At 33.0% G+C, this 72,074-nt stretch overlaps 6 protein-coding genes across 10 annotated transcripts; 3 read left to right on the forward strand and 3 right to left on the reverse strand.

Annotated features, from left to right (window-relative positions):
* Nucleotides 1–8,922: 8,922 nt before the first annotated feature.
* LOC140872903 (probable steroid-binding protein 3) lies at nt 8,923–9,481 on the forward strand. The gene has a single exon (XM_073275823.1). The coding sequence runs from the start codon at nt 8,994–8,996 to the stop codon at nt 9,297–9,299; it is 306 nt and encodes a 101-aa protein (XP_073131924.1). The 5' UTR covers nt 8,923–8,993; the 3' UTR covers nt 9,300–9,481.
* Nucleotides 9,482–11,315: 1,834 nt separating this feature from the next.
* LOC140872860 (ubiquitin C-terminal hydrolase 22) lies at nt 11,316–14,428 on the forward strand. The gene is made up of 3 exons (XM_073275771.1): nt 11,316–12,489; nt 12,845–12,963; nt 13,271–14,428. Exons 1-3 carry the CDS (start codon nt 11,705–11,707, stop codon nt 14,047–14,049), a joined length of 1,683 nt encoding a protein of 560 aa, XP_073131872.1. The 5' UTR covers nt 11,316–11,704; the 3' UTR covers nt 14,050–14,428.
* A 2,544-nt stretch (nt 14,429–16,972) lies between these two features.
* On the forward strand, nt 16,973–20,225 carry LOC140872856 (probable folate-biopterin transporter 2). Of its 2 annotated transcripts, none has more exons than XM_073275766.1 (5): nt 16,973–17,796; nt 18,366–18,625; nt 18,720–18,815; nt 18,889–19,059; nt 19,366–20,224. In XM_073275766.1, the coding sequence occupies exons 1-5, from the start codon at nt 17,430–17,432 to the stop codon at nt 19,963–19,965; spliced, it is 1,494 nt and encodes a 497-aa protein (XP_073131867.1). In that variant the 5' UTR covers nt 16,973–17,429; the 3' UTR covers nt 19,966–20,224. The 2 variants fall into 2 exon arrangements, with proteins under 2 accessions (XP_073131867.1, XP_073131868.1); XM_073275767.1 differs by having other exon boundaries at nt 17,516–17,764; nt 19,366–20,225.
* An 82-nt stretch (nt 20,226–20,307) lies between these two features.
* On the reverse strand, nt 20,308–22,936 carry LOC140872857 (enhancer of rudimentary homolog). Of its 2 annotated transcripts, XM_073275769.1 has the most exons (4): nt 22,864–22,936; nt 21,641–21,734; nt 20,915–21,035; nt 20,308–20,611 (listed from the first exon to the last, which is right to left on the reverse strand). In XM_073275769.1, the coding sequence occupies exons 1-4, from the start codon at nt 22,864–22,866 to the stop codon at nt 20,521–20,523; spliced, it is 309 nt and encodes a 102-aa protein (XP_073131870.1). In that variant the 5' UTR covers nt 22,867–22,936; the 3' UTR covers nt 20,308–20,520. The 2 variants fall into 2 exon arrangements, with proteins under 2 accessions (XP_073131870.1, XP_073131869.1); XM_073275768.1 differs by lacking the exon at nt 22,864–22,936 and having other exon boundaries at nt 21,641–21,740.
* A 1,960-nt stretch (nt 22,937–24,896) lies between these two features.
* On the reverse strand, nt 24,897–30,734 carry LOC140872830 (probable phospholipid hydroperoxide glutathione peroxidase). Of its 3 annotated transcripts, none has more exons than XM_073275726.1 (6): nt 30,373–30,734; nt 26,341–26,417; nt 26,130–26,191; nt 25,854–25,972; nt 25,606–25,773; nt 24,897–25,123 (listed from the first exon to the last, which is right to left on the reverse strand). In XM_073275726.1, the coding sequence occupies exons 1-6, from the start codon at nt 30,634–30,636 to the stop codon at nt 25,094–25,096; spliced, it is 720 nt and encodes a 239-aa protein (XP_073131827.1). In that variant the 5' UTR covers nt 30,637–30,734; the 3' UTR covers nt 24,897–25,093. The 3 variants fall into 3 exon arrangements, with proteins under 3 accessions (XP_073131827.1, XP_073131826.1, XP_073131825.1); XM_073275725.1 differs by lacking the exon at nt 30,373–30,734 and adding an exon at nt 26,990–27,316 and having other exon boundaries at nt 24,902–25,123; XM_073275724.1 differs by lacking the exons at nt 24,897–25,123; nt 25,606–25,773; nt 25,854–25,972; nt 26,130–26,191; nt 26,341–26,417 and adding exons at nt 28,264–28,530; nt 29,061–29,228; nt 29,309–29,427; nt 29,580–29,641; nt 29,790–29,866 and having other exon boundaries at nt 30,373–30,732.
* A 7,333-nt stretch (nt 30,735–38,067) lies between these two features.
* Nucleotides 38,068–46,177, reverse strand: LOC140872829 (serine decarboxylase-like). Its single transcript, XM_073275723.1, has 6 exons — nt 46,044–46,177; nt 45,753–45,906; nt 39,460–39,694; nt 39,172–39,365; nt 38,860–38,996; nt 38,068–38,763 (listed from the first exon to the last, which is right to left on the reverse strand). Exons 1-6 carry the CDS (start codon nt 46,068–46,070, stop codon nt 38,188–38,190), a joined length of 1,323 nt encoding a protein of 440 aa, XP_073131824.1. The 5' UTR covers nt 46,071–46,177; the 3' UTR covers nt 38,068–38,187.
* Nucleotides 46,178–72,074: the final 25,897 nt, after the last annotated feature.

The raw sequence follows: 72,074 nt of genomic DNA on the forward strand, positions 1-72,074 counted from the left end.
GTTGTTTCTGTTGAAGCCGATGAAGGAGAAGGTGAGGGAGAGGATGGAGGCGGCTTAGACGTGAGTTTAGAGTGTAGGGTTTGGTTTAGGATAATTTTTTTTTGTATAATAAATATTAACTAAATAATATAGATAATATACCATAGAAAAATATAATTTAAAACTCTCTAATAATAATAAAAATCTGATAAAATATCTCCCAATCTCGAAATTATTAAATAGGCAAATTTTAAAAATTAATAAAAGTCAATAAAGAGACTAATTTTGGCTAAAAATAAACCCTTAAATAAATATATAATTAAATACTAACATTTTCTTGACAAAATACCTTAAAATATTATTTTAAGGCTCATAAAACTCATAAAATATTTTTGGCTAAATATTTTGGTATCTCGTCCGTCCACGGTCCCGTCTACGCGATCAAAACCAAATAATTTCCATAAATCACAAAAATCACTAATTTTGGGTTAAATGCTAAAATAACTTAAATCATGCATATAAATCACATAATAACACATAAATTCATTTAACCCTTATTTTAAAATTAATTTCTCCTAATTATGCATGCGAATTTACGTATTAAAATTTCGGGTGTTACAGATTAGACCATTCAAACTTCACACTTTTGCGAGTTAATGACGTTAGTGGCAGCGCTATCTTGGAGAAATCCTGAATGAATCTCCTATAGTAACCCGCTAATCCCAAGAAACTTTGTATCTCTGTAGCATTCTTTGGAGTAACCCAATTTTTAATTGCTTCTATCTTTGCTGGATCAAACTCTATTCCCTTAGCCGAAACTATGTGACCCAAAAATGCAATCTGTTCCAGCCAAAATTCACACTTACTGAACTTAGCAAACAATTGTTTTTTTTTCAGAATCTGCAAGACTGTAGTTAGATGCTGACGATGCTCATCTGAACTACGAGAGTATATCAGTATGTCATCTATGAATACTATGACAAACTGATCTAAGAAAGGCTGAAACACTCTGTTCATAAGATCCATGAATACTGCCGGTGCATTGGTAACTCCAAATGGCATGACTAAAAACTCGTAGTGGCCATAACGAGTCCTGAAAGCCGTCTTATGAATATCTTCATCTTTCACCTTCAATTGGTGATAACCTGATCTCAAATCGATCTTGGAGAATACTACTGCCCCTTATAACTGATCAAACAAATCATCAATCCTTGGCAGTGGATATTTGTTCTTCACTGTTACTCGATTCAGCTCTCTATAATCGATGCACAGTCTCATAGACCCATCTTTCTTCTTGACAAACAATACCGGTGCACCCCAAGGCAATATACTCGGTCTAATAAAGCCTTTATTGAGTAGCTCTTGTAGTTGCTCCTTCAATTCTTTCATTTCAGTCGGTGCTAATCTGTTTGGTGCTTTGGAAGCTGGTTGGGTTCCGGGCATTAATTCAATCCCAAATTCTACCTCCCTAGCTGGAGGTAATCCTGCAATATCATCAGGAAATACTTTTGGGAAATCTCTCACTACCTCGACGTCTTCAAGTTTCGGTCGAGGTAATTCTTGGTCGCAAGTGACACTTGCGATGAAACCTTCACATCCTTTATTCAACAGTTGCCATGCCTTACCTACTGAAATTAAAAGAGATGAATTATTTTTTGGTGTGGCATGGAATAGAAACGTTTCTCCATCCTTAGTTTTCAAGGAAACCGTCCTCCGTTTACAGTCTATGGTAGCCTCGTAACAAGACAACCAATCCATACCAAATATCACGTCAAAGTCCGACATTTTGAGGATAATAAGATCAGCATACAACTCATGACCTTGCATCTGTATACTGCATCCTCTGATAATCAAATCACTACTCAATTCTTCCCCTGAAGGCAAAGATATACTAAACCCCGAAATTGACTTATCCGGTACCAAACCCGATTTATTAACAAATTCAACAGATATGAATGAATGTGTAGCTCCAGTATCAATTAAGATATGAGCAGGAATACTGGAAACATTAATCATACCTGTGACGATGGCTGAGTTTGTGTCCACTTGCTCATGAGTCATGGCAAACACTCGGCCTTTGGCCGATCCTCTTTGTTGGGGACATTCCTTTGCAAAATGTCCTGGTTGTTTGCACAAGTAACATACACCAGTTCCCATCATACATTGGCCTGAATGAAGTTTTCCACATTTTTGACAAGTTGTTGGTGCATTTGCCGGTTTTGGTGCTGGCAGAGCCAACTGTTTCTGCCCTTGAGGTCGAGGCTGTTGTTGTTGGTACGGTCGGTGTTGGGGAGGGGCTTGGTACGGCCTCTTTCTGTTAGAATTTCCTTGTTGGTCTCAACCCTGATAGTTAGATCTCTTTGCCTGTGACTCTTTGATAATATCGTTTTTGTCCTTTTCGGATAGCATGGCCTGATCTACCGCTTCTTTGTAATTTTTCGCTCCACTTAGTCTAACATCCTTTTCGATGAAGGCATTCAACCCTTCTGTAAAGTGTTTCAACTCTTCAGCAGGATCACCAGAAATCATCGGTACAAAGTATCTTTCCCTTTCAAACTTCTTTATATACTCCGCAATTGACATGTTTCCTTGACGGATCTCCAAAAACTCTCTAGCCAACCTGTTTTGGGTGCTCACCGTGAAATATTTGCCGTAGAACACATCCTTGAATCCATTCCAAGTAAGGGTGGTTAGGTTCAACGCTTCTTTGGCTCCATTCCACCAAACACGAGCGTCATCACGGAACATATAGGTAGCACATCTCAATCTATCCGCATCCGTGATCTGCATGAATTCAAAAGCAGTCTCCATAGCTTGGAACCATTGTTCCGCAATCAAAGGATCAGTCTCTTCTTTGAACTCAGGTGGTCCCAAATCTAAGAACCTTTTGTAGATAGGGTTTTGATTAGCCGCGGGATGGTTATTTCCGGCATTAGCTGTCTGGGCTTGAAGCAACTGTTGGATTTGAGCTCCCTGAGCACGGCTTTGCTCTTGAAGCAGAGCAGTTAATCCCGCCAAAAACTGGTTGTTTTGATTGTTCTCACTATCTGGCCCGCAATCATTATGGTTGTTGTTAGCGGCATTGGCATTGGAGTTGGCGTTGGTGTTATTTCCCCTACGTGATGCCATAGTCCTAAAGTCCAATATTATCCACACCGCTCAGTCACGATTCAATACGTAAATATACTTTAACATGTAACATGCATACAATATCTCATCGCATTATCATACACATAATCGAATAAACATCATAACTTACAGACATGAAGACTGAGCGTTAGAGTCGTGGCGAGTATGCATGAATGTTTCAAAAAAACCCAGAGCGAACTGCTCTGATACCAAACTAGAACGCCCTCAACCGATGAAGATGGTACAAAACTAACATAACCTTACAATAACACGGAAATTTTTTTTTTTTTTTTGAAAGATGTATGCATACATCAAACCTTACTTAAAACATTTCAGAATAGTTTACAAACCAAATCCAAACCTTAAAATTTATAAAACTTGTTTACAACCTTAAAATACATCATAAAGTTGCAAATAGCTCAAGACATAGCATATCACACTCAACACATAACACACTCATGCATCGCCCGCCGGTCCAACTCCTTGCTCTTCTTCATGTCCGACATTAAACTCGTCGACATATGCATAAATGTCATCCTCATTACCTGCACCATTCAAGTATAGTGAGTCTAAAGACTCAGCAAGTATATGCAGTAAATATCGTGAGATTTTAAATATCATTTAAACGTAACATAACATAACATAAACTCATCATTTGGTGATGAATTATGCGAAATTGTGGCAACCGTCATAATGGGCACATTCATCCTTTTCTTGTTGATCAACAAGCATATGGCACTAAGCCTCATAACATTCGTTCTTTGGAAAGGCCTTCTCCGGAGCTCATCCCGGAGCACCAGTCCCGTGTACTTATCTGTCTCATGAGCCATGTTTGGAAAGGCCCTCTCCGGAGCCCAAACCGGAGCACCAATCCCGTGTTTGCCACCACAAAGACACATAAGACATCAAAATCTTTTCATGCATCAACATATCATATCATGATTCATCTTAACATCATTCATCATATCATTTTATTCATTATGAAACATCATTGTTTCATCGTAAATTCCGTCATAACTTTCATTTCATGAACATAAAACTTTACTCCATTACTTCATGCATGTCATAGATGATAAAAATCATACTTTCATATTGAACATAGGTTTCATGAATGAAACTTAGACATTTACATGCATCACATAGCGTAATCGATCCACGTAAGTCGTTCTTGTCGTTCTTGACTTAAAACTTGAAACTTTTTTCATAGAAACTCTTAAATATATTTTATAAGCCTTTGAAGATCATAATCATGAATTTAGGACCCTAAAATAACATAAACAAATCATGAATTTCGAGTGAAAGGCGCGGCCGCTCAACTTCTAGGCGCGGGCGCGCCTGACCTGCGCAAATGGTTCATCTTTCTCGCTCCGAAACTCTATTTTTAAGTTAGAATTTGAAAAGGTGGTAAACATGAAAGTTGTAGCTCTGGATCTTGGCTTTCTAATGCCGAAAACCGAACCTCAATTGGAGTTTTCAGTAAAAGTTTATGCTCATTCTCCCCAAATGTGTCACTGCCGGGAAATCAAAACACTCTACACACTTTGGGGTGATTTTGACCAATCTTCCAAAATTATTTTGACAAAACTCAAAACATGAAAGTTGTAGATAAATAAGCTAGATTTCAAATAGAATTGGCCTCATATAATTTGAATTATTACCCTAATTGTTATCCTCAAAATCACAACAAGTATAGGTAATCCGGTGCCACCAAACACAATTTCAACACTTCAAACTTCAAACATAAACTTCTTTTAATCAAAATCCTAACTACATAAATCCTCAAATCTCATTTTCTTGTAATTGAACATGGTTTAACTAACTTCAAAACATTAAAATCTTAAAAGAACATGAACCTCTTGAATCAACTCAAGTACTTGACAAGAACAACCTACGCTTCACGATCTCGTAAAATCATAACTTCATGCTCTTGAAATTCATGAAAATCATGCATAAATATCTCAACACACAACAATTCATATCAAAATACATAATAGCTTGAATGGGTTTCAAAATCTTTTAAATTTGTACTTGCCTTGAAATGAAGACGAAGTTGATTCGGATTCTTGGCAACGAGCTAACCACACCAAAAACGAGATTTGGAACTTTGGCTTGTGACTTTCTTGAAGAACCGTGAAGGTTCAATAAAGAAACAAGAAGGAGAAGATGATAGAATGGAGAGAAGGGGAAAGAATTGTGTAGAGGATAGGGAAGAAGAGAGAGTCAAGGGAACAAGGGGACATGGGAAGTAATGGGGTGGGGAACCGGGTAGATAGATAGGATAATGATCATTCAATACATAATGTGTGTTCATCTCTAAAATGCAGTCAGTCACCCGTCCCAACTCGTCTGATAAAAATACCATCCCCCGACTCATGCATCAAAAACATATCAATATTATACTTAAAACGTTCGTAAAAATACGCTCTATCATCTCGTTCGTAGGTTAGCCTCGTCCCATGATTCCAAAATCAAACTCGACCTGAAACCATTAACTTAATCGAAAGCGTTAAACATAAAATAATTATATCATGAAACCATAATCAGTAAATCATAACTTAAACAATTTATGGCATAAAACCATAAAAATTATTTTAAAATCATCGTAAGTGAGTTTAGTGGATTTGGACCTTACATTATGTTTGTTTATATTGATGATATTCTTATAGCATTAAAAAATATAGACGAACACGTTAAACACTTAGAGATTTTCTCTAAAATTTGTAAACAAGAAGGACTGGTGTTATCTGAAAAGAACGCAGTCATAGCAACAAGGAAAATTGAATTCCTCGGTATTGAGATTGATGAAACTGAAATAATTCTACAACCCCATATTGTGGAAAAGGTAAAGAATTTTCCAGATAAACTCAAAGATGTAAAAAAACTCCAGAGTTTTCTTGGAGTAGTTAATTTTGCAGGGATGTTCATTAACAATCTAGCAATGTACAGAAAGGTATTCAGTCCTTTGTTAAAAAAGGATGCTAGGTTTATATGGACCGATGACCATATTAAAAGGGTAAACCAATTAAAAGAGATATGTAAGAATCTCCCAAAAATGGCTATACCCGTAGATGAAGATGATCTGATATTATTTACGGATGCCAACGACGATTGGTGGGCGGCAGTTCTTACCAAAATCACTCCAGATGGGGAAATACCATGTAGATACTGTAGCGGTCTTTTTTTAGAATCTGAGGCCATTAGATGGCATATCAACGAGAAGGAATTTTATGCGGTTAAAAGGGCTTTTGAAAAATGGCCATTATTTTTACTTGCTAAAAAATTCACGCTGAAGGTTGATAACACCCAGGTAAAAGCTTTCCTAAAGAATAAGATTGAATCTAAACCTGAGAAAGCTAGGTTATTAAGATGGCAAGCATTATGTCAAAATTATATTTTTGATGTTGTTATTATTAAATCTCATGAAAATATTCTTGCAGATTTTTTAACAAGAGATGGAAGGCAGTGACGTGGATTCCATCCTGAAAATGCAGAGGCATCTCAGGGAACACCTTGGATTGCTTCAAAAGGAGTTCAACTAGTTAGCCATTAATGCTAAAATGGCCGGCAGGTTACAAACAAGCTGATCGGATCAAAGTATCTAATCAAATTACAGGATGTATGCAAGCTCAAACACAACTATGGGCTGCTATTCAAGGGCCAATTGTGAAGGGTATAGAGAAACCATTGGTTTTTCATAAACAAGATATACTAAAACCATTGGTTTTACAAGAATAAGAAATACAACCACCGGTTGTGAAACAAGATGCTGAGGAATCTAAAACTCAAGAAACAAGCGCTAATCTATCATCAGCCTTTGATGATCTGGATGAAGCAACAATTGATGAAGATAACTCATCAAGTCAACCCTCCGCCTCTGGGGTAAAAGAGGAATAGATCAATCTTAGGCCCAACACTGACAAGGGCAAATCTAAGATTGATACTAATCCATCTATTATTTCTCCATTCCAGGTTTATCAACAGAAGTGGGAGAAATTGAATACAAGGAATGAAATCAACCCGAACACTTGCAGGGTTGATGTTGCAGGAATATATCCAAGGGTTTGGCTAAAAAAACAATGTCAATCCTAAAGATGTAAAACTCTGGTATGAATTTGGGGCTTTGGCATCAGTTTATACAACATCACCAAGCTTTCTGGAGATATCACAGTTACCAAAATGGATTCAGGAAGCAGTCCAAGAAACATGGGCAAATAATGATCATTTGTCCACAGGAGATGTGCTTGAGTTATATTTTTTCAGTGCAGCTCCAGAACCAACAGTAAAAGGATCACACGAACCCTTTCATTTTATCAAGCTGAGGAGACCTGATATAAACAGTCATATATTTATCAAGGATCCTAAAACTGAAGAAATACCCTTGGTGTCCACTTTCGGGGAAAATGAGATCTCAACCAGAAGGGCATGGGGTATTTGGGTCTGTCTTACTGAGATGGACAAAGTCAAGTTTCCATTCAAATTTTATCAGAATTCTGTGAACGGATCGTTCCTGTTGAACACAATGACAGGAAAAACTACAGCATTTGCGGAAGAACTCTTCGAAAAGAAGAGAAATCTTTTGTGGAACAACAAGCTGCCGGGAAGTAAAGAAACTCGCCGAAAATTTTGTAACATGGCTCATATTGGACGATGGTCAGAGAATATCTGCCCAGAATGCCCAAATCAGAAGGAGCCAGAATTTGGAAAAACCTTTAGACCCCGAACGGATCGAAAGGATTTTTCCGAGACAAACAAAGGTGGACAAGGACCACCAAAGATGCGTTTTCACAGGGGTCTACTTCAAAAGCAAAAGATGCCCCGACAACAATAAAGCAGGCATGTGAGGAGAATAAAGCCAAAAGAAAGTGGCAGGCATGTGATTCCTCCACTAGTAAAAGATGCCATCAATAATGACATAAAAAATTCAAGACAGCTGCCTCCTCCACTAGTAAAAGATGTCATCAATAATGGCATAAAGAAATACAAGACAGCTGTAAGATTCCCTGAAGTTTCTCGGTGAAACGAGTGGAACTACAGCTATAAATACAGGCATTTGAGGAAGCTGAAGACATCGATCATTCCCTTCAGTTTTCTTACAAATAAATTATTGTAATATTTCTCTTTCTATTGTATTAAGTTTTCTTTATGTATTTCAAGAACAAGGCTACTATGAGTAGCTAAACAAGTTGTCTTCTTCTCTTCAAAGGAGTTGATTTATGTAATAATATTATGTCTGAATAATTTTTTTAAAGCCTCTTGTTCTTTCATGCTCATATTTTATAATTAAATTTATATATCATACGCCTTAAGGTAGAAAACGAATTAAGGCTGTGCTGGGTGTCGTTGAAAGAGCTTGTGCAGAAACCATCTGTTGCGACTGCGTGGTTGGAATGTGAGGGACACTTCGTAAAACTCGGCATGTATGACCCGACGACATTATGGTCAAAGAGGTATTTGAATTTAATTTATCTTACGGAAGCATGTTGGACCCTAATCTAGAGTGTATCGGCTGGAAACCTTGCATAACCGATAGTCTTGCATGGCCGGGACTGGTTTGATAGGTATAACAAAGTCACGTACAAATGATTAGTTTTAATTAATTGTTAATTCAAAAATATTTAAAAATGGGAACTATTAAGGAGTGAAAACAAAAAAAAAAAGGTGGATAGGAAGTTAAATTAAAGAGAAGTTTGATAACGGGAACTTTTAAATAATTTGTCCATAGCTCTAATGATAAACTTCAATTTATTACATCACTTAAATTTAAATAATAATATTTGGAAGAAAGTTTGGTTTAATTAGAAAAGTAGGTACATTCCGTCTTTATCCCCTCTCTTTCTCTGCCTTTTCACTCATTCACACACAACAAATCCAAAAGCAAGAAATCAATGGAGTTCACTCCACAACAGCTCAAACAGTATGATGGAACCGATCCATCCAAGCCGATATACGTGGCGATCAGGGGCCGAATCTTCGATGTTACCTCCGGCAAATCCTTCTACGGCCCAGGCGGCGCGTACTGCGTGTTCTCCGGCAAGGATGCCAGCCGCGCACTCGCCAAGATGAGCAAGGAGGAGCACGACGTCGTTCCCTCGCTTGATGGACTGACCGATAAGGAGATCGGCGTCCTCAATGACTGGGAGAAGAAATTCGAGGCCAAGTACCCCGTCGTCGGTAGAGTTACCAGTGCTTAAAAACTGGGAACCTTCCTTTTTTATGGTTTTACTGTACAATAAAGTGATTTGTGGTATAATCTATTGATATATGGAACTAGAAGGAAGAACGATGCTTTTTAAATGTAATATTTATGATCTGATGTGTGTTTTGTATGAACATGATCTTGCTTATGGATGAATAAATTGGGAGTTTCGTCTAATTACTTTCATATCACTGGATAAATAATTGAGAATTTTATGTAGTTGTTCTGATGTTATAGCTAGTGATTGACGGATTACTTATTTTCATACTGTGGCCCAGTATGTCCTTCAGTCTTTCAAATGGTTAAAAATTGAGTCTTGGTGTCATCTAAATATTGGCATGAATAATTTCTTTTCTTTTTTCTAAATTCTTCATTATAACTCTGTACAATCTTATCAATTTTCAAAGTGAATGTGATACAATGATGAAGGGAGAAAGAAGTTCCAAGTCTTAGGTATTTCTTGATCGGAGATTAACATAGGGTAGACATGATTGTAGCTTGTATATCGTTCATTCTAACAATCATTGGCGCTTTAGCATGAGTGCTGGTGATGGTGTTGTTTTCTTCTGTTTGATTCCTTTAAGTTTCCTTCTCTCGTGGTATATATTTTTTCCAGTAGTTTGCACATCCAGTTTCCTTGGTCGATCTTGAAGTTATGGTCATGTTATATGTTCTATTGTATTATGTGTGATCAATGTAACTAGATAAAGAAGCCATGGTTGAATCTTGATTTTGAAACTGTGCAGTGTATGGTTGTGGTTTCTTGATACTTGGTTTTTCTGGTTGGTGGATTAAGTTAGTCTTCTATTTAAATTCCAGTTTGCATATCTTAATGCCTAAGTTTTACAACCATCCAAAGCTTCCTCAACATTTTTTGCTGCATCCCTTATGATAAACAATTATTGGTTTTGTGTCTCACTGAACGTATAATCACCAAACCGGCTTCACTCCTTATGGTGGCTGCATCTGGTGAATTGTCAGTAATGGAGGTTGTGTGTTCAAGGTATCAAACTCGCGTGTTCGATGGATCTAATCTTTGTTTACTCAAGATCTTTGAGCCCCAGTCTCTTTGGCTCATCCTTTTTTTTCCTCAACTGTGTATGTCACTTTATTGGTCTTACTTGGTTCAAATCGCGTATTAACTTTGATGCAGCTTGATCACTCTCTTTTACTTGTTTTTCGGTTATTAACACACAGGTTGGGATCAGTCTCCCGTTCTACATGGAAAGCCTTTGAGATACTACTTCTGAAGTAGACGCGTTCTAAGTTATAAACAAAAATGTCAATCACTAAATTTAATATATTCGAATGTAGAGGTTGTTTGATGTTATCGGGATTAAGGACCTTCTTGTAAAGGCTTAGTAGCAGCAGCCATGCAGAAGTTCCTCAAGAAAATTGTAATATTTTTTTACAATTTTTTTTTTCAAAAGGGTTGACCCCGAAAGGGACCCATCTCACATGAGTCAGAGGTCCATTGGCTCATGCGGGGTTAAATCGAGAGATGTGCACGAGTTGGCAGGGACCTGAGGGAGGGAACAACATGGTCCAACCCCCAGAGCATACCCTCAAATATTTCAATGATATATATATATATATATATATATATATATATATATATATATATATATATATATATATATATATATATTTTACAATTTTAATATAACGTATGAGAGCTACATCTTCAAAAATGTTCTTTTTTTTTTTTTATAATTTCTCTATTATATGCATATTGAGCTATACAAGATTATTAGGCCACACGGAGTATTGTTTCAACTTTCTATATGACTATATCTAAAGGGAACGAATGCACTTACCAAAAATTACAAGTAGCAAAGATGGAAATTTTCAAATATATGTGAGGAAAAAGTATAAATATCAGAATATAAATATCGAATTTTTATGAACAAAATTATTATAAAAAGATAGAATTGACTCTCAAGTAATCGATTGGTAGTCAAGGCCCATTCTAGAATCGATTATTGTCCAAGTAAAAAAGAAAGGTAAAACAATTTTTTTTAAGTAAATAAACGAACGGTTGCGATCTGTCCACCAAATCGGAGGGGGAGATCTGTCCCACACCCCAAACCACGAGTCGGTCCCTGCTTAGGGAAAAAAGCGCCTCCACCATCTTCGTCCTCCTTGTTTTGGGCATTAACCTCTGAGGCTGTTACCTTTTACCGATTGGATTTTCTTTAATTAATACCTCATTCAGTACGACTTTGTCACTTATTTTGGTTCCAGAACATCTCATCAGATCAACCCGATTTTTTTCATTTTTGTTTTGATCCACTTTACCATTATTTTTCGAAACAATCTTTCTTGATCATTTATCATACTGATTTTCTTGAAAGTAAATATTGTTCATAAGATTATTTTAGTTCTAAAGATTCAATTTTTATGGGTATTTCAGCAAGAAATTGTACTTGCACTACTCCTAAGCCATGCCAACACCTCATGGATTACAAGCTGAAATATGGCTTGAGGAATTATACTCTGGTACAGGATTTATTCAAGTTTACCACGTGTGGTAGAACAATGATGGATAAATCCAAATCAGAGGTGCCCAAGTGTAAAGTTTGTTCTGGTTGTCATGGAAGATTCTTTATGTGTTTGATCTGTTCCTCAGTGACGTGCTGTGTAGATCCTGAATCAAATCATGCCCTTTTGCATAGTGAATCTAATGGTGGCCATGAGATCGCTGTGGACATGGAAAGGGCTGAACTTTATTGTTTTGTGTGCTGTGATCAGGTGTATGATCCTGAATTTGACAAGGCTGTGGTGTGTAAACAAATGACGAGGTTTCCAAGAAGTGAAAATGGGGTCATGGGGAGTGTTGATTTGAGGCTGAGTAAAAGGAAAAGATTGGATTTGGTGGCTGATTTGGATTTAAAAAGCATGAAAAGATTGGTGGCAAAGAGAAAACAAAGCTCCAAATCTTGTTTCCCATTGGGATTGCGAGGTCTAAATAACCTTGGAAACACATGTTTTATGAACTCGGTGTTGCAGGCATTGCTTCACGCGCCACCATTGAGGAATTACTTTCTCAATGATAGGCACAACAGCGAGAGCTGCAGGAGAAGTTCAGTGAATCAATTGTGCCTGCCTTGTGATATTGATGCCATTTTTTGTGCTGTTTTTTCGGGTGATCGAACGCCTTTCAGTCCGGCTAAGTTTCTTTATAGGTCTGCCAGTGTCATTGATTTATTTCTTACATTGTAGGATTCTTGGTTGTTTTACAGTCACGATTCTATTGACTATGTTGTTGAACCATGTGAACTGTCTCTTTCTGAGCGTGCAAAGCATTTAGATTTGATATGTTTCTTTCTACATACACCTATAATTTGAATCCTCCTGTAAGGATTCTGAAAGATGCCACATGCATTAATAAGAATTGGATGAATGGTCCTTTAAATCGTGTTTAATTTGGAGCAGCACACTGTCATATACTTTTCATGTCCTTTCTTTTTATGAATTGATGCTTGTGCTTAAAGATTGTTTTCTGTAATTGATTGGAGTGGAAATTTTCTTCACTTGTAGCTGGTGGCAGCACTCAGAAAACCAAGCTTGCTATGAGCAGCAAGACGCACACGAATTCTTTATTTCAATGCTTGACAGGATCCATGAGAAATTAGGGAGAACTAATCTGGAGAACAAAGGTGACTATTTAAGAAATTTTGTGACTGCGTTCTTTATAGTTGTCCAATGATAATTGAGTTCTGGTTCAAAGATGTTTGATAGGTCATTTGGCATTCTTTAGTTGGTGCCTATTTGAAGTGAGATAGAAGTAGGGACTCCCATGATTCGACAATAAACAGGCACATACACACGGATTCAAGGGTAGCTTTGTAAATGTTTAGAAAGATTGTGTTTAAGCATCATGACTTTATATGCAATAACAAATCCAAAGTTTTGTCCCCATTTATTATATTTATTTGATTGGAAATATTTCTTTTGTTTGCCCAGAAAATGTGGATTGCCAGTGTATTGCTCATCGAGTTTTCTCTGGGATATTGAGGTCCGATGTCACGTGTACATCCTGTGGCTTTACATCCTCAACTTATGATCCGTGTGTGGACATATCACTAGAGTTGAACATGAGCACCTCTTATGCAACTGATCTCCTTAGTAAGCCAGGCAAGCCAAACAAGACCACTGTGTCGTCCACTCTCACTGGGTGCTTGGACCTTTTTACGAGACCAGAGAAGTTAGGATCAGACCAGAAACTATTCTGTGAAAATTGTCACGAAAAACATGATGCAATGAAGCAAATGTCGATAAAAAAGCTCCCATTGGTTTTGTGCTTGCATATTAAGCGATTTGCCCACTCTCATATTCAGAAAATGTCAAGAAAAATTGACCACCATTTGCAATTCCCTTTCTCCTTTGATATGAAGCCGTATCTATCCTCTTCTATCGTCAAACAAAGATTTGGCAATAGAATCTTTCCGTTTGAGGGCGACGAATCAGATATCTCTACCGAGTTTGAGATTTTTGCCGTGGTTACTCATTCGGGGATGCTGGAATCTGGTCATTTCGTAGCTTATTTACGTCTGAAAAACCAGTGGTATAAATGCGACGATGCTTGGATAACAGAGGTGGATGAAGAGATCGTTAGAGCCTCGCAATGCTACTTGATTTTCTACGTGCAAAAAGGTCTATACCACAGAGGGAGCGAGGATCTGAGCTGCCAACCTCTGTCGCCACTGACTGACCCTTTTGTTCCTATTGCTGGCTGTTGCTAGGCGACATATCCATCAAAGAAATCTCTCGTAACGGAAATCAAGTGGTTTTTGTTGCTGATACAAGCACCCGCAGCTTTGTTTCCAGGAGATGAAGCTTTGAATGGTCGTTCCACAAGGTGCATTTCCAATATCATTGCCATCCGATCGGGCAGCATCTTTCACTGATTCTTGCAGCTAAATTCAGTTGTTGCTATTGCAGTTGACGGTAAATTATTTTCCAGGCGCTGATATTTGTTTGACTAGGAATAGGTTGTTTCTTGATTGTGAAATGGCAACCAGATATTCCTTGTTCAATTTGTGGGGAAACCATAATCATAAATTGACTGAAAATGTGGTCTCGTTTGTTTGTTTATCTTAATTTTGGATTGAGATTAGTACATTCTCGATATTGGTTTCATTTTTCTTCCTTGAAGCAATACCCAGTGAAACTCTGGATCTTTGCAACTAGAAGTCAATTTATCCAAGAAGTGGATAGTTTTGCTAGAATAGGCTCCTAGAATACATTGGAAAAGGGTTGCTTTATATTGCACCCACACAACATTCTACTTCAATATATATTAAAAATATTACTAATTTGAGATCCCACTCATTTTAGATACGCCTGTACTTATTTTGGTATATGTTGACAAAATAATTTTTCTAAAAAATCAGAAGTTCGCTATATTGGACAACTAGTTTTTTGTCTACTTATTAAATACAATTATAAGGCCCTGTTTGATAGTCATGACAAGAGGGTGATAGAAAAATAATCTGCCATAATCACAGGTTTGGTACGAGTATTGGTATTCGAAATTATCCTCACATGGCCCGTGCATGGCCCGCATTGTACACATTAAATGGTGCATAACTTATCAGAGTTGGACTCGCGTGATTCTTTATACAACCCATGGATAATATGAAAAATTCATATTTTACCCTTTCTAATTAAATATAAAATAAAACCCTTCATTCTCCAATTTTGTTACGCGCTGCTGATTAGAAAGATATTGAAAAATTGTGGTATGTGAGCAATTTTGGTTTATATCAATATTAAAAAAATATTGTTTATTTGAGAAATATAATTATACACATTTATAAAAATATAAAGGGTTCTAATATTTATCGGCAATTAGAAATCGTCACAGATTCGGTACTCAATATTTTAATTATTATTAATTAATTTCAAATAATATTATTAAGAAGAATAATAGTAAGTAAAATTATATCAATGACACTAATAATAATATTATTAGTATGAGTAATAATAACAAGATTAAATAAATTCTTTATCAATAATAAATAAGAAATACTATCAATATGACGAAAAAGAAGAATAATTAGTAAAATAATTAATAATAAGAAGTTTATTAAATAATGATATTAACTGTAAAATAGTAAGAAAATTAATTGACGCCGGTAAGAGTTAAATTAATAATAATAAATTTAATAATATTAAATGTAAAATTAAAAATATTGTATAGTAGGAGACAAATTAATAAACAATATATATTCAATTATATTAATTATAATTATAAAAATATAAGAAATAATAGGAATTAAATATTACTGATTATAAAAGAATAATATAATCACTTATAATGAGAATAATAAATGTGTAATAAGTTTATTAGACTTATTATATATTATCATTATATTTAATATTAATTTATTATTTCTTCGTATTCTTATTGTACTTAATATTGATATTATCAATATTTTTTTAAAAATTATTTATTATTTATTTTATAGATTATTTTATTTTCTATTATTTATTTATTGTTTTTGTTTATATATTAAGATTAGGTAATTATTTACACATAGTGGGGATATTTTGGTCATTTCATGGTAATACAAAAAATTAATCCATACTATTAAAATCATACCAAACATCATATATTTTATCCAACCATTTTATTTATCTCTATCTATCATTTTTTATCACTCTAATTATTATTCATTTACTTATCACATCATACCTACCCACCCGTTTGATACAAAGATGGGATAGCTCATAGATTAGAATGTTGATTGATAAGTGATTGATAAGTGATTGATAAGGAAATATAAATATATATTTGATAGTTTTTATATGTTTGATATGATTTTTAAAAGTGAGATAAGTTAGTATAAATAATTTAGGTTGACCAAAATGTTCTTCTCTCAATTATTACTATTAAAAACAAAGTTATTCAAAAGAGTTGTATTTTTTATTATTTATTATAGTGAAGGAATATTTTTGTAAATTACTTTTGTAATCAACATGGATAAATATAATCCAACCTAAATTATGTTGATGGGTTGTCAATGAGATGATCCAACTTTTATCAATCTATATCATAGTCCAACTACAAAAATCAATTCAAACATGAGCTTCTTTAACAATCCAAGCTTAATCAAGCTTACCAAACTATATAACTAGCTATCTGTTAATCATTATATGTCAACTTGTTTTTTAAAATCAAGAATCAAGATATATCGACTACTTTTAAGATAAATTTTTTTTACTAAAAAAGTAAAAGTTAAATATTAATTTTTTTCAAAGAATAAAAGTTGATTATTCTGTATACCAAGAAATTCTCACACGCTGCATACTTATCCACATCTGACTTGTCAACTGATTAGACTTGGTTTATTCCTCCATTTGTGTTATTTGTGTTGGTGCATTAAATTATTTTTCAAATTTTAAGCAAATCTGTCTACATGAACGAAAATGTAAAGTATGACAATAGAATAAAATGTGTGTTTTAAAATGATAAGTTACTATAATTAATTGAAAATAAATTATATTAATTTGCCAATTATTGTTGGGATGATTTTTTCACGTTTTGTTTTGGGGCCTGAGATTCCAAAGACGCGTGTTTTAGGTAGTTGATGGTTCTAAATAAAGGAATATATATTATTGATATAAACAAATATTATTGATATTTTATATTTTACACTTTTTTTAGCACAATAAGATTACCTCAGACTCCAATCCAAATGGTTCAATAATCAACCTGTTCTCAAAAAAATAAAAAATCAACCATAATATTTTCATTGCGTATTGTCTCACCTCAGCAATCTCCGACATTTGAAGTTCCTCATCCATAGTTATTTTTAAGGTAACATTATCGTTCTTTGATTGGTGGAAGAACAGGAAAAGACTTTACAGAGATCGTCAAGATTCGAGCAGTTGAGATATCAACTACCACGTTGTCTTGTAAGAACCATGTTAGAGGCTTATTTCAGATTTGGCACTTCTGATGTTGCATTGATTAAAAATAAAAAAAAGTCAAGATCCATTCTCGGCATAAAGTTGACTTTTTTAACACAAAACGTCACAAATCTTCCAAGAACAGCTGGGTTTTGAACTGGGTTCTTGTTCGTTTCTTGAAAGCATTGGAGAAATAGATTGTAAAATCATGGGGGAGGAACCGAAACTCCCCACTCATTATGAAGAAGTGCAAGAGAATGAGCAGCCCAAAAACGGGATCTTAAGCTGTGTTTCTACGCCAGTTTCTTGGTTCAAAATGCTTGCAAACGAATTGCATTGGACTTTTGTATTTGGGGTAATGATTGTGTATGGAATCAGCCAAGGTTTAGGAGGATCTTTAGCAAGGGTGGGGACGGAGTATTACATGAAGGATGTTCAGAAAGTGCAGCCTTCTGAAGCTCAGGTTTATTCTGGAATCACTTCCATTCCCTGGATTATCAAGCCTCTTTGGGGTCTTCTCACCGACGTTGTTCCTATTTTGGGGTATCATCGGAGATCTTATTTTGTTTTTGCTGGTAAACATGTCTGATGTCTTTGGATTTGTTGAGTTTGGTTTTGTTGTAGCTTATTTACCTTACTTTGTTCATCTGTTATTGTTTAAATAAGATGCAGTTAGATCCAATGCCGTATTTCCTTTTATATTGTCGCGATTCTTGATTCCTAAGTGTGTTTTTGTTCTGTTTTTGCTATAAGGTTGTCTTGGTAAGGTAAAAAGTTGAAGTAACCTATTTTTGGACTCAAACATGTTTGAGGCTATCCTGTGAGAACTGGTATGAATTTTCACTTTACTGCCGTTTGAGTGATCATGGTGATTAATCATGGTAATTACCTATTTGAGTGATCATGGTGATTACAATATGTCAAGAGGGATATATGGAAGTCTCTGCTCTGCTGTGATATGATGATCAAGATTATTGTTGGCTTGATTATATCCCTTCAACTTTGTTTCCCTTGTGATCGAATCTTTTTCCAGACATTTGTACTAGACAACTATTCTTCCAACCTCTTGAATATAAAAGCTGATGTCAATGATACCAATGTACAAGTGATTCCATTTTGATAATGATGAAGAATTTTTTGCCAGGTTTCCTGGGTGTTGTTGCAATGCTCTTCTTATCACTGCACAATGAGCTGCACATAGCACTGGCATTGTTGTTTCTGACAGCTGGAAGTGCCAGTGTTGCGATTGCAGATGTAACTGTTGATGCATGTGTTGTACAGAATAGCGGTACTCATCCTTCCCTAGCAGCAGATATGCAAAGCTTATGCGCCTTGAGCTCTTCCATTGGCTCTCTTGTGGGATTCTCCATTAGCGGTATCTTTGTCCACTTAATTGGTCCTCAGGTTAGCTTTAGGCATCATTTCTGAAAAAATATTGTATTTCGGTTTAGGGATTACAGAAAGTGATTGTTTTACCCTTTAATTGTCAAAATAAAAGGGGGTGTTTGGCTTGTTGATGATACCTGCCGGGCTCGTTTTGTTAGTTGGTGTCTTGCTCAATGAGCCTCGAACATCCTTTTTTGAATTCAAACAGGTATTTAAGTCCTCCTATTTTGGTCCTTCTCCTTGCAAAATGGTGGACCTCTAATTTTAAGTCATGACATCAGATCAACCAGAATTTTATTCATGCTGGTAAAGCTATGTGGAAGACGTTGAAACTTCCGGACGTGTGGCGGCCATGTTTATACATGTATATATCCTTTGCGTTGAGTCTCAATATCTCCGAGGGGATGTTCTATTGGATTACAGATTCAAAGGCTGGTCCATCATTTTCTAAGGTACATCTTTTCACAATCCTGTTGTCATCGATGCTAAAAGAATCATCCCTAGATCTTTGATGCTCTGGTCAATTTTGAAGGATAAGCGTGAAGTAAATGTAAAAGCCACTTTTAGTTTTGGCAACATGGTTAACTATTTTTTGTAAAACGAGGGCAGATGACCAATTGTTCGCGGAACTGTTGTAAAGTAGGACACCACAGCAATATCCCACAATATTAGTTTCCCCATACTTGACTATGTTTATGGACCCCCTAACTACTCAGCAAACAACTTGCATACTGACACTTGCTATCCTCCGAACATAGGAACTCATTGGATACATAATGGCAATCGGCTCCGTGGGATCCCTTTTGGGGGCTATACTATATCAATATGGATTAAAAGACTATCCCTTCCGTGATCTACTCTTTTGGACTCAGATTCTTTCTTGCCTTTCTGGAATGCTCGATTTGGTGCTGGTTCTTAGATGGAACTTAAAGTTTGGATTACCGGATATTTTGTTCGTAGTGATTGATGCAAGCGTGTCTCAATTGATTGTAAGGCTTAAATGGATGCCGCTTCTTGTGTTAAGTGCAAAGCTCTGCCCTCCAGGAATCGAAGGCACTTTCTTTGCATTGCTTATGTCGATTGACAATGCTGGACTTCTCACTGCTTCGTGGTTGGGTGGCTTGTTACTTCATGTTTTTAATGTAACAAGGACTGAATTTGATAACTTGTGGATGACAATTTTGATAAGGAACTTACTCAGGATCATCCCATTGTTTCTGCTGTTTCTGGTGCCAAGAGGTGATCCCAACTCTACTATATTTACAGAAGAGGGTCTGGATTCAAATGAGGATTCAGGCGATCAAGAAGTGGATGATGTTGAACTTGTAGCTCTGGTTAAAAGTGCGGATAGCAGATAGATTTACTGGGAAAGAAACACTCAAGATACTGCGTCTGTTCCATTCGTTAGCTGCAAAGATTTGTTCATTACAGATGGATGAGTCTTGCTTATACTATGCTCGTCACGTTCTTTCATACGGGTTACAAGAGAAACTTTGTTAGAGTGAGCGATTAAGTTGAGGAACAAAGGCGTCACGAGTACAAAGAAGAAATGCTATTTTTGTTTTTGTATTTGGATATTTTTTATAAAGTTCACTATCCGTGTTTTGAATCAATAATCTATGTATAAGAAATCTGAATTAACTCTGAGATAATGGCACAATGTATAGCTTAAACAAACTGGCTAAACATTCACACCATACTTGGGAGCAGAAAATTCGAAACAAGAAGTTTGAAAGCACTTGTAAAGTAATACATTACAGATCATACCAACAGCAAGTTTTATGACGATGGCACAAAGTTTGGTGTATCAATTGCAGGATTAGGATTTTGACACTAGAATCCGACTGATCAACTCGGCGGATTAAGCTTTTAACTACAATAACCAGTAACAAATTATCTGCACAACATAGATTTCATTGAGCCAGCTTCTTTAAGTGCTGTAATGTCCTCTGCTTTATCCACTGTCGATCATAAGGTAGGTAAGCCTGAACTGAGTGATCATAGCTGCAAAAGAATAACGGGGAAGTTATTAGCTGGCCACAGCAACAGCCTCCAAAAGCATGTGTTAGCCGACATTTTGTAGGGTAAGGAAGGACTGCATCAGACAGAACTTAGATTTGAAGCCATCAGATGGCAGGCTGATAATTACATTCAACAGAACAATTTGGTTTGCAATATGCAAATCTGCATTCAAGAAATTAACCATACTTGTCCATCTGGCCAGAGTGCGCGCTGGTTTTCTGTGTGTGTGTGTGTGTGTGTGTGTGTGTGAGAGAGAGAGAGAGAGAGAGAGAGAGAGAGATTTACACTAATGCACTCAGATCAGCAAGTCCATCGATAAAATTGTAAAGATCTGAAATGTCATAAGTTATGTTTCTTATGGCTGGATACAGTTCCTTGAGTTTTCTCTCATATAGTCCACAGATCCCTGCAGAAAAGTTAGAATTATATGAGACCAAAACACTTTACAATGGTACTGTAAACTGCTCCAGAGACCCAGTAGGGCCCATACACTGCACCCGTTCTCATCGATGACGAAATGAAAACCAAATTTTGGGGATTAGCAATGCTACATGTACAACCAAATTTGTACATCAATTTGTACAACACAAAAAAATCAATACAAAAATTTCATTTATCAAAATTTCATGATAAATTGAATGTCAAATATCGCGATATAATAGCAAAATCTCACGATATAATTGTTGTAAATATCGTTGTACACAATATATGTTGTACCTCTAGCATTATTCTTTTGGGGATAGGATAGACATGGAAGATTTATAAAGACAAAACATCATTATTCGTTAAAACAAAACAAGTGATTGGAGAGTGATAAAGTAACAAAAATATATATTGATTCAACACAAAAATGGACAATTACTATTCTTCTCTACAACTTTCAACCCCTATTATACTACTTATCCAACATGGCAACATGTGATATCTCATAATTAATCTTTTCATGGGCCAACAATACTCTAAATAAGTGTACCGATAGAATCTTATTCAATAACATAATTTGAAAAATACCATCCATTGCTTGACTGATGGAGTCATAATCCATGAAAGTCCGAGTTGCTCTATGCTGAGATGTTTGCATGAGAATAATAGTATGCCTGTTCGACTGCATACGAGATCCCAAAGAAGTTAAGTGAAGAGATTAAAAATCATCTAGAAGCAAAACAGAAGTCTCATCAGAAATTAGAAATCTGCACGATATCAATAATTTTTTGCAGGTGGAACCATCAAAGAACTGAGCTACCACTAATTCATGAACCATTTGAAAGCCACTAACAGCAATTAAATAGGGCACGGAAAATGCTACGAACCTTGGCTAGAATGCAGCTAAAAAAGATAGAAAATAATTTCCATAATTAAGGAGTTTCAACAAAAAGAATAATGAGTCAAAACGAGATAATTCCTAGGCTCCAGTGTGCTTCCTCAGGTTAATTGTCCACACGATGACCTCAATCACAAACTAATAGGATTACTGAAACTTATGAAATGTAAAACAAGAGAAACAAAAAATTTATTTTAAGGTGGACACGGAGTATTAAAGTTCAGTGGAGATTAAGAGTTTTATGCTAGGGCTGGCAGAACAAGATCATGGATTTAACACAGTAACCACTATCACAAAAAATGTTCTTTCATCACCAGTGGTCATGGTCATCGAGCCATTCATTCGATATTATAAACAAGCCCGCATTTCCAGTATCAAGTTTAACACTCACCAGAAACTGATCATTCAAAGGATTAAGTATCTACGGTTAACAAGACTCACAAAATAAATAAAAATTAGTGGCACTTTCTTGTGCTCTTCTAACAACAATTGCACATACAAAAACAGTAAGAGAAAGCTCAACAAAGATTCTTATGCCCACTATATTAGCAGTTATACAAGTAATAAATGAATAAAATAAAAGATTTGCTAAGATATTGAATTTAACGATTCAACCAGTATCTACGCATAATAGGCTATTCAAACATTAAAAACAGACTAATCAAACAAAATTTCACAGATATATGTACACAGGCAAACGGCGACGAGCACAAAACTTTAACTTGATGAATCGATAAACTAAAATATCAACATTAACTAAACTAATTAGCTGCATAAAAACCATTAAATATATACACAACAAATTCCCAATTCTCGTATAAACCTGAACCCAAAGAAGAGGGAAAAATTAGGTTATCAAAACAATTCCACGGAGGCGGAGAAAAGATGAAGAAATAGAGATCGAGAGCTTTACCATTTTGGTGGAACAATTCAGAGGCGACTCAAACGAAAGATTATTTTCCTCAGCTGCAGTGTTTGCGTGCAGCTAGTAATAATTGGGATTTTAAGGGCCTGGTGGGTCCCATATCACGGCCCATCTTCATATCCGACCCAATCACCCAATTACCGACCCATTAAGAGTAATAATTTTTAATCTCGTATGGTTTCTAAATCTTCATTAGTGTCAACAGTTTGAGTTTTTGACAGTTTATCAACATTTTTTTTAAAAAAAATGAATAGTTACCATAAGATTTTTCAAATGCTATTTATTTGACAATATGATTCGTATATTATTGTGTTACTTAGAGAATTTATCTAAATATAACACTATGCGTAAGTTTCTATTGTTAATTTTAATTATATATTCAGCGTACATTTCCACCCGTTAACTTTAAAAATGATATATATCTTCCTAAAGTTTTTTAGATACCTTACCATCACCACTTTTTGTGAATTAAAATTAAAAAAATATGAATTTTAAAAAAAATAAAGAAAAAATACGAAATAATATAAAAATAAAATTGAACCAAAATGAAAATTTTTATTTTGGTTTTGAATGTTAAAACTAAAAACATTATATTTTACGTGATGTATTTTAAAACTAATCGATAAATCCATTTTTTGGTTTGGTTAATTATAAAAATTAAAATTAAAATCAAATTATAAATTTATTTTGATTTGGTTAATTTTATCGATTTTAGTTTTAAAATACATAGCATAAAATATAATATTTTGGTTGGTTAATTTAAATATATATATATATATATATATATATAATATTTAGTGTTTTAACATTCAAAACCAAAATAAAAATTTTCATTTTGGTTCAATTTTATTTTTATATTATTTTTGTATTTTTTTCCCCTAATTTATTTTACAAAATTCATACTTTTTAATTTTAATGCACAAAAAGTGATAATTGTAAGCAGTGTTCTAAAAAGCGGCTTCTATGCGCTAGACGGTTGCACAACGCTCCGATTTTTAGATAGTTGAAGCTTTTGGGAGTTATTTTATTAATTGGTTGTCTAGGCCGCTTAGATTAACATATAATATTTTATATTTTTTAATTTTAATTTTTTTAAAAAAATTATATGACATATTTGTCTATCAATTTGTATCGGATGAAAATGAAAAATATTTCATGTATTTCAAGTTGAATTCGATAATGAGAAATTATTGAAGGAATATTAAGATGAACAAGAATAATTATATATTTAGACTTGATAAAACACAATTTAGACAAGTGAATTAGATAAAGAAGAATTATAGAAAAAATATTAAGATAGATCATACTAAAATAATTATATATTTAGGCTAAAAAAATCGTCTATACCCCACCTAAGCGTTTAGGCGCTAGGCGTGGGTGACGGTCCACCTATCGCCTATCGTTTTTTAAAACATTGATTGTAAGGTACGTACCAAAAAAACTTTGAGAAGTATATGTTATTTTAAAGTTATTGATTGTAAGATACGTACTAAAAAAACTCTGGGAAATATATGTTATTTTAAAGTTAATGGGGGTAAACATAAACTTGATATAAACCTAAGGGATGTATATATAATTTTCAAAGTTAATTGGGTTTTTTGTAATTTTGATAAACCTCAAGGGAAATTATATATAATTAACCCTAAATAAAATATAAATCACTATTGCATTGTATATACACACAGATTGTTTGTTATTATTATTATTATTATTATTATTATTATTTTGAAAAAGATATGTGACTATTTTGATATAAAATTTAATATAATATTTAATTATCATTTAGATAACCATTATAAAACTATATTAAATATATTTGTAATTGATGAAATAATACATATGAATTTCAAACTTTTAAAAATAAATAATAATAAGTTAAACTAGAAAAATTTATTAGACCGGGTTATTTTTGTGAAAATTATCTGAGTGTCACAAAATCAGACCACTAACCTCATCCTTTATATATAGTATATATTAAAATAAAATTAGTCAAAATTTTGTTTGTTTCAACAGTAGTTTATCAGATAAAACCAATTATGAGTCAATTCTAAGTATTATGAGTTATCCAATTTCTGATCAACAGAAGGAAGAAAAACTAACGACAGAGTTTAGATCTATTACATGTTATTTATCAGTACTGCTTACATAATCTTCCTCTTCTCGAGTTGTTCTTCTTATCCCTGTTTATTAGGACTGGATAATATACATCTGGAGGTACTCATGCCGCCAGTGCCTTCTGTATATCCTTCTGTAACAAATGGTCAATATGAACAAAATTTAGCAAATGCGACACCGTCGTTAGAAAGCTCCAAACAAAATAACTCGATGACCAAAAAATTACAAGAGCAGAACTAGCAAGTTGATTGGAAATGAGATTTAATGGCTTCTAGTGGGAGGTTTATGTTCCAGAAAAGTAATACATGAGATTTGATATACATATATATATATATTTTGCTGGTGTTAGATTAATGGGGATGACACTTGCTGCGTGCAAGGTCTTAACACAACATATACCTTTCACATGAAGTCACAATTTCATCTTCTTCTTTTTTTTTTTTTCAAGAAAATGGTAAATCAGCTTCATATTTCTTGATTATTCAGTATTCTCTATCTCTGTTGATTGATTATCAAATTTAGCTTGCAACACTGTTACTAAGCAATTGAGGCGTAATTCCCGACCGAAAATCTGTCACTTGTTCTATTGCAGAGCCGAAGCAAGAATTCTTTTACCTCTATTTGAAAAGGAGAAGTCGTTGACGCGTATCGTTGGATTACCGCACCATTTTTGTCCACCAAAAATTTCTCGAAGTTCCATTTAATCAAATCACCAAACAATCCCCCAGCATTTTTCTTCAGGAATTCATATACCGGAGCTGTATTTGGTCCATTCACGTCAACCTGTTCTAAATGAAAATAAGCTACTGGCCAATAGTTTTGAATTCAAAAGGTGCGAGAGCCAAAAACTTAATGCTAAGAACCTTATCAAAGATGGGAAACTCTGCTTTATATTTTGTGCTAGCAAATTCCTTAATTTCGGCGTTTGATCCCGGTTCTTGGCCCCCGAACTGATTACAAGGGAAGGCTAGTACTTCAAATCCTGCATTTTACAAATTTTTTTTCTGTCATCTTATTCAATCATTAAAGTCATCACCAAACTAGTTGTGCCATCAAGGATTGTACAAATACAACGGCCAACACCAATTGAAGAAACCTTCAACAAATGGCTTATTAGGTAGAGTTGAGCCCAACCTAACCTTGAGTTTTGTATTTTTCGTAAATATCGGACAGCTCCGGGTAGTTTGACGATCCCAAACCGCTGAATCCAAATACATTAACAAAATTAGTTCAGGATGAACCTGTGCAATCAAAAATCTTGATCCAAGAAACAATGCTATAGAAAATTCAATCAGAATTAGTGACATAAAAAAATATGGAACTCTATAGAGTATATGGTGGATGACATACCATTTTGAAGCAACATTCACTACTAGAAGCACCTTCCCTTTGAATTGACTAAGGGCAACATCCTTCCCATCAATATCCTGTTCTCAGCAAGAGAAACAAGATAGGTATGTTAAGTCATATTCCAAGTACCTGAACTTAAGTATCAATCACTCAGAATTCAAGATGAAGATAACAAGATAGGTATGTTAAGTCATATAAATACTGTACTGCACAAATATAATATGAACAGGCACCGTCTCAAAAGGATAATGAAGGGGCGAAGAAATGCATTGTTACCAACATGAAGAAGTTAACAAATTAAACCAGAAATTGGGTGTGAATAACAACGATAGTTAACCTTCTCTTTCGGTTTCAAAAAGCCACTTTAGAAAGGAAGTTGGGAAACATACAGAACAATCAAGGTCTAGCGTCCGTCTAATAACATTATTCAAACACTAAATCGAAACCAATAACAGGGAAAACATACGCCCCATAGACTTACATTCCTTACTCCATTTCATTCTAATTCTCAAGTTTAAGCTCCTTGTAAATTTACAATAAAAGCTACCAATCAACAATAAAATATACATTTCAAAGAAAACCACAGGGAAAAAAACATAAAAAAAACCAGAGCATGCGGGTGGTGTGAATAAGCAGAAAAAAGAGTTACCTTGACGGTGAAGTCATGTATAGTCTTCTCCGTGGCGGCTCTGGCAAAAACAGTGGCAAAAGATCGAGACTTTAAGGGAATCCCAGATACATTTGAGGATAAAGTTGAGAACCCATTTCGCAAGAAAGCAGATTTTGATGAAGCAAGGGTTGTTTCATGGGAAGAATCGACAAACGCCATGGAAGAAGATTTTGATCTGGACTGTAGCCTGGCCGGACCTAAACTACGCACAGGCAGAACAGAAGAGACGGTCATGGAAGCCATTGTTTAGGTGCTAAGTGTCGCGCTCAGAGTATTGTAGTTTGCACGAGGTATCTGTGGAAGAATGGAGAAAGGGCTGCTCTTAAATTTATAGAATCGTGTATCCACTGCAGAGAGGTGGGGGACAAAAATAAATAAATTTACGTGTCATTTTTTTAAAATATACGCATTTAATATTTTTTATCCTCTCATATTTCAATCATTTGTATTAATCACAAATTCAAACATTTTATATCCTAATAATAATTTATCATAATTTCCTCTTACAATTGTTTTCATATATAATATCTATACTATTTTTATTGTACATCATATATATATATATACACACATATATAAACAGATAAATTACGTGTTTATAGAATTGTATGGGTTGGATATTGATGCCGGTTATAATCAAGGTCGCTTAGACGGAGACCATGCGGTTTTTTTTAAATCTAAATAATAAATAATTTGAAATATTCATGACTTTTAATATAATAAAATATTTTTTTTATATCTTATGTTTTTTAATTTTTATATGAAACTCTTATAAAATTTTAATAATAATAATAACAACAACAACATAAATATTAATAGATATCAAGTCTTCATAAGTAATATGAGATTTAATTTTTTGATTGATTTTTTTTATGCGCTTCTTCTTTTCTTTTAAGTTTGTTTCCCGCATCGCGTCTCTCAATTTTAGTTTTTATTTTTAATTTTTTAAATAAAAAATAATAACCGTCTAGGCAAATTTCTACTCGCCTAGGCTATTAGAACACTGATTTTTTTGTTATTTTATGTTTTATTTCTATATAATAAAAAATAATTTATTGTATATTATAAAAAAATATAGTGATTTCTTAAAATATTTTTATTGTTTTTAAATAAAAATTTTAGTGATTAATTTATAAAGAATTTTTTTAGATAATAACTGGCTCTTCCAGTAAGATCATATTAATCTTGAAATTTATTCATTATATATATATTTCCAACACGATTCTCATCGCTAGCTTCGACAACAGCGACACAGTCCAGATTCTCATCTTCACCACTAACCTCATCCTTTATATATTAATAGTACATATATTCAAATAAAATGAGTCAAAATTTTGTTTGTTTCAAATGTAGTTTATCAGATAAAATCAATCATTAGATTTTAGTCTATTACATGTTATTTATCAGTGCTTGCATAATCTTCCTCTTCTCGAATTCTTCTTCTTATCCCTCTTTATTAGGACTGGATAATATACATCTGGAGTCACTCATGCCGCTGCCAGTGCCTTCTGTATATCCTTCTGTAACAAATGGTCAATATGAACAAAATTTAGCAAATGCGTCACCATCGGTAGAAAGCTCCGAACAAAAGAACTCGATGCTCAAAAAATTACAAGAGCAGAACTAGCAATTAAGTTGATTGGAAATGAGATTTAATGGCTTCTAGGTAGGAGGTTTATGTTCCAGAAGCAGAACTAGCAATTAAGTTGATTGGAAATGAGATTTAATGGCTTCTAGCCTTCTAGGTAGGAGGTTTATGTTCCAGAAAAGTAATACATGAGATTTTTTTTTTTCTTTCTTGTGTTAGATTAATGGAGATGGCACAACATCTAACTTTCACATGAAGTCACAATTTCATCTTCTTCTTTGTATTTTTTTTTAGAAAATGGTAAATCAGCTTCACATTTCTTGATTTATCCAGTATTCTCTATCTCTGTTGATTGATTATCAAATTTAGCTTGAAACTCCATAACTAAGCAATTGAGGCATAATTCCCGACCGACAATCTGTCACTTGTTCTATTGCAGAACCGAAGCAAGAATTCTTTTACCTCTATTTGATAAGGAGAAGTCGTTGGCGCGTATCGTTGGATAACCGCACCATTTTTGTCCACCAAAAATTTCTCGAAGTTCCATTTAATCAAATCACCAAATAATCCCCCAGCGTTTTTCTTCAGAAATTCAAACACTGGAGCTGTATTTGGTCCATTCACATCAACCTGTTCCAAATGAAAATAAGTTACTGGCCAATAGTATAGAATTCAAAAGGTGCGAGAGCCAAAAACCTAATGCTAAGAACCTTATCAAAGATGGGAAACTCTGCTTTGTATCTTGTGCAAGCAAACTGCTTAATTTCGGCGTTTGATCCCGGTTCTTGGCCCCCGAACTGATTACAAGGGAAGGCTAGTATTTCAAATCCTGCATTTTACAAAAAAATTGTCATCTTATTCAATTATTAAAGTCATCACCAAACTAGTTGTGCCATCAAGGATTGTACAAGCACAACGGCAAACACCAACTGAAGAAACTTTCAACAAATGGCTTATTAGGTAGAGTGAGCCCAACCTAACCTTGAGTTTTGTATTTTTCGTAGACATTGGACAGCTCCGGGTAGTTTGACGATGTCAAACCGCTGAATCCAAATTCATTAACAAAATTAGTTCAGGATGCACTTGTACAATCATAAATCTTGATCCAAGAAACAATGTTATAGAAGATTCAATCAGAATCAGGGACATAAAAAAAAAGGAACTCGATAGAGTGTATGGTGGATGACATGCCATTTTGAAGCAACATTCACTACTAAAAGCACCTTTCCTTTGAATTTACTGAGGGTAACATCATTCCCATCAATATCCTGTTCTCAGCAAGAAAAACAAGATAGGTATGTTAAGTCATAATCCAAGTACCTGAACTCAGCTATCAATCACTCAGAATTCAAGATGAAGATAACTGCATATAAATACTGTACTGCACAAATATAGTATGAACAGGAACCATCTCAAAAGGATAATGAAGGGGGGAAGAAATGCATTGTTACCAACATGAAGAAGTTAACAAATTAAACCAGAAATTGGGTGTAAATAACAACGATAGTTAAGCTTCTCTTTCGGTTTCATAAAGCCACTTTAGAAAGGAAGTTGGAAAAATAAAGAACAATCAAGGTCTAGCTTCCGTCTAATAACATTATTCAAACACTAAATCGAAACCAATAAGAGGGAAAACATACGCCCATAGACTTACATTCCTTTTTCCATTTCATTCTAACTTTCAAGTTTAAGCTCCTTGTAAATTTACAATAAAAGCTACCAATCAACAATAAAATATACATTTCAAAGAAAGCCACAGGAAAAAAAGAGTTACCTTGACGGTAAAGTCGTGTATGGTTTTCTCCGTGGCGGTTCTGGCAAAAACAGTGGCAAAAGATCGAGACTTTAAGGGAATCCCAGATACATTTGAGGATAAAGTCGAGAACCCATTTCGCAAGAAAGCAGATTTTGATGAAGAAAGGGTTGTTTCATGGGACGAATCGACAAACGCCATGGAAGAAAATTTTGATCTGGACTGTAGCTTGGCCGGACCTAAACTACTCACAGGCAGAAAAGAAGCGACGGTCATGGAAGCCATTGTTAGGTGCTAAGTGTCGCGCTCAGAGTATTGAATTTTGCACGCTCTATCTGTGGAAGAATGGAGAGAGGGCTCTTCATAAATTTAGAGTGGATAATCGAGTGCAAGCGTGTATACATTGAGGAGAGGTGGGGACAAAACTGGAATAATTGCATTCACACTCCATAAAAAGTTTAAAAACATAAAACTCCCTAAAAAATATTAATAGGATAATACATCCTTCAGTTTTTTAAAATATAGCACATTTCACCCCTATGTTATACAAACTCGGACACATTTATACCCTTTCATAGGGGTTTTTATGCTAATTTTTTTAAAACATAGGGTCTAACATGCTATTAATTTTACACAGGAGGTTTTATGCTTTTTAGACTTTTCACAGGGGGTGTGAATGCAATTAGCCCGGACAAAAATAGATAAATTTACGTGTCATTTTTTTAAAGAGTAAAATGTATTTAGATACACGAATTATTGGTAAAATGTCATATTGGTATATGAACTATTGAAAATGGCTTAATTGGTACATGATCCAAATAAAAGGTCAATTTTACCCTTAATATTAATTAATATTATATTAATTAGTTTTAAAATATCATATTTATTAAAAATTAATATATATATATATATATTATATATATATATATATATATTAATAAAACCACAAACTCAATAAATAAATCATATGCATTTAGGACTAAAAATACTCATTGATAAATTATTTATATTTTAAAATTTAAATAATTTATTAATGAAAAAAATATTTATTAATAAATTATTTATATTTTTAAAATATAAATAATATATAATAAAATGATATTTTTTCTATCAATGTAAATAATTATCCATTTTAAAAAATTTATATAAATTATATATTAATAAAACCACAAAGTCAATAAATAAATCATATGCATTTATGACTAAAATATATTTAATAACTATAAAATATAATTAAATAAAAATTTATTTATTAATATTTAATTCAAGTGCGAGTAAAAGTATAAATTTATAAATTATTAAATCAAGTGGAAAAATTTTGGGTTCTTACTTATTAGAACTACGCAAATCGAGACAATGAGTGAAAATTTTTTTTGAGATTTGTTTTTTAATGATCTAGTCTTTAATGTTGAAAATTTTTGTATCAAATATTGAAAAACTAAAATGGTGAATATGTTTGTTTCAATCATTTAAATACAAGATCAACAGACTCCGGTGATCTATATTTTTATCATAACAATATATTACAATATTTGTTGTATAATTTGACTTGACAATTGTTTATCATTATATATATATAAATATATATATATATTAAATTTTAATAAATATGATATTTTAAAATTAATCAATATAATATTAATTTAATTTAAGGGTAAAATTGACATTTTATTTGGATCATGTACCAATTAAGCCATTTTCAATAGTTCGTGTACCAATATGACATTTTATCAATAGTTCGTGTACCAAAATACATTTTACTCTTTTTTTAAAATATACGCATTTAATATTTTTTATCCACCTCATATTTCAATGAAAATATAATTTTCATTTATATTAATTATTAATCACAAATTCAAACATTTTATATCCTAATTTATCATAATTTCCTTTATAAATTATAATTTTTTTCATATATAATATCTATACTAATTTTATTGTACATCACCACCGCTATTTTTTAGTTCTTTTTACTTTCTAACAACTATAGTTAATTAATTTATAAAAGAACCATTTCTTGAGATATATATATATATATATATATATATATATATTGCAAAAAGATAATTTATCTGTTTATATATGTATTTTCTTATATTTTATTTTAATAACATTATATGTGTGGCAAACCAATGGTTTCAACTGAGTGTTTAGAAAAATATCCCAATGCACAATATTTGTGTATCAATTAATATTTCAAATATTGATGAAAACTGCAAATAACACAAAATAAGAAATTAATTAATATATCTAGTACGTGTAGCTAGGCAGTAACATTTGGTTGTGATTTGTTCCAAACCTAGGAAATTATATGAGTTTTATTAACTGTTTAACTTATACAATATTATAGCTTCAAAAAAAAATCTTATACAAATTTATTTGTTTTGCCAACAACCACACAAATTATATCATGCATCCATTATCCATATTGTATTAAATTTACCATGTCAAGGATAACAAAGTCTACAGGATAAGATATTAAATTTACCATGTCAAGGATAACAAAGTCTCCAGGATAAATTAAATTATCAATCTTAACTAAGATGTTCGACCAATGCCAAAATAGCTGAATACAACGTTGACTGATGTCATACGAATTTATAAATGAACAAAGGATGTGCAAAGAAATTTTGGATATTCAAAAGTATATGTTACAATAGATACAAGCACAATTGAAGAATAATGAAATAATGATCGGAATAATAGTTCACAAAATTGAAAGACTCATAGTAACCGACTCACTATTATCCAAAATCATATTTGTCCAAATAATAGAAGAAAAACTCAAACTATCCATAATAATATAAAACCAAGTTCGTATCCTAAGTCTTCACACGAGTTTCGATCCATAAACTTAACTGAAAAAACATACGTCTATCAATTTCTAAGGAAACTATGCACCTAGTCGTAATTGATTAAAATCCAATATAAGAAAATAACTTATAATAGTACAAACAATTAATATCTCCTAATACTCAAGTTTAACATTTTCGGCAAACTCTTGCTATCTCATCAAAATTTATAACACCATTTAATAACTCAAACAACATCCACGTATTGTCTAAAACTGGAATGAATATTGGTACCAACTCCGTCTAACTTGAAACTGCATGCAATAAAAATAAATAGTCAAATGGTACACTTTAAACTCCTAAAAGAATTTTTTTTAAAACAACATAAACACTGAGCTACACATTTAAATAAATTAAACACCTAATTTTGAAAATATCTTTAAAAGAATGTGAAATCAAAACATTTAAAGTAATAACTCAAATGAGCTTAACATATAAAATTTCTTAAAACTTACAGGCTTTGAGGCGAGATCCCCTAGGTTTCAGCAACCGGTAGTAGACAGTTTATTGGTTGTGATTTGTTCCAAACCTAGGAAATTATATGAGTTTTATTAATTGTTTAACTTATACAATATTAGAGCTTCAAAAAAAAATCTTATACAAATTTATTTGTTTTGCCAAAAACCACACAAATTATATCATGCATCCATTATCCATATTGTATTAAATTTATGCATGCCATTTGATAATGTGCTGTATGATCTAGGATCGAGTATAAATTTAATGCCATATTCTATTGCTCGAAAACTAGGAATAAAAAATATTGAACCTGCTGTTATATCTCTCAAATTTGCTGATGGGTCTATTAAATATCCGAGAGAGATTGTAGAGAATGTCCTAGTCAAGATTGATAATTTAATTTATCCTGTAGACTTTGTTATCCTTGACATAGTAGAGGATTTAGAGGTTCCCCTGATTTTAGGACGTCCTTTTCTTGCTGCTAGTAGGGCGTTGATTGATGTTGAGAGAGGAGAGTTGGTGTTGAGACTGAACGATGAACATATAGTTTTTACTATGTCTAATTCGGCTACTGAGAGCCCAATTTTGAAAGCTTGTTCTGCTATTCGTTTGATTGATATGCTTGATGTTGTTGGTGATGCATGTCAGCAAGTGCAGTTGTCTGCAGAAATTGGTCCAATGCATAAAATTTTTAATGATGTAGTATGCAAGTGCAGGACTGATTCGAATTTTTCACAGACGGTGGATAAACCACCTTGAATTTCGCCACTCAAGAGAGGAGTATAGTCGGGCTATAGACTATAAATTTAGCACTGACTGGGAGGCAACCCAGTGTTTTTGTTTTTATTTTTATTTGATTTTTGTTTTCTTTCCCATGCCAGTTTGTCATGCCTGCTGATATATATAGAATGCTGATACCGTCCCAAAGGAGTCTGTCAAGAAGGAAGAGAATGAATCGAAAACCAGGGGAGTGTTATTTTTGTTTTCTTTGTGTTTTTGTTTTTCATTGCATTGTGTGTTTGTTTGCATTCTGTTCATTGTTCTGGAGCATTGAGGGCAATGCTTTGGGATAAGTATGGGGGGTAGACTAGTTTTGCATTTGTGTGTTTGTTTTTCATCTGTCATGTTTCATGTTTGTTTTCATATTGTTTATTTTTGTTTGTTTGTGTTGTCTTGCATGAATGAGATGAGTCATAATAGCCAATGATGATGAAGTTTATTTGAAAAAATGGATTTTTTAAAAAAATTTGCTCTTGACTTGACATGAGAAACTGTAGGTTGAACCGTGAATATTTTTAAGCACTAATGTTAGACCAGTGAATTGTAGCGAAAGATTTGATGAAGTTTCTGTCTGTTTGACCATTACACGACAATAGGTGGTTTGTGGATCTTGATTGTGTTCTATGAATTTTGATGAGGCTCTAAATTACACTTATGATCTTGGGCGCACCTAGAAATAAAAAATTTTCAATTCCATCCGGGCCTTGAAAGGATTAAAATCTTATAAAAGACTAAATTTAAGGCTAAGTATGCAGATTAAATGGGATTGATGCTCCATCCGGGCTATAGACGAGGGGATTAGAAAGAAAAAATAGAATGATTTTTCATATCCTATCCAGTTATAGCTAAGTCAGCGGGTAATTATTGGGGCTAAAGCAATACCGGGTGCAAAAATCCGGAGATGTGTAATTCATTATCTCAAGGGAGGTGGGTTTAGTCTAGAGGTCATTGGAAAGAATGAGCACTAGATTGTGATACTTGCACTGATTTGTCATAGGTCTCTAAACAGATTTGAGACGAATTCGATCTAAGTTGCATGAAACTGGAATGACATTTCACACACACACGTTCACGTTAAACCGAAGGTGTATTATGAAAATTTGAGAGCATGTCTGTGATTTTTTGTTGGTGATTGAACTTCTCAGAGGCTGTGCACATTAATGACTTGTCCTTACTTATGTTGTGTTTGCATTTTGTTTTTGGTATGTCTTGCTCGAGGGCGAGCAAGGTTTAAGTATGAGGGTGTTGATAAGTGCATTTTATATGCATTAGTTTGTGATATTTTTATATATATTTTTGTGTGCATTCATATTGTTTTTATGTGTTTTTATATGTTTTAGTACATGTGTGTATTTCACTACTCCGATTAATTTTGTAGGAAAATGGATTTTTGAAGAGTGAATTACGGAGCAGCCTTAATCAAAAAATCATATTTAATTTTAGAGAGAACCAAATTCGATCTTCACCGTTCAGAATGAATTTCATGATGTTTAAAGCTGCTGTCCAAATTTCAGCTCGATCCGACGGCTAGAAATCAATATATGAAATTTTCAAAATCATCGCGCGGTGCAAAAAAATTTGCTCGCTCGAGCGAGAGTCTATGCTCGCTCGAGCGAGCGAGACGTCCAAAAAAGCATCCGAGATATAATGTTGCTCGCTCGAGCGAGAGGCTATGCTCGCTCGAGCGAGATATGCGTGCAGAGTTTTTTAAAAAGGAAATTCTTGCTCGGGAAAGATACTAACTTTTGAAGACCCTTGGGCATATAAATACCAATCTAATCATCAGAATAAGGGTTCCAGTTCCAGATTTTCAGAGACGGCGGCTACTACAATTTGGGAGAGAAGATTTCTCGTTTCTTCTTCTTTTCTTATTTTTATTTTCAATTCATGATCAAAAACTTTGTTTGAATTATGAAATTGATTTTTGAGTAGTTTTCTCTTTCGATCAAGGCCACGTGATTGGGCCAGACAATTTATGTATAAAACTCGTTTGTTTATTTGAGATTTTTAGACTTGATTTGATTTTATTGATTATCGAATTTATATTTGTCTTACAAATTTCTTGGCCAGTTATTTGTTTGCTTGTTAATCGATTCCAAGTCAACAGAGGAGGTCTCGAATTCGATCACTTTGATAGTCAACATAGTGTAAAAATGACTAGAAATAGAATTCGGTTTCATTATGCGGTTTGGGTGTAAACTGAATTTTCACAGTTATTCATGCATTCAAGTTTGATTAGCATTACGAAAGATTAGTTCATCAATATTTGAATAGGTTTGATTGTTCTAGAAATAGTCCTTCGAACAAATTAGGAAAATTTCCGTGAATTAAGATTAAGTCTGATGTCTTAGATCGACTGCTTGTTACATGAATTGTTTGGTACTTACGTGAGTCTTTGATCGAACTTTTACCAAATTTGAGTTAAATCCAAACTTTCCAGCTCCATTTTAGTTTATTTAATTTTATTTGCAATTTTATTTGTTAGTTAAAAATCTGAAATCATCCTTTTAATTAGTCTAGATTAGGTAGAAATAAATATATTTTGGTAATCATTTTTATACAGCCTCTGTGGGTTCGACACTTGGACCTTTGTCCACTATATTATTACTTGACCTCGTACGCTTGCCAGTTGAATTTATTCACACCGATTAACGCGGTCAGTACCCCTTCGTAAAAAGTTTGACCCTAAATTTAAATACACGGACCTATGCACATACCCATGTCTGGGGTCCGTGCATGTCGTAGATTTGGGAAAAAAAATATGCCGCGAAAAATTTGGAAATTTTGAAAGTCTATTATTTTGAGCAATATTGGATACTTTTTTGGACGAAAATAGAGCTTTTGAGAGGAGGAATATAAAAATAAGACGAAAATAATGTACGCATTTAATATTTTTTATCCACTCATGTTTCAATGACAATATAATTTTCATTTATATTAATCACAAATTCAAAAATTTTAATATCCTAATTTATCATAATTTCCTCTTATAAATTATAATTTTTTTCAATCATATATAATATATATATATATATATATACTATTTTTATTGTACATCACCAATGCTATTTTTTTAGTGCTTTTTATTTTCTAACATGTATAGTTAATTAATTTATAATAGAACCATTTCTTGAGTTATATATATATTTTTTTCAAAAAGATAATTTATTTGTTTATTTATGTATTTTCTTATTTTTTTTTTATTTTAATTACATCACATGAGTACTGGCGAACTAATGGTTTCAACTGAGTGTTTAGAAAATTAATATCCCAATGCACAATACTAGTGTATCAATCAATCAAGAGTAATGCTAGATGTACACATAGGTGTACACCTTGGTTTACACCATTTTTTATTAATTATAAAACTTTCCTTGATCAACTAGATATTTATTTCTTATCATGGGTATTTTGCAATTAATGAGGAAAATTAGGAAAATTTTAAGTAAGAGTGTAAACCAAGGTGTATACTATAAGGTGTACATCTAGCATTTTTCATCAATTAATATTTCAAATATTGATGAAAACAAAGAACACAAAATAAGAAATTAATTAATATATAGATCTAGTACGTGTAGGCAGTAACATTTGATTGCGATTTGTTTCAAACCAAGCTAGGAAATTATATAAGTTTTATTAACTGTTTAACTTATACAAATTTATTTGTTTTGTCAACTTAACAACACAAATTATATCATGCAATATCCATTATCCATATTGTATCAGACCAATATTGCATCGAAATTCATTTCCCTTTTCCATGAACTGAACATGCACAGTTGAGAACCCCCATATCCTCCGCAAGACAAGGAGGCTCCATCTTCCCACATCCATACCAAACCTTCCGTCGTAGTCGAAGATCGTCGACGAATCGATCCAACATCTTTTTAGTTACATGAGGCATCACCACAACATGTGCCATGCCTCCTTGGCATTGAAGCTTCCACAAGCGAACAAACTCCTGGTCTAAAGGACGCTCGAAAACGACGACGAAGCTTGTTTCATTGATCATCGAGCTTATTCCTTCGCTCTTGAGACGATCTCTTAGGTAACGAGCATACATAACACATCTTCCTATTTCTTGTTCGAATCCGACATTACCTTTTATGCTTAGGGTGTACCACATGCATATAGGAGCATGCCCGTTTCGGCTACCGCTGATTGTTGTGTCGAGATTGTCGATGTATTCGACGCTTTGTGAGAGAACGTTGATGTATTTCTTCCTTGTGAGAAGAACACCACATGGCATCGGGGAGCCTAAGAACTTGTGGCCTGAAATGGCCAAACTTCCAATAGGCTTGTCGAAATTGTAGTTTGGACCCTATATTAATTGTGTTTATTATAATTAGACCAGAGTACTTTAGGCCGGTTGGTTTTTTTCACGTGTTTTATAATGTTGATATATCATGTTTTTTACCTGCTTGAGGAAGGGGATAACTAAGCCAAATAAAGCTGCATCACAGTGAATGTAATATTGGTCTTGTGAGTAGCCACATTCTTCAAGAGTCTTTATAACAAGATCAAGATTGTCTACACCTCCTTTAAATGTAGTCCCTGAACAAAATTAAATCTCGTGATACATGACATTTGTATATCATCAGTTACAAGTTCATATCACATTATTATACTAATCAGCAAGCATATATGCATGCATGAATGTGTAATCCATCGATGATTAATTTTATATCGAATCAATGCTAATTTCGATGAGAAGTTAGTGACAACATACCCAAGTTAACATTGATTATGGCTGGTTTTCCTCTGTTGTGAAGCAGTCTATCTTCAAGTCCAGTACAATCCATCTCACCAGAGGATAAAGTTTCTATTCTTTCGCAGTCCATTCGATACATTCGAGCCGCCTTGAATATAGAATAATGGGAATCCATTGATGCATACAAAATCCCATCAGGCAACAATTCTCTCCTGCACAAGCCCCAAGCAAGCATACATATTTTATGTTAAAATCGTCGATGCATGTATCTAAAAGTTTAAGATGCATGTTTTCAAACGAACGCACCCGAGCAGAAGGGCATGAAGATTCCCTTCTGTTCCACCATTTGTTATGTATCCCCAGTACTCATCCTTTCCAAGTCCCCACAGATGCGCAAACCAATCCAAAACGCCTCTCTCGAACTTTTTCGAATGAAAATCGTAATTACACTCCTTGAACGGATCCCCTACGTTGTTTAAAGAGAACTCGAGAAATGGAGACAGGGCCAAGTGATGGTCGCAATTTTGGTTTATTGCAAAACCTGAAAAAACAAGAAATTAGAACACTTTCAGTTCCTGTTAGAGTAGATATCCCAACTGTTGTTGGCCAGTGATTTTGTTGACTCAAGTGTAACAAACCATCTTTATTTTAATATAATTACTATTTTATTTAATTTTGACATTTTCTTTATCTACATACTCATGCGAGCTGCATAAATAACGACCTTAAATATACTATTGTAAATAAATATGAGGTTGTTCATGTGATGACAATCATGAAATACATATTTTCAATTACTTATTATTCTAAATATAGTTCCTAGTCGATTAAGCAGTCCAAAATAAGGATAAGGATAGCTCGAGCTTGAGACTAGAATCTGTGATGATATGTACCACGTTTCATTGGTATGAACATAGAGATATTCAATCATACAGATTGGTGCTCATACGATGAGTTCACTGAACTACTCTCCCTCGGACTTCCCAAGTGGTTATCATTCATCGAGTAGATAAGTCCGTTATTACGGTTGTATAACATTAGTCCTTACGACCCGAGACAACATTGAGGCTCTACATGCTATGACTCTGCTTTGACTCATTTACCGACTTAATGAGGGTCATCAGGTGGCGAGATTGTGTATAGTTGCAACACATGTAGGAGCCATGGCATTGTAGTAGGGAATTCACCGCTCACCTACGAGTGTGGATATTCTATGTGATCTTGTGAGATAATAGTGCATGGAATCTCTGGCCAGAGTATAAGATGTATAGTAAGGGGAAAAGTGTTTCCTTAGTTACACATGCGATGTCACTATGTATTATCAAAGATGCATCACATCACTATCGAACTTCACATACAACCCTCGATGAACCAATGGTTGCAGATTCGATCGGGATATATGAGATGACATGACTGTTGTAAGGTCCAAAAGTCCACTAGCTTAATCACGATAAATTAATTGGTTATATGATTTAATGCATGTTAGTTAAGAAAATTTAATTGTTATGTTTAATTATGTGATTTATGTTAATGCCTGAAATTTTATGTGATGTGATGTTATTTTAAAAGTTTTCAGGTTTTGTATTTAATTCTGTACCATAGGGACGGGGCTAGCCTTCGAAACGAGTTAAGAAAATATTTTTATTTAATTAAGTTTAAGTTGATGCAGTGTATTTAATTATTTGGAAGAGTTAAAAGTTTTAAAACTTTTAATTGTAACTAGTGGGCCAACTAGTTGAAGCTCATTAGTCACAAAATATTTTAAGCGTTCAAATTCATGGAAACACTCATTCTTCTCCCCCAAATCTTTACTCACGTTCAAACGTTGCATCAAAGGCAAGGGTTTTCTTCTCAAGGCTAGATCGTTCTTTTGGAGTCTAGGTTAAATCCAAGCAACCGTTTCAAGCAAGTTTTTACCGTTTTGAAACTCATTCAAGAGTATGTGTAATTTCAAGATAAATCCTAGGTGATTGATTGATGATTTATGCATGCTTTCTTGAAAATTTATGAGTATGATGTTTAAACGTGAAGCGTGAGATGTTCCCGATGTTTTTGGTGTAGATGTATTGAGGTTTTTATGGATTTTGAAGCATAGTTGCAGAATTTAGTGTGTTGTTGAAAGTTTTGGATCACGCTATTGATGTTGGTTATTTTGAGACAAATCTTTTTCAAGTTTTGAATTTTTATATCGAGGAATGATTTTTTTTTCATGTGTCAACTATTTTGATGGTGAAAGAGAGTCGATTAGAGCAGAAAAATCAGAAAGAAAGGGTGTAAGGGTATCTGTGCGTTGCTGCATAGGTATCCCGGCAGCGAGCCTCTCGCTCGAGCGCATCTTTTTGCTGCTCGAGCAAGAGCGTTAACGCATGGCTCGCTCGAGCGGCGTGTTTCTGCGCTCGAGCGAGAAGGGTTCTGTCTCAAAATTTTTAAATTTGCACCTCAATTCTATAATTTAATTTTATGAACTTTTAAGTGTTTTTAAGACATTCTATTGTAGAAAGGTTCAAAATAAATTGTCCGAGACGGACGGAACGACTCACTTGGATCGGTTATGTATGGATTGCATGTTTACGCTATTTTCTCATTGTAAGCTATTTTCTCATGAAATGTTAAGGAGTATTTTATGCACGAATGGTTTTCTCATAAGTTTATACATGAACAACATTGTTCTATGAATGTTTATGAATATGAAAGAATGAAGATACGCATATTGGTTAAAATTGGTGTGGACGGTATTCGGTGCACATATCAACCAAAACCAGTATGAACAGTAAAGAAAGAGATGATACATATATTAGTCAAGGCAATATGGATGGTATGAAAGAACGCATATTGGCCAAAACCATTATGGACGGTATGAAATAGCGTATATTGGCCAAGACTAGTATGGACGGTACAGAGATGGTGCGCCTATTAGCTAAGACCATTATGGACGGTATTCGGTGCGCATATTGGTCAAGGCTAGTAGGGATGGTACATCTATATGCTTGATGTTCAACGACCGTAATCACGGGAACCCCATGTGCTCATATTTTATGATTACCACAATTACATGTACCTCGTCACACGAAAATGATAAGTTTTTATGTTACGTTTATTTATGGCTCTGTATTGAGTTCCAAGTTTTTTCCATATGAGTTATATATGCATTTTCTTGCTGAGTTTTTAGACTCACTATACTTGAATGGTGCAGGTAATGATGCTATTAATGAATTTATTGATGAATATGGATTCGGGGCATGAAGAGGAGCAGACGGTCGGATCGGCGAGAGATGCATGAGTGCTTTGTTGAAAACAAGTTTTAATATGTTTTATTTGATGGTCATGCTTAGGCAAAGTCTGGAGGATTTTAATTGCATTATTTATGTTGCACTTTCAAATAATTTTTATTTAGTGATGAATGATTTTTATTTTCCACAAATTATTCTTTCGCAAAAGTTTTAAGTATGAATGTTTGAGTAACGTTCCAAGAGAAATTTTGAGATATTACAAATGTACGTTAACTATCATCGATTGATTTTTGTAGGCACTATCAGTGATACCTAAGGAATCATGAGGCGATGCTACACTTTTATCATGATTCGATGAGTCAAATCAGAAATGAATTCTGACATTTTATGATCAAGGAGTTGATACAAAGAATGAGGTTAATAAGGTAAGCCCATATAAAAGACAATGCCCTGAATCACAAAGAGTTGTGAACTCGTGACTAACTGTATCTCTGAACCATTGAGGATCTTACAAGTACTAATTTCTATATTCTCGTTGAGATAATAAATTCAAATAGTTAAATTTATGATAAATAAATTTGATTGGATCGATAAATAAGCTTAGAAATGAATTTATAAGAGCTTATAGAAATTTTGAGAGCACTTTAAAGGACTCATGGAGCATACATTTATATATAGATATATCATATATGTAGTATATATATGTATATGGATATATATATATATATATATATATATATATATATAGGTTTTTTTTTAAAAAATAATATAAAATTTAAAAAAATTATTAAAATATATCATTTTATATAACTTTACGGGACACTTTGTCCCGGATTTGACAGGAGCCTGCCTCAGAAGTCAGAACACACTTTGTCCCGGATTTGACTGGAGCCTGCCTTCGAACTGAGACAGGCTCCTGTCAAATCCGGGACACTTCTGAGGCAGGCTCCTGTCAAATCCGGGACAAAGTGTCTCGGATTCATTTATATTTTTTTTATTTGAAGTTAGTAAAAATAATAAATAAATTATATTTAATAATATTTAATTAATAAATCAAAAATTTTAAAGATTTTTCTATTAAAGTCCTTCCATTTAATTAATTGTTCTTTCATAAATTAATTAATTGATTAAATTTCTAAATTAGAATTAGTTTTATTAATTACACTATTAATATAAATATTAAATGCTTAAGTTAAAAAAATAATTCCTTGTTACGTCAATACAACTTTTCGACTTTTTTTTAAAAATTAATATAAAAATAATTTTTTAAAATAAAATAGACCAGTTTTAAAAACTTCATTAAACTAGTACAATCCATGACAATTTGTATCGGATTCAACAAGTGCTCTACCATAGTGACACAACACCTGTTGAATCCGGGACAGAGTCTCCCAGATTCAAAAGGTTTCATTTTTTTGCCGATAAATGGTTTCGGATAAAATAAGAAAGCGAAAGAAAACATGTTCTTTAATTGAGTTATATATTTCACTAAATAAAAGAATATTTAATTAAATGGAATTATAATAAAAAAACTTAAATATTGTGTGCATGTAATAAAAATAATATTTAAATGTTAATATTAATATTCAAGTGATTTTATTAATATATTATAATATTTTATTATTTTTACATGTATCATTTAATAAAATGATAAATACTGTTAATATTTAATACTAATGCTAATATTAATCTTAAAGTAATTTTATATTTTTTAATTATTTTTTATCATAATACTTTTTAAATATGTTTAGATTATAATCATATTTGTTGAATCTGTTTCTAATTTTATTCGAGTGATTTGTTATAAGGTAATATGTTTAATTAATTATTTTATTAATTGTATATTTCTTGATAATAATTAATTACACATGTTACTTTTTAATAAATCACTCGAATGAAATCAGAAACAAATTCAACAAAGATTATAATCTAAACATATTTAAAAATTATTATGATAAAAAATAATTTAAAAACATGAAATTACTTTAAGATTAACATTAACATTAGTATTAAATATTAATTGTATTTATCCTTTAAAAAATGATACATTTAAAAATAATAAAATATCATGATATATTAATAAAATCACTTTAATATTAACATTTAAATATTATTTTTATTACATTTATTTTTTTGACTATATATAATACCATTTAATCAAATATTCTTTTATGTTCTTTCGTTTTCTTATTCTATCCGAAAGCATTTATCGGTAAAAAAAATATAATGAAACTGTTTGAATCTGGAGACTCTGTCCCGGATTCAATAGGTGTTGTGACACTATGGAAGAACTCATGACGGAACACATGTTGAATCCGATGACAGAACTCATGACAGAACACATGTTGAATCCGAGATACATGATCCCAGATTGTACTAGTTTAATGAAGTTTTTAAAATTGATCTATTTTATTAAAAAATTATTTTTATATTAGTTTTTTTTATAAAAAAAAAAAAGCGAAAAGTTGTGCTCACCTAGCGCAAGGAATTTGTTTCTAACTTAAGTACTTAATATTTATATTAATACTATAATTAATAAAACAAATTATAATTTAGAAATATAGTCAATTAGATAATTTATGAACGAGCAGTTAGTTAAATGAAATTACTTTCATTTTATGGTGTTTATTTTAATAGAAAAATCTTTAAAATCTTTGATTTATTAATAAAATATGCGGGTTCGGCGCAAGTTTGGCCAAATCCCGGACCCGTTTAGACGGGTCTATACCCGCACCAGACCCCAATGAGATCGAGTTTATACCCGACCCATTGTCTTCACCATAACTCCCCTTTACTATTTGAAATTCCAATTGGGGGTGTGGGAAATTGTACTTGTGTCGGCCAACAATTCTGAGAAAAGAGAAAATTTTGCTCTCGGTTTTCTTCTCCTGGCTTGCTGAAAAAACTTTGCTCTCAAAATAATTCGGCCACTCAGAAGATCAATTGAAGAATTGATTCGATCAATTTTTCCATTTAATCTCAACGAAAAATATCTTCTTCTTCTTAAGTGCGATTACGAAGAGGAACATAAAACCCAGCCGTAGACTTGATATGAAGATAGAAGAAAGGAGATATTGCAGTTGATCGTGAGATATACAAGAAGAACTACTACTTGGTTGTAACCATCATCAATCTTATAAATGTCATTTAATCACACGATTGTTCAAACATATTTTGAAGGTCAAAATATAATTTTTTAAAATTTTCGAGGCGTCTTGGGAGCGAAAATCACGGTACACCAACACTTCCCCCCTTCATAAAAACAAAACAGATAACAACCAAGTTCTTTTTGCCCCGGACGGATCAAGTAGTGACTGGCTACATGTATTTTTTGAAGAAATATATTTCAATAAATTAATGAGAACTTACCTATATGATAACTGGCAATTCCAGTTCCAGTAAGATACTCTTGAAATTCATTTAGTATATTTCCCACACGATTCTCATCGCGTGCTTCGACCACACCGATACAATCCAGATTCTCATCTTCTCTGTGGCCATTGAGTTTGCTTGTCACGGGAGCCTGCAACACCCAAAAATCACATTAAAAATATGAATTTCAGTTAATTTATCATGTTTAAGTAAGGGGTATAATGTGATTTTTGTTGGAATGGCTAAATCAAAAACTGTAATATGAAGTATGCGTAGCAAGCTAGCTACCTTTTGAATTGAGTAGAGGGCTTCCATTCTCCTTTTTCGGTTTAATTTTCAATTCAATTTTGAAGATATATATATAAACTGATGATCACGGAGTGGCCGGATATATATACTTCTTAGCGGGCCGGGAGACAAATCACACATGCTAGGGCACTAGGCTATGCATGCATACCATCCGGATTAGGCATTTTAAACGTGCTTTTAAAATACTTTGTTCGTTGGTTGCAATAATTAATATTTTTTTGGTGGAACAATCAAAATATTTCATTTGAACTATTATAAGCTATACGGTTTAAAATATTTGAGTTATACTAACATAAGTTATAATTTTTGGATAAAACGACAAACACTATATCCTACTATGAGCAAAGCTGATGTCATGGATTCGAATTTCATTTATTGTAAGGAGTGAAATTATTAAGATATAGTGGATCGTTTGGGCGTAATAATTGTCTTTATGTACATATACGTGATGCTTGAGATATTTTATAGTTTAAATGATTTGATAATTTTTTTTCGTCAAATCGATTAATATATAAATTGTCAAGTTATATTTTAGACATAATATGTAATTTTTTTATTGATCGAGTCAAATAAAAATTGAGTTTTAAAAATTAAAGCGGCTCAAAATATTTTTGTGATTTTTATACTGCATCTTGATCATAATCATAGTGTAAATAATTAATTTAGATGCCAAAAATTTATAAGAGAAGCAATCTAACTTTTAGCACTTCAACCGGACAAGTCCGTTTGTCGATACTGTAATGGGATCCATGGCCCTCGATTTCCCAACACTAACTGTTAAAAATCCAACTCATCTCCTCTCAATCACACATACAAAACATATGTTACGCTCTTGTGATATTTTCTCCCCCGATTGTGATAGACAAATGTGTGTTTTCAAATAGGCTAAAAAGAATAAAAGATATAACATTAAATATGAAAAGTGAAATTCACAATATTTAACGTAACACGGATGAAAAAAAATTGAGACGGTACACGGATAGAGTAAGATAAAAGATTTGTGTTTGTCAGAATACTTGAAATATGAAAATTAAAACATAGAAATTTAAAAGTTAGCAAGATCACCTCCCTTTTTGGTTTATTAGTTATGTTGTACCAAATTTGAAGATTAATAAATATCTTATTGTTTTTATTTATTTATTTTAAATTGCTCATCTTTCTAATTCTGATATTGCCCAAAAATCACTATTGTGGCTCATCTTATTTGGTTGTCGGGTGATCCAAACATGTCAAGACTCAAAACGAATCGCTTGCACCGCATATATTTTTAAAAATATATTGAGCCATATGTTAAAATTTGAGCTTACGCAAATTTCTTTGTATAATCCAATGAATCTTGTTGTTTTTATTTGTTTATTTGTTTATTTATTATTATTTTTAAATTACTCATCTTTCTAATTAACTCTGGTATTACCCAAAAATCACTACTTTAATTTGACTCCTCTACTAAAAAAAGTTGACCTCGAAGGGGACCCCATCTAACATGAGTAAGAGGCACAATAGCTTATGCAGGGTTAAATTGAAGGATGATCCAATGAATCTTGTTGTTTTTATTTGTTTATTTATTTATTTAATATTTTTTTAAATTACTCATCTTTCTAACTCTGATATTGCCCAAAAATCACTACTTAAATCTGACTCATCTTATTTGGTTGTCGGGTGTAGGGCTGACAAAAAATATCGAAATGTCGTTATACCGCATTTATCGTACCCAAAAAAAACCGAAAATATCGAAAATTTCGGTATACCTTAAATTTCGGTACGGTATCAATCCAAAACGCCTCTCTCGAATTTTTTCGAATGAAAATCGTAATTACACTCCTTGAACGGATCCCCTATGTTGTTTAAAGAGAACTCGAGAAATGGAGACAGGGCCAAGTGATGGTCGCAATTAATTAGGTTTATTGGAAAACCTGAAAAAAACAAAAAAATTAATTAGTACACTTTTCCCTTCATATATATAGTACTTATTGCATTTGTTTATATATGTTCAATAGATGACATAACTTACCTAGATGATAACTGGCTCTTCCAGTAAGATAATCTTGAAATTCATTCAGTATATTTCCCACACGATCCTCATCGCGTTCTTCGACCACACCGATACAGTCCAGATTCTCATCTTCTCCGTGGCCATTGAGTTTGCTTGTCACGGGAGCCTGCAACACCCAAAAATCACATTAAAAATATGAATTTCAATTAATTTATCATGTTTAAATAAGGGGTGTGTGTGTTTGTTTTGTTGGATGGCTAAATCAAAAACTGTGTAAGATGAAGTATGCGTAGCTAGCTACCTTCTGAATTGAGTAGATGGCTTCCATTCTCCTTTTTTGGTTAAATTTCTGTTCAATTTTGAAGATATATAAACTGATCACGGAGTGGATATATATATATATATATATATATATATATATATATATATATATATATATATATACCTTATTAGCTGGAGTTTTTATAGTGGACAAATCACACATGCAACGCTATGCATGCATGTATACTTGATGTGTGATAATTAATTAAGCACTAATTGATGCATCATGCGTGCATGCCTACCATCCGGAGTAGGCATTTAAATCGAGCTTTTAAAATACTTTGTTGGATGCAATAGTTATTTTTTTTGTGGTATAACAATCGAAATGTGTCGTTTGAACTATTTTAGGCTATAAAGTTTAAAATATTTGAATTACACTAACATCAATTATAACTTTGGGTAAAACGTTAAACACTATGTCCTACAATTGATATCAAAGTCAATGTCATGAGTTCGAATTTCATTTATTGTAAGGAGTGCAATTAGTGAGAGAGATTGTTTGGGCGTAATAATTGTTTGTCTTTATTGGGGTACAGAAACGTGATTCTTGAGATGTTGTATAGTTTAAATGTTGTGTAGTTTAAATAGTTTGAGTTGCACTATCTCCATCAACAATAACTTTTGATAAAACGACAAGCGTACGTTCGGCCGTGCATACTCTTTTTTTTAAAAAAAAAAAAATTCGATGGAATCAAGCTTAGTTTTTTGACAAAGTTATGAAAATATGTTTTTGAAAAAATAGTTTAAAGTTGTATTTGGATGAAAGAATTTGATTTGTACAGAGAGATTTGGACATAGAGATTTGGTTTGAGGAGGGCTAGCTTTGAAGGATGATTTTGAGATGACACCCATCTTGGGCAGATTTTATATCTATCATAATCACCATTAATATTGCATTCACAATTTGTTGAATGAGTGATGAATTTAAAATTCATCCAACAAAAAATTCACCCAACAACTACTTAATTGAATTTAAAATCCATAAATTTAAATCCTTCCATCAAGCACAACATAAGAGAATTTATTATCCATATGTCAGTATTGTTATTATTATTACTAATACTTATATAAATCTTCTATCTTATCAAAATCCCTTGAAGTAAGGAAATTAGAACAAGGAAATTAAAAAATAATTAGTATTAATTATCTTTTATTTTTTCTTTTCCTCATTATTTTATTTAAATAAAATTAGGAAAGAAGATACATTAGAAAGAAAACAATGAAGGCAATAAGCAGTATTTTTCATAGAAGAATATTCTAACCAATCAAGTTTTTCATCTCGATAGATGTTTAGACGATGGATAACGCTTTTAATAGGATGTTCATCTTTAGAATGATTGCGAACCTCAAATTGATTATTATCACAAATATATAGGAATATAAAAAATACCTACAGAAGATCTTTTCTTGAAATAAAAATCAATTTCTTGTAATTATAATAGTGAACCTATATGAAAAATATCGATAATTTAAAACAAATGGTAGTAACAATCAATTTATTAATTTATAAATAACAGATAAATATTTATAAATTCATTCTCGAATTTTTTAATCTAATAATAATTAACATATTGATTATTTATTGGGTAAATTGCTTATAAATCTCTAAACCTATAATCAACTTATTTATAACTCCTTACCTAATTAAAACTTAGTTTCCACTCCCTGGAGAGAAAAACTTTTCCACAAATCCCTAATACACCCTTATTTTTAAAAAAAAATTAAAAAATGAGAGAATAGATAATAAAAACAAAACTAATCCAAATAGTATATAGGAGAAAGTATGTGTTTAGAAAGCAAACATATACTTCCAAATCATTATTGGAAGAAATATGATAAAGGATTAAAAGTCCGAATAGGATATGGATCAATAATCGTGCTTGATACAGTAGCAGAAAAATTAAAAATAAAAATTGAGAAAACAAAATTTGTAATACCCATTATATACCAAATAGAATCAGGAATTGACATTATAATAGGAAATAACTTTTTAAGAGAATATCTTCCTTTTACACAATTTGAAAATCACATAACTTTAAACAAAGGATCATCATTAATTTATATTCCTAAAATACGAACAGCATTTCGTGTAGAAAATGAAGGATTTACAAAGAATTTTCATAAACGAAATACAAATCCAATAGAACTAAAAATAGAAAATATTTTAACAATTAATCATGAAAAAGAAATCATGAAGAAATTTCATGATATTTGTTCTGAAAATCCTCAGGACAAATTTAAGAAAAGAAAACAATTTGTTGCTTCAATAAAACTTAAAGACCCTAATATCACAATCCGTGAAACACCAAGAAGATGCAACATGGATGATGTAAAAATATTCAAAAAAGAGGTTCAAGAATTACTAAAACTTAAGATAATCATCCCAAGTAAGAGTCCACACTCTTCACCAGCCTTTTATGTCAGTAAGAAAGACACTGATAAGAAAAGAATGGTAATTGATTATCGAAAAATGAATAATGCAAAAATTATGGATGAATATTACATCCCAAACAAGAATGATTTACTATCTTATATAGGAGAAATGAAATATTTCTCCAGTTTAGATTGTAAATCAGGATTCTGGCAAATTCAGCTAGAACCACAAACACAACTACTTACAGCATTCAGCTGTCCAAAAGAACAATATCAATGGACTGTATTACCTTTCGGACTTAAACAAGCTCCAAGTATCTTTCAAAGATACATGGATGAATCTTTTAAACCTTATGTAGATTTTTGTTGTGTTTACATAGATGACATATTAATTTACTCAAAAACATTAGATCAACATTATAGAGACCTTATGATAGTATTAGATATTTGTCATAAAGATGGAATTATACTTTCTGAAAAGAAAGCACAATTGTTTAAAACAAAAATAAATTATCTAGGATTACAAATAGAAGAAGGAAAATATTGTTTGCAACAACATATACTTAAGAAAATTCATGATTTTCCTAGTGAAATCAAAGATAACGATCAATTAAGAAGATTGCTAGGATTATTAACTTATTCTGAAAATTATATTAAGAAACTTGCAGAAATCAGAAAACCTCTTCAGGTAAAACTTAAACAGGACTATAAATGAAAATGGTCAAAAGAAGATACTAATTATATAGACACTATTAAAAAAAAATAATTAGTAATCTTCCAGAATTATATTTTCCTTCAAATAAAGACATAATAATAATTGAAACAGACGCCTCAGATGAATACTGGGGAGCATGTTTAAAAGCTTATACAGGAGAAAGAAATTTAGAAGAACTTACTAAAACAGTATGAAGAATTATGTAATTATACATCAGGAACTTTTCAAGGTGCACAACTAAATTATCAAGACAAGAAATGCAAGGAGAAATGCAAGTTTCTTAATATAATTTCCAGAATAAGAACGGATAATATGAATTTAACATATTTCAAGACAAGAAAATATCAAGAAATGCAAGGAGAAATGCAGCAAGGTTAATTAGATGGCAATTGAAATTGAACCATTATCAGTTCGAGATCCAGCATGTCAAAGGAACGGACAATTCATTACCCGACGCATTAACTAGAGAACTTCATCCAAATTATACTATCCTTAGTACCAGAATAACAAAAGAGATCTTAAGTGATCCAGAAAATGACTGCGAGTCATCCGAACATGCCTTAGAAAGCATGGGGAATATAAATTGATGAAATGAGATTTATATTCAAAAACATGAATTATTTTATGACTTCAAGTCATCCGAACATGCCTTAAAAAGCATGGGGAATATAAATTGATGAAATGAGATTTATATTCAGAAACATGAATTACTCTATGAGTAAAATAATCAATCTCATGAAGATTGGTTCAATTCTTGCAAAATAATTCATAAATGCAATGATACGCATAAAAAAAACTATCCGAATTACTCACGATAAAAAGTTAAATTTCTAACCATTTTATATATATATATATATATATATATATATATATTTCTTGTGCAGGATAGAGCAATTAGATCAATTAAAAGAACAATTGATTGACATAGATGAAGAAATTCAGATTCTTCAACAAAGGAAAAAGAATATAAATGGAAAAATTTAGAGGATAAAAGAAAAGATGACAACCTCGTCATCATCATCCTCACCAAGAACACCAATCAAGTTAGCAACTCCATTTGACAAAATAATGGAGATGAATGAAAAACAGTCAGTGGTCACAGCCAACACTGATAACAAAGAAAAAGAAAAAGGAAAAGAAAAAGAAAAGAAGAAAGAACCGGTGGTCACAGCCAACACAGAGAAAAATGAAAAAGAAGAAAGGACGTTTAAAAGCGCCCTTAAAACAAGAGAAAGAAAGATGGTCAATCTGCGACCACAAAAACCAATTTTTGAAAAAACAAATTTTTCAGAAAAACTCAAAACTGAATTCTTTGAAACACTAAACTATTTGAGAATAGCCAAACCATCTGCAGGATCTTTGCTACAAACTTGTGACACACAAAGCATATCAAGAGCAAGAACACTACAAGGTGCTCCAGCGCATGAAGTCGCAAGATTCTTTTCAAATGGATTATTAAACGGATTAGAAGTCAGTCCCAACAATCAAGAGATAGAACTATTTCCATATCAACTGAGAAATAGTATTATCCAGTTTAAGAAAGCAGTCTTCAAGGACGAACTGAAAGAGTGGGTGCCCGGTTAGCCAACTTGTGGCTAAGGGCTTTTATGACTCTATGTAAAACAATCTTTTGTTTAATATAATTTACACTTTTATAATGGCATTGACTTTATCTTTCTTCATATTGTTATATTATGATATACTATTGTTGTTTTGATAAAGACTTTGAATATACTATAGTGTATGTAAGATGTGGTAGCACATGGGGATGGCTATCATGAAACACATCTTATAGTCACTGTATATTCTAAACTGTTCCTAGTCAATTGAGCCATCCACAAATAAGGATAAGGATTGCTCGAGATTGAGACTAGCATTTGTGATGCCGAGTACCACGTTTCATTGGTATGGAACATAGAGATGTTCAAAGCATGCAAATGGATATTCATATGATGAATGATCGAACTACCCTATTCGGACTTTCCAAGTGGTTATCACTTATCGAGTGGATAAAGTCCGCGGTTTTGGTTGTACACCATTAGTCCTTATTACTTGAAACATCATTGAGACTCTATATGCTAGTACTGTATTTTGACTCATTTACCGACTCTATTGGAGTCATCAGGTGTCGGGATTGGGTACAGTTACGACACATATAGGAGTCGATGCTTTGTTGTCAAGGATTCACCACATACTTGCGAGTGTGGATATCCTATGCAATCTGAGGAGATATTAGTGTGATGAATCTCTGGCTAGAGTACATGATGTGTTTTAGGTTAATGGGTTTCCTAGTAACACATGCGATGTCACTAATAGATCTCCAAGATGTTATGCATAGTTATCGAATCTCGAACAACTCTCGATATACCAATGGTTGTTGATTCGATCGGGATATATGGATGAAGGGACCATACTGTATGCTAATCAAAATCTACTGGTTCTTGCAAGCACTATCAGTAATACCTAGGGAATCATGGGGCGATGTTGCTAGGCGCTCTTACCATGATTCGATGGGTAAGTCAGAAATTGTTGTTGCGAGTCACAAGGAGTTGTAAGCCCACGGCTAGCATTATTCCTGAACCATTGAGGGTTACACAAGTAATGGATTACTAAAACCCCGTAGAGATAGTTAAATTTAATGAAAGAGAAGTTGGACTTCTTAACTAAAGGGAGTGAGATTTCCTAAAATGACATAGGGATGGACATTTTTGGAAATCACTGAATTCGGATTCAGAAAAATTATCTTGACTCTAAAAGATGCAGAAATGGTTTCTGTGCACATTGGTGAAATCAGTTTATCAATCGGAGTCACGATGAATTTTATATTAATTTCTATAACAACAGGCTTGGCTTGTTGGGCTTAAGTTATGGATTGTGGGCTTTAAGGAGTTAGAGTCCTGATACAATTATAACTAGAAATTATCTATAAATATACTGCAGTGTTCGAAAATTCCATAAGTTTTTCAATCTTGCAATTTTCGAATTTCAGCCTATATTATTCAAGGGGATTTTCGAAATCCTCTGTCCCTTTTGGAGAAAATTCGGGTTGTGATTTTTGTGAAAAATTACAATCTGAATTAACAGATCATATCTGTTTATTCTCTACGCAAACTTCTGATTGATTTCTAGTGCAGTCAATGAGAGGGTTTTGTTTTCTATTCGTGGACCTGATTGAAGAAACGTTCATTCATCAGTTCCTGGGATATACAATAAGAGCAGATTAAATTCTGTTGGTGTCCATAATCTCGCTTCGAGATTTCAAGGTAAAATATTTAATAGTGATTATATGTTTTACTTACACAAATTTAATCGTAAAGTTTTGATACCCAGATATGGAATCGTTTCATATTAATAAAATAAATTTTTTAAACTTCCGCTGCACCGGGTATCAATTCTAATTGATCTGAACACAGTTTTCCAACAGTGATATCAGAGCCAGGTTGCTCAGATCAAACGATTAAATTAATCGATTGTACAAAATTTTTAAGCCTCCGTTTTTTGAAACAAAACGAAAATTTAAAATTGAAATTTTAATGGGCAAATCGGGCAGCGAGCGTCGCTGCCCAAGGGCAACGAGTCCATCGCTGCCCAGGGCAGCGCTTGGGCAGCGACGGGCTGCCCAGCCCGGGCCCCTTTTTGGGGAGCGGGCTGCCCGGGATTGTCCCGGGCAGCCCGGAAAAATTATTTTTTAATTTTTAATTAAAATTTTAATTTTTGAAATTCTAGTTTTTGATTCGATCGAAAATTGTTTTTGATTGGTTCACGAGGCATCGGATCGAATTGTTCGAGTCCGAAAATTTTAAAATTGATTTTTGGATAAATTTGAATTTTTGGAAAATTTATAAATTTTATCCGTTAAATTAAATTTTATAAAATTAATTATTTTGGTACAATTGATGATAAGATATGATCTTATGGATGGATAAGATAAAATATGATTTTATCTTTTTAAATTATGATGCTTTGCATGTTTATCCATTTATTTAATTATTGAATTAATTAATGGATAAAGGATGATCGATTGCCATGACCAATGTTTTAGGTGTATGTTAGGTGATTTACATTTGTCTTATTGTTATTGGTGTTTATTAATGGGCTTGGTTTATAGCCCAATATGATTGTCATATGTAATAAAAGTGGGCCTGGTTTATGGCCCGTTCCCACCCCTAAAAATGTATCTCATATTTGTCATCGAAATTTATTGTAAATTTATTAGACTTAGTGGGAGACAAAGATTTGAAGAAACGATGGGCCCAACAGACAATGAAGACCGAAGAAATGTAAATTGGAAGCACAATGTAATAGGATTGCATTGCATACTTGCATATCACCTAGGATTGGACTTAGACTCGTGATTGGCAACCACGGGTCGATTAGTTAATGGGATCGATCATCCTTAAATAATATATGATATTATTGATGTATGCATGTTTAGACAAAATTGTATGAATCCCGCGAGCATACATAAATTGCATGATGAGACAAATTTTCAAAAATTAAAAATCCCTCATTTTAAATATGATTTAAAATTGATATCAAGATTAATAAAAAGGGAATTTAAATATTGTTTAAATATTTCTACCTTCCATCAACGATCAATGTATGAGATGCTACCCGCGGATATGGTCCGACTCATATTATTGGGGGGGCCCGTTCGTCGGAAAGTTGTACATTGGATCGACACATGTTGTAAGTTGGGTGGAACTCCCATGGGATTGGCTCATATTATTGGGGATCCACATGGCGACCGTCCATCACAACTTAATATTGATGGGTTATCTTGACATGTCACAATAAACGACGTCATATTATTGGGCCCTTATTGGACATGAGGTAAAAACATGGGGGTTACTTTGGAAGTAATTGGGCTCTACCTTTTGAAAATTATGGTTGACTGATATTATTCGGGATCATGATTTGTCAATTGGACTTCATGTTCTCACTAAGGAAAACAGTTTCCCATTTTCACTAGAGGGTAGTGAAATCGTTAAAATAGTGGGAGTGTAATTCATAAAATTAAAATTCGCCATATTTTATGTCTTAGTAAATTAATTAAACAATCATTGATTATTGTCTGTTTCCTTTTCAGTATACTATTACAATGACTTATCGCAATCCACTATTTTCAATTCTCGAACAAAACAAATTGACTAGCGCAAACTATACGGAATAGTTCCGTAAGTTGAAAATTATTCTTACTTCGGAAAAAGCTTTCTACGTGTTAGAGAAGCCGCCTCCGAAGGAAGCCCCGGCTAATACAAGTCCGGAAGAGTTGGCCAAACTTGATTTATGGTGGGACCATGATATCAAGGCCAAATGCTACATGCAGGTTTCGATGTCTGATGAGCTTCAAAGAAGATTCGAGGATACCGTGAATGCTGCTGACATTCACAAGAACCTCAAGGAACTCTTTGGAGCTCAGTCAAGATCGGAGAGGTATTCCACCGTCAGAGAGCTCATGACGAGCCGCATGCGAGATGGGACTTCGGTCCGTGAGCATGGGGTGCGCATGATTGGGCTCATTGAAAAGTTGGTAACACTCGACTTGACTTTGGAGCATGAACTTAGCGCGGACTTGTTGCTTCTATCACTTCCTTCATCGTTTGACGGTTTTGTGATGAACTTCAATATGAACAAGATAGAGGCCACCCTTGAAGAGATGGTCAATATGCTTGTTACATATGAAGCCACACTAAAGAAGGATAAACCGGTACTCTTGGTTGGCTCCTCTTCTAACTCTAAGAAAGGACCAAGTGGAAAGGGTAAGAAACGTTCTGCACCGCCCAAGAAGATTGTACCAAATAAGAAGGGAAAGGACAAGGCTTCAATTGGGATAAAAGATGAAAACGTTTGCCATTACTGCAAGAAACCCGGTCATTGGAAACGTAACTGCAAGGAATACCTCGAACAGTTGCGAACTGCAAAGGGTATGTTTTACATTGAAATAAATGTTTCGCTTAATACTTCTTCTTGGGTATTGGATACCGGATGTGGATCTCACATTTGCAATGATTTGCAGGTGATGACAAGAAGTCGTAAGCTAAGGATGGGTGAGACCCAGCTAAGGCTCGGGAATGGTTCTAGAGTCGAAGCCAAAGCTATAGGAGACATTTATTTAGTTTTGCAGAACAATTTTAAGTTATTTTTGAGAGATGTTTTATATGTTCCGGATTTGGTCAAAAACATTATATCTATTTCTATGCTTGATAGAGATGGTTTTTCTTGCAATTTTGTGAATGAGATTTGCAATATTTGAAAACAATCTATATAGCTTAAAATTAAAAAACGTTCCAATTAATTATGTTGATAAATCGATAACAACAATTAAAAGGAAGGATGATAGTCAAAACCCAGCAAACCTTTGACATGCTAGGCTAGGTCATATTTCCTCAAGGAGGATGAACAAGCTAGTGGGAGAGGGCATGTTTGATATGTCTGATATTAACTCTCTACCTACTTGTGAGTCCTGCCTAAAGGGAAAAATGACTAAATCTCCTTTCAAAGGGAAACCTGAGCGTAGACAAAATCTGTTGGATTTGATCCATACAGATGTTTGCGGTCCATTTAGGATTGGTACTAAATTTGGCAACACCTACTTCATTACCTTTACTGATAATCATTCTAGGTATGGGTATTTATATTTAATGAAATATAAGTCTGAAGCATTTGAAAAGTTCAAAGAATTCAAGGCTGAAGTAGAAAACAAACTAGGTAAAAGTATTAAGGCACTTCGATCGGATCGAGGTGGAGAATACTTAAGTACCGAGTTTTTGGACTATCTAAAAGAGAATGAGATTCTCTCTCAGTGGACTCCTCCTATGACACCTCAGCTTAATGGTGTTTTGGAGCGTCACAATCGAACTTTGTTGGACATGGTTCGATCCATGATGAGCTTCACTGAGCTCCCACCTTCATTTTGGGGCTACGCGCTTGAAACGGCGGTATTGTTGTTAAACAACGTCCACACTAAAGCAGTAAATAAAACACCATACGAGTTATGGAATGGCAAAGCTCCTAAGTATTCGTACTTGAGGATTTGGGGATGTCCTTCTTACGTGAAGCAGACAGTGGGAGATAAGTTGGATAGTCGATCCACTTTATGTTATTTTGTAGGGTATCCGAAGAATTCAATCGGATATTATTTCTATCATCCTGCTGAAACAAAAGTGTTTGTTTCAAGGAATGCCACCTTCTTGGAGAAGGAGTTCTTATTGGATTAGAAAGGCAAGATGATGGAACTCGAAGAAATTCGAGAAGAACCCGAGATACAAAATAGTGATCCTACACCTCCAGAATCATCACAAGACACGCCTATTACTAGGAGATCCGAGAGGACTTCTAGGCCTCCTATTAGATATGGTCTTCTTCTTGAAGGGGATCAAAGTGAACCTGACATTGGATGTGATCCAAGAAACTTCAAAGAAGCAATTTCTGATGCGGATTCGAATTTATGGCTTGAAGCTATGCAATCGGAAATAGACTCGATGCATTCTAATCAAGTTTGGTCTTTAGTAGATCCTCCCGATGGAATTGTTCCAATTGGGTGCAAATGGATCTACAAGAGAAAGCTTGGGCCTGATGGAAAGGTATTGACCTACAAGGCACGATTGGTGGCAAAAGGTTATACTCAAAGACAAGGAGTTGACTATGATGAAACTTTTTCACCAGTCGCAATGTTCAAGTCTATAAGAATCCTTATTGCCATAGCAGCATGGTATGACTATGAGATATGGAAAATGGATGTAAAGACTGCATTTCTTAATGGAAACATTAAGGAAGAGATCTATATGATGCAGCCTGAGGGATACACATCCATGGAAAGCGAGCATAAGGTATGCAAGCTTCAGAGATCAATCTATGGTCTCAAACAAGCATCAAGAAGTTGGAACCAGAAATTTGATGAAACGATAAAGGATTTTGGTTTTATCAAGAACCCGGAGGAACCATGCGTGTACAAGAAAGTAGTTAAGAATGCGGTAACATTCTTAGTACTTTATGTTGATGACATCCTACTCATGGGGAATGATGTAGGGATGTTGCAGTCAACAAAGATATGGTTATCAGGTAGATTCTCGATGAAGGATTTAGGTGAGACATCCTATATTCTAGGAATTCAGATCTATAGAGATAGATCTAAAAGAATGATAGGACTCACTCAATCAACCTACATCGACACCATATTGAAAAGGTTTTCTATGGATGAGTCCAAGAGAAGACATCTACCTATGTGTCATGAAGTTTCTCTATCCAAGTCTATGTGTCCCAAGACTGACAAAGAGATAGAGAAGATGACACACGTGTCATATGCGTCAGCCATAGGTAGTATCATGTATGAGATGATATCTACCAGACCGGATGTGGCCTATGCTCTGAGCGTCATGAGCAGATACCAAGCCAATCCCAGTCAAATGCATTGGAAAGCCGTGAAGGATATTCTTAAGTACTTGCGAAGGACTAAGAATTTGTTCATGTTTTATGGAGGGAGAGAATTGAATTTGGAAGGCTATACCGACTCTAGCTTTTAATGTGACGTGGATGACTCGAAATCAACCTCTGGATTTGTATTCGTGCTCAATGGCGGTGCTGTCTCTTGGAAGAGTTCCAACCAGGACACCACAGCGGATTCCACTACTGAGGCAGAATACATTGCAGCATCAGCTGCTGCTAAAGAGGCGGTTTGGATAAGGAAATTCATCCAAGAGTTGGGTGTAATTCCTGAAGCTATTGGTCCAGTCCCGGTGTACTGTGACAACACGGGTGCCGTTGCTCAGGCAAAGGAACCAAGGTATCATCAGAAGTCCAAACACGTACTGAGGAAATACCACATCATCCGGGAGATCGTGGAAAGAGGAGACATCAGTGTCGAGAGAGTGGCCTCTACAGACAATATCGCTGATCCGCTTACTAATCCCTTGCCAGGACCATTGTTTGACAAACATCGCGAAGCAATGGGATTACGTAGTATGACTAGTTGGCTTTAGGGCAAGTGGGAGATTGAAAGAGTGGGTGCCCGGTTAGCCAACTTGTGGCTAAGGGCTTTTATGACTCTATGTAAAACAATCTTTTGTTTAATATAATTTACACTTTTATAATGGCATTGACTTTATCTTTCTTCATATTGTTATATTATGATATACTATTGTTGTTTTGATAAAGACCTTGAATATACTATAGTGTATGTAAGATGTGGTAGCACATGGGGATGACTATCATGAAACACATCTTATAGTCACTGTATATTCAAAATTGTTCCTAGTCAATTGAGCCGTCCGCAAATAAGGATAAGGATCGCTCGAGATTGAGACTAGCATTTGTGATGCCGAGTACCACGTTTCATTGGTATAGAACATAGAGATGTTCAAAGCATGCAAATGGATATTCATATGATGAATGATCGAACTACCCTATTCGGACTTTCCAAGTGGTTATCACTTATCGAGTGGATAAAGTCCGCGGTTTTGGTTGTACACCATTAGTCCTTATTACTTGAAACATCATTGAGACTCTATATGCTAGTACTGTATTTTGACTCATTTACCAACTCTATTGGGGTCATCAGATGTCGGGATTGCGTACAGTTACGACACATATAGGAGTCGATGCTTTGTTGTCAAGGATTCACCACATAATTGCGAGTGTGGATATCATATGCAATCTGAGGAGATATTAGTGTGACGAATCTCTGGCCAGAGTACATGATGTGTTTTAGGTTAATGGGTTTTCCTAGTAACACATGCGATGTCACTAATAGATCTCCAAGATGTTATGCATAGTTATCGAATCTCGAACAACTCTCGATATACCAATGGTTGTTGATTCGATCGGGATATATGGATGAAGGAACCGTACTGTATGCTAACCAAAATCTACTTGTTCTTGCAGGCACTATCAGTAATACCTAGGGAATCATGGGGCGATGTTGCTAGGCGCTCTTACCATGATTCGATGGGTAAGTCGGAAATTGTTGTTCCGAGTCACAAGGAGTTGTGAGCCCACGGCTAGCTGTATTCCTGAACCATTGAGGGTTACACAAGTAATGGATTACTAAAACCCCGTAGAGATAGTTAAATTTAAAGAGTTAAATTTAATGAAAGAAAAGTTGGACTTCTTAACTAAAGGGAGTGAGATTTCCTAAAATGACATAGGGATGGGCATTTTTGGAAATCACTGAATTCGGATTCAGAAAAATTATCTTGACTCTAAAAGATGCAGAAATGGTTTCTGTGCACATTGGTGAAATCAGTTTATCAATCGGAGTCACGATGAATTTTATATTAATTTCTATAACAACAGGCTTGGCTTGTTGGGCTTAAGTTATGGATTGTGGGCTTTAAGGAGTTAGAGTCCTGATACAATTATAACTAGAAATTATCTATAAATATACTGCAGTGTTCGAAAATTCCATAAGTTTTTCAATCTTGCAATTTTCGAATTTCAGCCTATATTATTCAAGGGGATTTTCGAAATCCTCTGTCCCTTTTGGAGAAAATTCGGGTTGTGATTTTTGTGAAAAATTACAATCTGAATTAACAGATCATATCTGTTTATTCTCTACGCAAACTTCTGATTGATTTCTAGTGCAGTCAATCAGAGGGTTTTGTTTTCTATTCGTGGACCTGATTGAAGAAACGTTCATTCATCAGTTCCTGGGATATACAACAAGAGCAGATTAAATTCTGTTGGTGTCCATAATCTCGCTTCGAGATTTCAAGGTAAAATATTTAATAGTGATTATTTGTTTTACTTACACAAATTTAATCGTAAAGTTTTGATACCCAGATATGGAATCGTTCCATATTAATAAAATAAATTTTTTAAACTTCCGTTGCACCGGGTATCAATTCTAATTGATCTGAACACAGTTTTCCAACACGAACCAGTGTTAACATTAAGTATTCATTCAACCCTTCCAGATTGGGAAAATGACAAATTCTATCAACCGATGATATACATTCAATGTCGAAAAAATAAAGACAAATTCTTATTTGAAGGATCAAATGAAGAGAAACCAGTAATGGATATCTCAACACTTCCTGAGATAAGAATAAAGACATTGATTGACATGATCTCAAAGACAGAAAAGATTGATGAAAACTCAAAGGTTAAAATAAATTTTGCAACCAGTAAAATTTTATTAATCATTGGACACAAAGAGACAATCCAAAAGAAAGAACAAGCCATGTTAGCTCAATTCGAAGCTCCAATCTATGAAGCAAGAGTTGACATGACCCGAGAAACCCAACAAATGCTATGTCAAAGACTAAGAACAATGATTTCCACTCACAAATGTGGACATTGCCAACCCATTCAGACACCAGAAGCATCTGTCAAAGATGACAAACCAGCTGTCAAAGAAGAAAAACCAATAAAGAAATGGTCCGAATATACCAGTGATTCAGAAAGTGACACAATGTAAAAACAAATGAAATCGTGGACCACACCACATGTGAAAGGCATCCACTCAGATGTAAAATGAGCTGTTTTCCATTATGTAATGTCGGATGGTCCTCCTCTTCCTTTATTTTTACTACTGTATGCGTTTCTCCACGCCTATAAAAGAAGATGTTTGTGTTGTAAATGAATAAGTGAAGTTTGAGTATCTCTCTCTTCTTAAGTTTCTTACAATCTGGTTCATACAAGACGTATGAAAACTATCAGAAACTATGAAACATAAAATCAGAAACAAAATTAAGCCTTATGGTAATAACTAAACAAGCAGGGCGTAAGGAGGATAAGGTTGGAAGCCAACCATTGAAGATTCATGGTTAGAGTAAACCTGGAAATCCATAAAGCAAGTACCAGTTGATCAAGTGATCGTTAAGGGAAAGCAAGGATTTGGCCTCTGCTCAAAACCAAGACTCATTCAATCAAGGTAACCTTTCCAAATCTCCTGCAGCCCTTAATTTAAAGAAATAGTCAAAATATATTAATCATGTCATCATCCTTTATAAGAAATAGAAGATTAATAATAAAAAATTGGTTTGAAATAGAAGATGATCATAAATATGATACATTTCATGAATATCGTTTGAATACTTCTGATTTAACCATATTTGAATCAATTTATCAACTAAATTTGTAATAATAACCTATGAATGGAACCAAATTAATCGGAAAAAATTTATCTGTTATAAATGAATCAGATCTGTAAAACATGAATGAAAAATTCATAGATCTGTAAAACATGAATAAGAAATTCATAAGAATTCCGCAACCTGGTATCAGAGACAGGTTAAATAAAGCAGATTATTAATGTCTGGATTAACTTTAGATATTGAGATTAAAAATTTATTTGATAAAATAATCTTACTAAAAGATTCATGTCTAATAAATCAATATTGGCTTAGAATAAAAGATCTACAAACCCTATACTTCAAAAATCATAAAAAGGAACATTTTTCAAGCACCTGAAAAATGATAATACAAATTTTTGAAAATGAAAAAAATTGAAGAAATAACAATCTGTTATGAATAAGAATAAACTTTGTTATCGAAACCCGATCAACAAAAACAAAATAATCAAAATAACAATTTTTATTAAATGGAAAATATATGAAAATACAAAAGCAAATATCTTTAATTTATATTCTCAAAATATAAATTTTGATATAGAAAATTGTGAAAATAATTTGAAACATCTCAAGAATTGTCAATCTTCAATTGATAATTTCAAAGATTTTCAGAATCTATTAGAACAAATAGATTCAACAAAAAAACTTCTAACAACTTTAAGAAAATTAAGAAGTTCTATCATCTGTTAAATGACAGAAGTAACAATTTCAAATCAAAACAGTCAGATTGATGAATCTGAAGAAAACCAAGAGTATAATTTGAATATTATATTTAATCAGAGTAAGTTTGCTGAAATACAGAAAACAGGATTTTCTAATTCAAAAACTAATCTAATAGATCAACCAGGAATATTAAGCAAGATTTCAAATTTTATTAATCCCATAAAAAATTTAATTTATTATTCGATTCGTACAAAAGAACGATCATGTAAAATAAATAATGAATTAAGGTCTAATGCTCTGAAATTGTTAACAACTCAAGATATTGATATCATCATGGCAAAAGCCAGTGAAAAAGAACGATCTGAACTGAAATATGTTCATATCGGAGGAATTGAAATAATAGTATCAGCTCACTACCGAGAAGGAATAGATACACCAATTGAAATCACATTTCGTGACAAAATGATACGTAATTTTGAGGATTCTATCCTTGGAAAAATTGAAGGAAACTTATGTTACAAAAAGATGAAATTTTGTATTTATCCACAATACAATATATCTCTTTTTGATAAAAACATAAATGACGTCTTAATATTAGATTATTACTTTTATAGAAATAATCTTATGTTAACAGGAAATCATCCGATCAATATAAACTATGTTGTCGATTTAGCAATAAGTAATAATTCTCAAACAAGAATAATTTCAACAAAACCAACTATTTCTGTTGAAAGAATGTTTGAAAATATTACAAGAATTGAACACCCTCAAAAAAAATTTATTGAAGAAATAAATCCCTATAAAAGATGGAGTTCAGATGACCTCCAAATCACAAAATAGTCTGTACCAAGAAGATCATTATCATTTGCTAGAAATGATGAAGATATTATTGAAAAGATTGGAACCATGAATCAAAATATTCTTAAAATTAAACAAGCTATTGTTAATGAGTCAACCTCATCGCAATGACGTCCTTAATAAAATTAGAAAAAGATCTAGGAGATTTAGAAAATAATATTAATAAGATCAATCTATCAATACAAGAATTAGAGAAAAATTTCAAAGAATATATTGATTTAGCAACGACTAGATTAATAATTGAACAAGAAAGACATAGTAATGAAATATTAAACTATCTTAAAGAAGTTCTTCCAATAGATAAAGGAAAAAGTAAAATGGAAGAAGAACCACCATTCAAAATTGAATCATGGTATAGAAATTCCCTTAGTTATGGCAAACATAAGTATGAAGATGTTTAGTGAAACAGACCAAACTGATTTTGAACAAATAGGAGTAAATACAGAAGAATTATATCATTCACATCAGGAATCAGAACAATATAGAGATATGGATATTTCAGAATCTGAAGATGATTCTAGACCACGATTAAATCTACGAACAAATGTAGAAGGTAGTGGTGGAAGAGATGATGAAGAATTTAAATATAACAGAGACCAATACTCTGGATCTTATAAAGATGTTAGAGATATTCTAAGAGAATCAAAAACATCAGGATTTGTGAAACAGAATATCTTAGATTTAGGTTTTTCAACAGCTAAAGAAAGAAAATCAAAGATAGATCATTGGGCAAATGAACTATCAGTACAAATTCAATTAACACAATTATTAGACAAAAGTGAGAATATTCATGTTTTAACTCATGGGATGATAAAAATGACACTGGTAGGAGCAGTAAAAACTTGGGCTGAAAACCTAGTAATTACTAATCTACCACATGGAATGACAGGACATCGATATTTCGAACTATTTGTTGATGCCTTGTACCAAGAATTTTTAGGAGTTTCTAATAATGACGCTAATTTAGTAGCCAAAAATATAGAACAAAATAGAGCAATATTTATTCTGGATAATATAAAATTATGTAATTTATGTTATCTAGAAGAATTTATATGTGACTATGAAACAAACTATTATCAGTTAATAGATGCTGATAAAAAAGAACATTATAAATTAAGTATTTTTAATAAAATACCTAATATACCAATAAATAATAAAGACGAATTCTTAACTAGCGCTTATGCCAAAACACTAGGAGGAGCTATTAAATTTATTAAAGATGTTATAACAAAGAAATGTCATGAAGTAACATTAAATAAAAGAATATCCAGATCTTACAAACAAAACAATAAACTTTGTTGTGACAAAATGGAATTCACAGTAAAAGAATACGGTTGCAAAACAAACATGTCACACAGACATTTAAAACGACAGAAACAAAATAAATTTAATAAACCTTATAAATCTTTTAATAGGAAATTTATTCCCTATAAGAAAAAGAAATTTAGAAGGAATTTCTTCAGAAAACTTTATAAAAAAATTTTTTATAAAAATTTTGATGATAAAAAACCACCTTGCCCAAAAGGTAAAGGAAAGAATTGCACATGTTGGTTGTGCAATGAAGAAGGTCATTATGTTAATGAATGTCCAAAACGAAATGAAAAGAAAAACAAAGTTAAACTTTTAGAAGAATTATACACTCTTGGATTTTATCCAATAGAAACAGCTGAATGTTCATCAGAAGATGAAAATATTTATTATCTTGATGAATCAAGTGAGTCAGATTTCGAATCTGATTCCACATTTGATAATAATAATGATTAAATTAAGAACAAAGGCATTTTTGGAACAATTTAAGCAATAGGGAGTTGAAAAAAAGTTTAAACAACTAGGGAGTAAACACAAAGTTAAGTTTGGATTTGGGGAGTGATTTGTAAGTTGCCCTTATTTATTCGTAATGAAATAAAAATATACTATTAATAAAATATGTTCGCATCAAACAAGAAAATTACGTACATAGATAAAGGTTAAAAAAAATAACGAGTTCACAAGAATTAGAGTTATAAGATAGGAGTTTAAATGAGAGGGAGAGGAACAAGAAAATTACACAGATAAAGGTAAAAAAATTTTAAAGAGTTGACAAGAATTGGTACGTTAGAATGGAATAAGGAAGGAATGAAATCAACTTTGGAATTGAATGACAATAGGAATGAAATGATACTATTATTCCATTCCAATTATTGGTATCGAAAAAAATGAAAAGGAATGGAATGAAATTATTTTAATAATCAAATATTTTTTTAACAAAAATAAAAAAATAATTACTACTCATATGTGTTGTTATTATTATTATTATTAAATAATAAATTAATAATATTATAAAATTATTCTATTTAATTTAATTTAATTTATATATTAATATGAATAATTTTTAAAATATTTTTAATGCAATAATATTTTTTTAAATAATAAAAATAATTAATTATCATAATAATAAAAATAATAATTAAATTTTTTATTAATATTAGTTATAAAAATAAAAATAAATAATATAATATATTTTTATTATAATAATAATAAATAAATAAATAAATAATTTTTTAATTAATATTTTATAAATAATAATAATAGATAAATAAATAAATAAATCATAATACTAATAAGGATTTATACGTGTTAATAATTATTATACATAATAGTAAAATAATTATATAATAATTTGTTATTTTATATATAATATTAATTATTATTATTGTTATTATTATTATTATTATTATTATTATTATTATTATTATTATTATATATGGTTAGATTGTTAAAAATAAACTAAATATAAAAAAAATTACAAAAATAAAAAAGGAGAGTGGGAATGGAATGACCATTTCCATGAACATGGGAATAACCATTCCCATGGGAATGGTCATTCCCATTCCAAGGGTCATACCAAACTCTCATCTCATTTTTTCATATCAATCATGCCCTTTAGAGTTATAAGATTGGAGTTTAAATGAATGAATGAGAGAGAGTCGAGAGTGAGAGAGTGAGAGTTGAAAATTTAAGAATATAAGAAATAGATTATTTTATTTTTGAATATTTATAAATACCGAACTCTTTTTTCCTTTGTTTTTTGGGAACTACTATCCGATACACTTTTTGTAACCAATAAAGTGATATGATCACTTTTTCCATGATTTATCTTCTTTCCTAATTTTATTCAAATGAAATACTAATTAAAAACAGATAAGATATTCGGTCCGTCCCATTGGGATAAGCAAATGTGTTTTTTCAATTTTCACATAGATTAATAAAATGTTTGCAAAATTAAATTTTAGAATTATATTTTCGATTTTGCCCTTATTTAATGAAGATTTAATTAGATAAAAAAAGTAGTTAATAGTATTAATTAATAAGGGTGAATTGGTAAAAAAAAATTGGAGATTTAACATTAAATATGGAAGGTGGACTATGTATTTGAGGGGAAATTTTTAGCTGCCTTTCGGGGTAGTGCCCGGAGGGCAATCCAATGGCCCGAAGCCATTGGATCTGGCAGACCGGGTAGTATCGGTCTGCCAGCATAGAATTTTCCGTATTTGAGATTGATGAAAAAAGAAATGAGATAGATAACTGATGGAGTAAGATAGAAGATTTGTGGTTTTCATAATTCTTAAAATATGGAAATTAAAACATAGAAATTTAAAAAGTTAGCGAGATCACCTCCCTTTTTGTTTTATTAGTTATGTTGTACCAAATTTGAAGAATACATAATAAATATCTTTTTTTTAATTTTTAATATTTTTTTTTGAAATTACTCATCTTTCTAACTCTGATATATATTGCCCAAAAACCACTACTTTGACTCATCTTATTTGGTTGTCGGGTGTAGGAGTGCAAACGAACCGAATCGAATCGAATAATGGTAAAATTTTAAGGCTCGAATTTGGATCGATAAGAGTGTATTCGAGTTGAAGCTCGATTCGAAGCTCGATAATTTCAAATATTTTGGCTCGAGCTCGGCTCGAAATGAAGTTTAAGTTTGAGTTCGGCTCGAAACATTCGAACCTATTCGTGAACTATTACTCGAATATTATGGTTCGAAAAGCTCGAAATATTCGAAAAGGTTCGAAATGTATATATATTTATTATATAATTATATTACATTAATTAAATATTAAGGCTCGCGAACTATCGAACAAAATGATTCTGGCTCAAGCTCGACTCGAAAAAAAATTCGAATATGTTCGAAAGTGTCCTGCTGGACAAGAAGACCTGTCAAGGGGTTTCAGTGACTCATAGCATAGGGTTTCCCTCAGCTCAGTCTTTTTGGTTCTTGAGAATGGTCAATAGCCCACCCTTTCTTTGAACCTTGTCAATGATCGTGGCTGGTCTATGTGTGTGTAAGCTTCCTATTTATCAATGTCCATAGTATCAAGGTGGTTCTCAAGCAGAGGAAGGATCCCCAACAGTTGGTAGCTTTCCCAAGGGAACGAAAGATTCTCTAGATTCTTACTTCCCTTCTTCTATAGTAGTAGTCTGACTCTTACAATTTTTATAATTATAGTATTAAGGCTATTTTTCCTCCGATCCTGTGGCCATTGATAGAAAGAAGTGGTCTTCCGGGCCAATGAATCAAAGGGTGCACAGCTAGACACCCGGAGCTCCCTTATAAAGCTAACCGAGAACAAGGTTGAGCGAGGACCGGATCGAAAAAAGAAAGATAAAGAAAATAAATTTCGAATACGAATCAAATATTTATCGAGTGGACTCGTAAAACTCACGAACCGGCTCGATTCGTTTGCACCCCTAGTCGGGTGATACGAACTTGTCTAGACTCAAAACAAATCACTTTCACCGCATCTATTTTTTAAAATAATATATTGAGCCATACATTAAAATTTGAGCTTACGCAAATTTCTTTGTATAATCCAATGAAACCTGCAATTAAACACATAATGACTACTTCCACGATTTCATGACAAGAATGAAACCTAGCTAGCTACCTACAACTTTCAAAAGCTAATTTCCCCAAAAGAAGTGTTGGAATTCAACCACTGTCCAAAAGAAAGAAAAAATTTATTACTGCTATTATTATGCAAGGGATCCTTAGTTAATCTCTTTGTATGCCAAAATATTAAAAAAATATTTTAAAAACATTGTTTCTCTCAACTATCTCTATTTTTTTCTTTTTTATTTAATTATTTCTATTTAATATATAATACAATCATTTTATTTATCTATTTTTATTGTTATAAGTTTATTAGATTTTTTATTGAAATTAAGTATGAAAAAAACTTTCGTCACACACATCATGTGTGCAAATATGCTAGTATATATAATGGATTGAAAAGCTAGCCTGTTTCCAATTAATTCCAAACCAAAACCATTATGTCAACCGATAAAAATTTAATTTCATTGAATTATAAAAAGGTTGGATCTTCGCTGTAATTTAGTTTCGCATTCAATACAATAAATGATTACTCCGACTGATTTTTTAAAATTTAATTAGTTTGATTTGATGATTTAATGATAACAATTCACTTAAGCTACAAAATGAAGTTTTCCGTAAATGATTAATTTCTACTTAATTGCTTCATGAATAATACTGATAGCCACATGCATGAAGTATATGATCACGAACTTGTGTACGTTAATTAATATTCAAAGTACAATATTGTAGCCCTTAGGGGGTGTCTAAGTTGGTGGAGTAGGTGAGTGTTTGGTCAAAGTTTAGGAGTTCGATTCCGAGGTATCTAATTTGCTGGAGTAGGTGAGTGCTTGGCCAGACTCATCAGAGTTCAAAAGTTAGATTTTTTTGCCAACACTTTCTTGGATTATCATGTCGTACATGACTTGTCTAGTGCGGTTTACCCTATTATTTAGCGGGTGTTTATTGCAGTAGTCAATTTATTATTCATTTATTAATCATTAATTTCTACTTAATTTATTTTATGAATATATAACTTGAGTATGCTAATTCATTTTAATTTTTTATTTTTCTGCGTACACCGAATAAATTTCTTAGTTAATGCAATAACCTACAAACTAAGTTAGTAAAATAAATCAGACTTGATAAGCCTTACAAAAAGGTGCATGTTGGTAGAAGATCATGGATATTGAACCATAGTTGCATTATTTCTGAAGATCACTTCCCCCCTATATTCAAATTGGAGTAAAATCCCTTTTTAAAAACTAAATTTGTGGTTCAGTACCTGTGTAAGAGTTTTTTTATTTAAACTCCCTGACACATCAAAATTCTTATTTTCCACTCCCTAATCTAATATTTGACACATTTACTAATTTAATTACAAATTTCTTTTATCTTTTCCCCTTTATCGTCCTTCACCTCCATCTTCTTCACCATTTTTCTATGCCATAGAAAAATCTCAACGCATCTAATCTCCTCAATCCTGCCCTTCATGCTCCTTTAAGTTTCTCTTCTTCTTCGCCACTCATCTTGGCTCTACAGAAAAATTCATCCAAAAAATCGAAGAGAAGTTTCGATAGTATATCAGCGAAGATAAATTTGAGCGATGAATTTTCACCCTATTCTTTGGCAAAGTTCGATTTTTCAGTCAACATATTTGCCCTCGCTTGGTTTCCTTTATCTTAATTATCATTTGTCGTCTACCCATCTCAAATGGGCAACAAATCTCAAACCCCTAACTACGGGAGTCCAAGCCATTTCGAAACCATCCTTCCTTCTCACGAGCGATGTAAATCCGTAATCACTTAGATCCACCGACAGAGAAAACCCATGGATGAATTTTCGGAAAGAAAGCGATGAGGGACGAAGAACTGGAGCAAGTCACGAAGCCAATGACTTTGGAGAAACAATAATTTCCTTTGATTTTTTGTTCAATTTCTCTAAAACCTTTCCTTCTCTCCCTTCATATTTGCTCGGATGACTGTTTTTGCAGTTCTTGGATGTGGATACTTTTCTCTGGAAAATCAATTTTTCGTTTATTTTTATTACGATTTGATCAATTGTTTTATTTTTTGGAAATGAATTTTTTTTCACTGATTTTATCGAGATTAAAGTTCATAATTAGGATGTGTGGTTGTTTGTTGGGATTGATCAT

The sequence above is a fragment of the Henckelia pumila genome, unplaced genomic scaffold (genome assembly GCF_033568475.1).
Source record: "Henckelia pumila isolate YLH828 unplaced genomic scaffold, ASM3356847v2 CTG_477:::fragment_3, whole genome shotgun sequence".
Lineage (NCBI taxonomy): Eukaryota > Viridiplantae > Streptophyta > Magnoliopsida > Lamiales > Gesneriaceae > Henckelia > Henckelia pumila.

Coding starts and splice junctions, on each gene's coding strand:
- LOC140872903 (XM_073275823.1), top strand. CDS start 8,994: ATGGAGTTCACTCCACAACAGCTCAAACAGTATGATGGAACCGATCCA.
- LOC140872860 (XM_073275771.1), top strand. CDS start 11,705: ATGGGTATTTCAGCAAGAAATTGTACTTGCACTACTCCTAAGCCATGC. Junction 12,490..12,844: donor CCGGCTAAGTTTCTTTATAG/GTCTGCCAGTGT, acceptor CTTCACTTGTAG/CTGGTGGCAGCACTCAGAAA. Junction 12,964..13,270: donor AACTAATCTGGAGAACAAAG/GTGACTATTTAA, acceptor TTGTTTGCCCAG/AAAATGTGGATTGCCAGTGT.
- LOC140872856 (XM_073275766.1), top strand. CDS start 17,430: ATGGGGGAGGAACCGAAACTCCCCACTCATTATGAAGAAGTGCAAGAG. Junction 17,797..18,365: donor ATCTTATTTTGTTTTTGCTG/GTAAACATGTCT, acceptor ATTTTTTGCCAG/GTTTCCTGGGTGTTGTTGCA. Junction 18,626..18,719: donor TCCACTTAATTGGTCCTCAG/GTTAGCTTTAGG, acceptor TCAAAATAAAAG/GGGGTGTTTGGCTTGTTGAT.
- LOC140872857 (XM_073275768.1), bottom strand. CDS start 21,740: ATGCAGTCGAACAGGCATACTATTATTCTCATGCAAACATCTCAGCAT. Junction 21,036..21,640: donor CATCAGTCAAGCAATGGATG/GTATTTTTCAAA, acceptor ACTTTTCTGCAG/GGATCTGTGGACTATATGAG. Junction 20,612..20,914: donor GCTGATCTGAGTGCATTAGT/GTAAATCTCTCT, acceptor ATTCTTTTGCAG/CTATGATCACTCAGTTCAGG.
- LOC140872830 (XM_073275724.1), bottom strand. CDS start 30,636: ATGGCTTCCATGACCGTCGCTTCTTTTCTGCCTGTGAGTAGTTTAGGT. Junction 29,642..29,789: donor GTGAATGTTGCTTCAAAATG/GCATGTCATCCA, acceptor ATTTGGATTCAG/CGGTTTGACATCGTCAAACT. Junction 28,531..29,060: donor CTTCTCCTTATCAAATAGAG/GTAAAAGAATTC, acceptor CATTTGTTACAG/AAGGATATACAGAAGGCACT.
- LOC140872829 (XM_073275723.1), bottom strand. CDS start 46,070: ATGGAAGCCCTCTACTCAATTCAAAAG. Junction 39,695..45,752: donor AATTGCCAGTTATCATATAG/GTAAGTTCTCAT, acceptor TTGTTTTTTCAG/GTTTTGCAATAAACCAAAAT. Junction 38,997..39,171: donor CATAATCAATGTTAACTTGG/GTATGTTGTCAC, acceptor AATTTTGTTCAG/GGACTACATTTAAAGGAGGT.